Source organism: Sciurus carolinensis, chromosome 11, assembly GCF_902686445.1.
Source record: "Sciurus carolinensis chromosome 11, mSciCar1.2, whole genome shotgun sequence".
In the NCBI taxonomy this organism is placed as follows: domain Eukaryota; kingdom Metazoa; phylum Chordata; class Mammalia; order Rodentia; family Sciuridae; genus Sciurus; species Sciurus carolinensis.
In genome coordinates this window covers 13,862,194-13,923,141 of record NC_062223.1, presented here as the reverse complement: position 1 = coordinate 13,923,141, position 60,948 = coordinate 13,862,194, and the positions used below count along the sequence as shown (strand labels likewise).

The following is a 60,948-nucleotide window of genomic DNA, read 5'->3' as shown; positions in this document are numbered from 1 at the left end:
TCAAAATGCAGTCCGTAAAAATAAGAAAGAAATTAATAAAGCCACTAATCCCATCATGGGGGACCCACCATCATGACCTCTTCTAACACTGATTCTGTCCCAAAGGGTCCCCCTCCAAATACCATCAAAATATGAACTCAAAATTGTTTCCAGCACATGGACTTTGGGGGACACATCACACCATAGCAAGATCTTCTCAGCCTCAATCTTGGAAGATGCTCTAGGTTGGCAGCTATTTTCTCTGAGCACTTTGAGCCGTTTTACGACTGTCTTCTGCCTTCAGCTGTCGATTCCAAGGAGCTGACTGCCAGCCTACTTCACAGTTCATCCCCATTCTCCGTCCTCATCACTGGTTTTGTTACCTTAAGAGCTGGGTGTAGACTTCTTTCCCTTCATCGCGTTTGGGCTGGGGGAGGTCCCACAACAGGCGCTGAGATTCCTCCTCCAGACCATCTGTGGGCCAGCGGGTGGTCAGGAGCATTCTGGGTTGATGGTCCTTTCTCTTCACTCAGAGTCAGCGGTGAGCTGGGCTGGCTCACGTCCTCTCCCCACGAGGAGCTTTCTTTCCAAGTTCACCCTCTGAGGATGTTGGATTTGGGGCTCCTTGCTTTAGGCAGAGGGCTCAGACTGTTCTTTACTTGCTCTGCTCTGGCCCTACACCACTAACATGCTTGGCCACCTGGATCAGCAGTCACCTCAGGACGACCTCTGCCTCTGTTTCTTTGCACCTGTGCTTTGTTGTCACCTGTGACCTCTGGCGACTTCCCTTCTTCGCTTGTCACCTTGGCTATGCATTTTAGAAAATGGTTTAGAAGATTGTTTTCTGGTGTTTTGTTCAGAAATGGAAGCTGAGCCATCCTTCCTGGCCCATTTCAAATGTTTCTCTCAGGTCCAGAAGACTTCGCTCTGTATCGTCCTCACCTGGCCTGTGCTTTGGTCACTCATGTTTGTGAACCGCAGGCTCCTTGAGGGCAAGGAGGGGTTCCTCTCTCCTCAAGTCTCTGGAAATGAGTGGAACTGAACCCAGGAACTGGACCCGCCCCGGCCCCAGCCTGTGCTGCCAGGGACTCTCCACTAGAGGGCAGCCTCAGCCGGGACCGGGGCCGGATCCACACCCCCCCCCACGGCGGGCGGGGCAGGTTCTCAAAGTGGGAGGGGCCTGGTTCCCTGGGGCTCCAAAACCTGTCCCATCAAATGTGCCCTCGGTTGCAACCCGGTGGAGTCGGAATCTTTGCCATTCCACAGGTGAAGAAATGAAGGAAGGGGAGGGCGAGGAGAGGTGACCCTGATAGGAGATCCTACAGGGCTGGGCCAGAAATGGGAACCAGTCCCTCCCTGGACCCCAGGGTTCTTCATGAACAACCAAATGATCTGTTCCTTCAGTCACTCAACAAGCATTTATTCAGCACCTACTGTGTGCTCCCTAGGGAGTACGGGAGCCAATTAAACACACTTGGTCCCTGCCTCCTTCCTGTGTTGTCTGTTGGCCGCTGTCCAGTTAGACCACTGGGCACTTCCCAGGCAGTCCCCGCCTCCCTCTTCCAGCCTGTGGTCCTCTGCTCCTCTGGCCCAGAGATGGCCCCCACGGTGGCCTGTTGAAATCCTGCTCGCCCTCCAGCCCCAGCTCCCACATCTGACTCCCCCAGAGGCACGCTCCATCAGTACCCGGGGGGCAGGGAGTGTCGAGGGGAGTCAGGCCCTTCTGTGCCCTCTTAGGAGGCAGCTCCCCCTGGGCTGGGGTCCCTTCTCTGCAGAGGAAGGTGGGAAATGACCTTCTCTCAAATCCTTTGCCATCAACACTTTTCCGGGTTGGACTGAGGCTCTTGTCTCTCCACGGTGCTTCATGACCAGGCCCTCCTGCTTGCCAGCCACCGTGGCACCCAAGGGCCAGGCCACCCTTGGGATCTGGGCTGTGTGGATGGGACGACAGTGGCTCACCCTGGCAGCGGGTGTTGACTCAGCACGTACTGTATGCCAGTGTCCCCTTTTGCCACCAGGAATGAGGCACGGTCCTTTTGCTTCCCCTCTCCTTCCTGAGAAGACCTCGGGGAAGTGTATGTGCCTCTAGGAGTCTCCGGGTTCGCGGGGGATTGGGGGGCTCATGACCCAGGCAGCTCCCCCAGCAGCCCCTGCAACACCAGCCTGGCTTCCTGGAGACCAAAACCACAAGCAGAACGTAGAGGCGTGAGATCTCGCAAGCTGGGTTTGGTCGCTAGTGTGTAGGAGAGAGCGGCAGAGAGAAAGACACCAGCAGGAACAGAAAGGGCAGTCCAGGAGGGACGGGCACACAGCGTCCTCTTCCAGGCCCAGCATGGTGCTTCCCGTGGACGGGCACGTGTAGCGGTCAGGCACAGATGGCTCAAGACATGTGGCTCTTCTTCGGGATCACGGCATGGCTGATGGTGTCCCTCTCAGGTAGCCACCCTTCTGTCACCTCTTGCCACTCGGGCTGGGTCCTACCCTCTGGGCCCCTTTCTGGAAGTTTCCTCCTGGCCACCTTTCTGGAACCTTTTAGTAAAGATGAGACCAGGAGGCCCTGACTGGGACGACAGCCCGGGGGGCTTGGAGAGGGCCCAGGCACAGCTCTTAGCTTACTGATTCGAGCAGAATTAGTCCAGGGGCCTGCATGGTGGCTGGACAGTGCTACCCTCCTCAGAGGCCTCCCCGGAGTGAGATGTTGAGGGCAGCGTGCTTTGTGTCCTACCAGTGTGTCCCCAGGGGCTGAGGAGGGAGACACACTCCCACCCATAGGCTCGGGAACTCCCCTCTCCCCTGTTCCTTGCCAGCTCACAGGAAGGGGCCTCGCCTTCCAGAGAGGCAGGAGCCCGATAGTCCTATTTTCAGTGCCGAAGCTGAGGCTCAGGGTTCTCCAGACCCTAGAAACCAAACTTAGAACTCCCCACAATCTGGTGGCTTTGGTACAACCTGCTGGGCTTGTTGAGGGCACAGATGTGCGGGAAAGCTCTTGAGGACCAAGCCCCGCCATTCTGACTGCCTCCAAGTGCCAAGGTACCCTCACCTCCTGCACCAGCTGACCACAGAGCTGCGCTTACTAAATACTTGGGCTCAAGGGTCTGTGTGGGAGACAGTCCAAGCCAGCCAGAGCTGGGCAGGGGCCGGAGATGCAGGAGATCCTGCTCTGCTGGGCTCTCCCATTTGGGGGTGGACACAGCACTCGGCCGGGGACAGAGGTCCCCCCTGCAGCAGGGGAGCTGGGTGCTTTCCTTTGGGTGCCATGTCAGGCATGGGCATTGAGCTGGCTCGGGGGGCAGCTGGGAGCACGTGGGGACTCTGCGGGGTGGTCTCTTCTCTCTGTCTCCATCTGCGTGTGTGTGCGCCACGCACCCCGACATTGGTTCAAGGAAAGCGTGCGTCCTGGGCCTGCGAGGGTGGGGCCTGGACTGTGCCCCCCTGGCTTGACCCAGGTGGCTCCGGGCACTCAGTGGCCTTCTGCCCTGAGCTGAGAGCAGATGATGCGAGGGGCCCTCCCTCCGCCTCTCCATCAGAGCCACCTCCTCTGCCCCCTCCAGGAGCCCTGACTCAGGATGAAGTCAGGGTTAGAAAGGTCTATGGCCGCCTCCGCCCAGGGCTTCAGACTGGCTCTTCCCACAGCCTCTCAGCAGAATGAGAACAGGGGAGCTGGATCCTGGGCCCCCGTGGGCTGGAGCCCCTGGGCAGGTTGGTCCAGGGAGCCAAGGGAACAGGCCCCGAATGCTGCCTGAAGGGGAGCTCGGGAGGTTGGAGGAAGGGCCCTCAGAGCCCGGCTCCCTACTCTTCAGGCTCTCGGCCCCGCCGGCCACATTCTTGTTTTTGAAACCTTGTTGATGTTCAATTGACTCACTTTTTGTTTCAAATACGAGTTTTAGTTTTGAAAGGAAACTTTACATCACTGTAGTAAGTGGAAAACCAATATCATTTGCCATAAATAAAAGGCAAAGAGAAGCACTAAAATAAACGGCGGCAAAACAAAAAATTTTGGAACCGTGGGGTGGTGGGTACACATCTGTGATCCCAGGAACTCGAGGCTGAGGGAGGAGGATTGCAAGTTTGAGGCCAGCCTCAGCCACTGAGCAAGACCCTGTCTCAAAAGAAATTAGAAAAGTCATGAGGGGGGATGTAGCTCGGCGTAAAGGACCCCTGTGGCCAACCCCCTGAAACAGGGAAAAAACATCTGCTAACATTCTAGCCAAAAATTCAAAGAATGCCAACGACCTTGAGTCGGAAGCTCAAGGGCACCCCCCTTGTTACAGGGCAGATGAAGTGGGTGATGTCGACCCTGGCCCCTAATTGCAGCTTTCTTCTGGACTTTTCGAAGGTACTGAGGCTCTGAGCAGAGTAGTTCCTTCGCTGATTTGGTGACATTCAGAGCTGCTCTCTGAGACTCAAGGGTCACGCATGGTCTGTTTCTTCCTGTTGAGAAACAGCCTGGTGACAGGGCTTTCTGGGCAGAAGGAGCGCTGCACCCCAAAGCAGGCTTGCGTCCCAGTTCCAGGACTGATGGGAGGGAGGCAGCGCCGCGCACCCTGGGCCCGTCTGAGTTCCTTGCTTTCTGTTCTGGCCTCCTCTGTCCGGGATCTGCTTGTGTGTATTTGAGGGGGGCCGTCTGCGTTGGGCCAACCATGTTTTGGGGAAAGGACTTAGAGCTTCTGAGGAGAAAAAGGAAAGGGAAACGAAGAAGAAGGAGGAAGAGGGGCCAAGAACCAGGCCTGGAGGGACTTCCGGGAACCTTGAGGCCAGGAGGTCTGAAGCCCGGGTGGGCCGCCTGGCTCTGCCTGGGCCGCAGGCTGGTGGAGCCTGGCCTCTGAGCAGGGGCAGACCTCCCGGCCCTGCTCCCAGCGCTCTAGCCTGGGCCTCCCACGGCTCTCTGGCAGGAGGCCTGGGTTCTGGGGTGGCCCCTGGCAAGGACTTTATGTTGTCGGGGCAACCAGGGCTTGGAGATCCAGACCTTCTGCTTTGCTGCCGGTACTCCCTAGAGCCCTCAGCCCAGGACCCTCCGATTCTGTGCCTCAGTTTCCTGATCTGTCAACTGGGGGTGAAGGGCCAGAGAGAATGAACTAGAAGTATTTTGCTGGGGAGGCTGAGTGGGATCAGGAGACCTAAAGTTTGGGCTCAGTCCTGCCTCAAATTCACATGCCGCTGGCTGCTTTTCTCCTGGACTTGCTGCCCCGTCAGTGGAAATGGGAGCGTTTTGGATCCCGTAGGTCCTGTGTAGACCCGGCACTGTGATTCAGTCACGCAGAACCAGGTCCGTGACTGATTCCATCAGTGGGCAGGTGGTAAGGTCCTCAGGGCTGCATTTGTGTGCTGAAAAGGCAGTTTGTGACTTTAAAAATAACAGCGTTTGGGGCTGGCATGTGGTTCAGTGGTAGAGCGCTTGGCTAGCACGCGTGAGGCCCCAGGTTCTGTCCCCGGCCTCGCAAAAATAGAAAAGGAAGAAAAGTATTTTACCTCTTTAATTAAAACTTTAAGATGGGGCTGGGGATGTAGCTTAGAGGTAGAGAGCACTCACTTATCATGTGTGAAGCCCAGAGGTGGATCCGTGTACCACACACACACACACACACACACACACACACACACACACACAGATTAAAAATAAAATGAAAATTCAAGAATCTGTCTTGGGCTGGGGAGGTAGCTCAGCTGGTAGAGTGCTTGCCTCGAAAGCACAAGGCCCTGAGTTCGATCCCCAGTATGGCAAAAAAAAAAAAAAAAAAAAAAAAAAAAAGAATCTGTCTTTTTCCTTAACTTGTAAATTCAGCATATAATCATCAATTTATTTACAAGCCCAATGGTTTTTAACAATGACTTTCATGAGGTCTTTGATGGATATTTGAACGAACCAAGCTGAACAGAGTAAGCTTCCTTAAATAATAAATATCCGTAGCCTTAAATCTAATAAATATCCGAGCATTTAAATCTGTGCTCTTCGACATGGTAGTCACTAGAAACACACACTTAAAATGGGGTACAAATTGAGATGTGTAAAGTGTTAAATATACAGCAGATTCTGAAGGTGAATTCAAAGAAAAGATTTAATCTGTAATCACAGTTACTTGGAAGGTTGAGGCAGGACTTCAAGTTCAAGGTCAGTCTTGGCAGTTTAGTGAGACTATATCAAAGTAATATTTTCTCAAAAGGACTGGGCATGTAGCTCAGTGGTAAAGTGCTCGTGTAGCATGCTTAAGGCCGTGGGTTCAAACCCCAGTACCCAAAAAGAAAAAAGAAAAGTAATGTATCTCATTAATAAGTTGTTGGTGAATTACATGTTCAAATGATAATGTTTTAGATATGTAGGGTTAAATAAATCTAATTATTATAATTAAGCTTCCCTATCCCTTTTTGCTTTAAATGTGGCTACTAGAAAATTTTAAATTACACATGTAACTTGCATTATATTTATATTGAAAAATACTGCCTTTGATATTCTAAACTGCACTCATGAATGTAATGCATCCTATTTTCTTCCTCTTAATTTTTAATTCTGCAGTTCTGGGGATGGAACTCAGAACTGCTGTATGGGTAGAGTGGTAGGCAAACATTCTGCCACCGACACCCCCACTCCATGGATCCCATTTTCTTACAGAACAGAAAACAAGGGCAGGGGACCTAGCTCAGTGGTGGGTGCCGGCTGAGCATGCGTGACCTTCCCCAGCACCGCAAAAAGGAAACAAAACTAAACCTTCCCAAGAATTTCAGAGGATGCTTTTAGTTCTAAAAAAGCTGAGATGAGCACAGTGACTACTCAGTTCCTGAATATGCTGACGGCATTCACAGACATGGCCAAGTGCCCCTAAATTTCAAGCTTAAAATTTGAATGGAAGTCAATTACTCCATCACGTCTGTGAAAAACTCCAAGAGCCCCATGTTCTAAATCATCCCAAACACAGGACTTCGGGCACCAACACTTGACCACTTCATACCAAAGTTCAGCTCCTGGGGATTTTTATTTACTTTATTATCTTCACTTTCTGAAGTCTAATCTTCCTGGGAGTCAAAGCCCCCTACTAAGGGGGAAGGAATTGTACCTTCGCAGGTGACTTGGGATATCCCACACAGGTCGGAATTTTCCATCTCAGTGGACTGAGTTGAGGTCAGTTTTTTGTTGTTCTGACAAAGTTTAAGATATGATCCTCAGGGGCTGCTGCCGACGGACATGCGACATCCTTTTGGACAGCTCGTGCCCTTGCATTGTGCTGGTCCCCCGACTCCCATCCAGATGACACAAACCCAATCACCTACATCTGTCTCCTCGCCCGGAGGGGCTCCCCACTTGATTGGATTAAATTAAAGACACGCAGTTATTTTTGTCCTCATTTCTTTTCATGTTCTCCCTGTTGGCCAGAGTCTATCTTTGGGCTGGTGACGTAGCTCAGCGGCAGAGCGCTTACCTGGCATGTGCAAGGCCCTGGTTTCAATCCCCAGCACCAAAAACAAATAAATAAATAAATAAAAGACTCGGTGTCCTAGGTGGATCCATACTATAGGGCCAGCTTCTACATATTTGCATCTTAGCGTGACTGCCTGGGTGCAGACTGAGGACTGGTGAGGAGAGTTAGCACGGCCATTACTGCAGTGGCCATCTAGGGTGGTGGGGCTGACCCCGAGCCAGCTAAGCACACAGGGATCTGGAATGAGTGACATGCTGCCTCTGTGTTCAGGGAGGCCTTCTTTAATGGCCTCGCCATTTCCTGGCAGGAAAGCTCAGGAATTCTACTGGGCTCCAGCTGTTGGATTCTGAGGCCGAGGAACCAACCTTCTCCCTGCGATAGGTAGAAGTAGGTGGGTGGCCCCACCGAAGCTTCGGGAAGGGGGCTGGAGGGCCTCTGAGAGCAGCCTGATACGAAGAGCACCCAGATATGAGGCCACCTTCCTGGTCTGGACCACAGACGTGAACCCCCGACTTCAACACCCACGCCAGAGGGGCTCTCCACACACACATCCTCTGCAGCCCTATCTGGCCCCGGGGTCCGGGGCTCAGAGCATGGGGCTTACCCAGAGTGCTCTTCCTGGGGCCGCTCATTCTGATCCACCTCACCTCACAATCCCCTCAGTGCTCCTTTAATTGATGCTTTGTTTTCTTTTGTTTAATCAACCAACAAAGTCCTTGCTTTATTTATTTTTGTGATACCATGGATGGAACCCAGGAGTGCTTTTCCACTGAGCCCCATCTCCAGCCCTTTTTATTCTTTTTTAACTTGGAGACACGGTCTTGCTAAGTTGCCCGGGCTGCCCTCAAACTTGTGATCCTCCTGCCTCGGCCTCCTGCGTCACTGGGATTACAGGTATGGGCCCCCATGCCTGGCTCAATTGATGTTTTAAAGTGTAATTTATTTTTAGAAGAAACTACATGACTCGCTTGAAAGGAAAGCTCATGTGAAGCAGCATAATGAGAGTAACAGTGAAAACAAACTTAACGGACCCACAACCATGTCCTCCAATTCTAGCTCGATGCTTTGCTCCTCCTTTTGCAGGATGGAGCGGTGTGGGTTTGGAGAGGCATTAATGACTAGCCCCACGGGGGCTTTCTCTTCTAAGCAATCAGAACGGCTGAAACAACAATGAAGGGACATTTACTTCCTCACCTATCTTAGTGGCATACGGTATCTTGTTGGTGAGCCCCTAACCATTTCTCATGCCTGGGGGTATGGGCCCCAGGATTTGAAAACACTGATCCAGAGACAGGCCAGGGGGCTGGGCTCTATGCCCCCTTTGAGGACTGACCTGCTCAGCTGCCTGGGAACATTCTGGATGGAAGGGCCCCAGATCAAGCAGTCCCCAGGGACCCTCGCAAGCTCCTGAATTTCCCCCGAGAGTCATGAATCTAGGGGTGGTATCCAAACTCATGCTCTCCACTTCCGCTCTGGGAAACGGACCCCCTGCAACCCGAGGAAGAGAAAGAGCCCTCCGAGGGGTGAGCTAGGAACGGAGTTTTGAAATTAGCTCTGACCTGCACTTGCAGGGTCATCTTAGAGAAATCCTTCCTTTCTCTGACTCTAGCTCCTCCCTGCAAAATAATGGGCAAATTCAAACACCACGGATGTTGCCTAAAAATCCTTGCCCTCTAGGTACGGTCCTGGGGACATCACAGTGTGGAGCAGGGCAGCTGGCTGTGAGCACAGAACCACCCCGGGGGAAATTAGCTCTAGGTGGCCCAGTATCACAACGCTAGCTGGGACCCTGGGGTCAGTCATGTGGGCTTAGGTTTGCCGTTCCAGTTCCGCATGACGCTGGGGTTGATTCTGGACTGCACGTGAGAGATTAAAAACACCCAGCTCACCAAGGTACATGTAAAAGTCAATTTAAATCATGTTTCTGAAAAGTACCCAGGCACAATGCAGTGCTCAAAGAACATTAGCTTATAAATGTTGCAAGGCCAAATCCCTTGTGCCGATGAGCGCAGGGTTTGGTAGTTAACACTGTTTGCCCAACGAGCTGATGGACCCACGTGGCAACCCCATTTTCTAGATGAAGAAACTGAGGCTTAGCAAGGCTTAGAAACATGTCCCAAATTTGTAGCTTGTAAGTGCCAGAACCTGAGCTTAGCTCTCTCGGTGGGGAGCCCAGGGCCCCTTCGGTCACAAGAGAGTGACCTGGCTCTGCTCCAGGTGGGCTCTTCTCAGTGCTCCGTCCAGGTATGAAGTTTCTCCTCCAAATGCCACCCCCACCCCCACTGGCTGGCAACCGCCCCTCTGAGTTCAGAGGCAGCTGTGAGGGACCTCTGAGGTCCTGGGACGCCTCCTGAAAGGCCTCTTGGCAACAGACGAGATGGAGCGTGGCTGTCCTGCCACGGTGGCCCAACCTCAGGGGCGTCCTGCCCATTGCCAAGCAGATCAGGGCCAAGAATGAAGGCAAAGTCAAAGAGGCATCATGAGCCCAAGGAAAGCTCGCCTGGTGGGAGGCTTTATCTTTGTGCATTTATTCAGCACCTGCTGTGTGCCAGGTCCTGTGCTGGCATTGAGATATGAAAGGTTTCCCTGGAACACCTTCTAGCATGACCAGGGTCATATGGGAACAACAACTTGACACCCTCATCGCAGGGGACATACCATTCTCCAAGCCTCAGCTTGGAATGCTCATCCTGTCCCACCTGACAACGCTGGGACTCCTCCCGAGCCAGGGTCTGTGGAGGGACAAATGGCACCTGACTCTGGCCAGCTAGTCGCTCCCCACCCCCCGCCAAGCGGGAACTATCAGAGTTACGTGATTTGTCCCCAGTGCCATCTGATGCTGAATTTAAAAATCCGTGTCTGTACATCTCCTGAATCCTCACTCTAAAGCCTTTAGCTGCACCGAGTCAGGGACCTGGGAGTCGGGACAGAGAGGACCCCACAGGTTGTTTTTCTGGGACATTGCTGTCCCAGAGAATCTGGCATTGAGGAACAGAAGGCGTTAGTATGCAGAGAAGGGCAGAGAAGGGTGCCAAAAACATGCTAGGTGCAAAGCCACTTTAGAAGGGGTGCGTGCGGGAACTGGCATGTGGCGCTGATCACGCCCTGATACCAACTTCCTGGTCTTGGCGCCGTGTTCTAGTCGTGAACCGTGTCCCGGGGAACTGGGCGACGGATACCTGCAATGTCACTGTGCTATTTTTGCAACTTCTTGTGAGTCTGTAATTTCAGAATTAAAAGTTGAGGGGAGAAAAAGGACTTCAGGCAGGAAGACCCGTTGAAGCAGAAACCCAAAGGTGGAGGCAGCCATGAGGGGCTGCTGTGGGGAGCTGACCATCAGCCAGCCCCGCTGGCCCCAGGGGTTCTGTTGGGGGCCACAGTCCTCCAGGGAGCAGCTGTGTAGGTGGGTGTGTCATGCGGATGTCATGAGCTGACAGTTGTGAGGACACCATGCACAGTGACCCGCCAGCAGACCCAGGCGTGGCAGGGACAGCGGCCTCAGTGGGTGACTCTGTAAATACATAACACCGCCTTCTTACCCTGAGTGGTTGCAGGCTGGCAGGTGAAGGCGCTTTTCCCAGACGGCACTACCAGCAGACGGCAGATCTTCGATTTGACTTCAGTCTCCAAGGCCAGTGCTCTTTCTCAGCCCTAGAAATCGGGCCAGGGAGCCCACCCACCTCAAGGTTCCTGTGGGACAGTCCTTCCCCCATTCTCTGGATCCTTTCCACACCCCACCCACCATCGTCCAGGCTGTCGAGGACCCACGTACAGCCAGCGCCGCCACCTCCAGGCTGGGTGGCCGTGCTGAGCCCTGGCCTCCCGGGCTGTGCGGCAGTGTCAACGGCCATCCTCGGGGCCCAGGGAGGACGGAGCTCCTGAGAGGGTGGCTGTCATGCACTTGGAGAAAGACGAGGTTTCTGGGGGATGCCAGCCTGCTGGGAGACCCGCTTGGTTAAACCTGCCAGGGGCTGCGGCCGGGGCTCACGGGATTGGGTGGCAGGCGGAAAACCGAGAGAGGCCCAGGTTTCCACCCACCATTTCACAGGCTCCTGTGGGCCTCCCCCCCTACCCCACCCCTGCCACCTCTGCCTGAAAATAGCACCTGAGGGAGGCCAAGAGGGGCCTGCAGGGCTGCTGGGCCCAGGAGGCTGAGAGGCTGGGCTACTGGCCCTTGGGAGGTCCCGGATAGGGGCCGTGTCGGGAAAGTGATTCCTTGCTTTCTCTGCAAAGGAGGGTGCCCTGGGTCTCCACCCTGTGTTGGGGGGCCCATTAGAAGATCCTTTACGGTTCTGGGCCACTGCTAACCTCCATCATGACCTGGCCCAGGTGGGGACTTCAGGTGGTGCCAGCAGAGGCCCAGGGAGTCTGCGTGGGGCTGAGGCGGAGGCGGGTGTGGGGCCCTCGGCTGTGACGGAGCCTCAGAGCTGGGAACTGCTGGGGAAGCCCCTCTGATCCCCCGCTTCCACCGTGGAAGTGACCTCCTGCTCCTCCCAGGCTGGACATGGAGGTGCAGTCCCTCTGTCTTCAGAGCCAGGAGCAAAGCTGAGTGTGGCTCTGTCCATTTTATGTAAGAGCAAACCGCTGCCAGAGGCCTCAAGCAGTGCCACCTGGCTACTGTCCTGGGACCAGAGTCCTCACGGGTCACTGCCCACTCCCACCAGCTGCCTCTTTCCAAATGGAGTTGGGGGTAGATTGTGTCTGCCTGGTGGTATATGTTTTGCCGGGGTGTTCATCGGTTCCAGGAGGGAGTCCTGGGGGCAGGCAGAGGTGAGGGGGCACACCCACACCACGCCAGGCACCTTCTCTCATCCGGGAAACATGCTCTCCGGACAAATTAATCCCACTGGAGAAATGCATGGTCCCACCCAGGGCATCTAGGAGCACAGCAGTGTCTAAGCGGGAAGGGACCCCAGACAGCCGCCAGTCGGGGGCTCCCATTTGTCAGAACAGAGCTGCCCGTGGGCAAGGTCTAGAGCCCCGGGTGAGAAGCCGCTCCTGCAGTCCTTCCAGGGCCTCTTCCCACACGGTACCCGACACGTGCTCAGCTCCCCACCTCCTTGCAAGGTGGCAGGGCCGACTGGGTTCAGCCTGAGCACGGGTGACCCTGGGCTCTGAGGCATCTGCTGAGATAGGCGAGGGGTGGCTCTGTCCAGCCTGCCCAGCTGCCTCAGTCCCTGGGTTCTGGCCTCTTCTCCCAGGGCTTTTGAAACTGTATTTCCGCATGATTTCAGACTTACTGAGAAGCTGCAAGACTAATAGAGCAACTTCCAGATGCACTGGTTCCCGCTGCTGAGCAACTCTGTTTGCTTTGTTGTTTCTCTCCATGTCTCTCCATTTTTCTGTTACCTATTACTTTTTTCCTGGACCATTTGAAAGTAGGTTGGAGAAATGATATCCCTTCCTCTTAAGTACCTCCAATATGTTTTGATTTTGTCTTTGTACTGTTGTTTTTGAGACCGAGTAGCTATTTTATCCATTCTGGTCTCAATGAGAACTCCAGTCTCAGCCTCCCAGGTAGCTGACATTATAGGCATGGGTCACAAGGGCCAGCCAATAATAACCTTTAAGGCAAAAGAAAATTCTGTTTAACATGCTGCATTTAATTCTCACATCTCATTATTCTTCTTTGATCTTGAGCACTTTCTCAGATTTTTCTTTCTCTTGGGTGACATTGATCTTCAAGCATACAGGGCAGTTGTTCTGTAAAAGGTCCCTCATCTAGGTTTGTCTGATAATTCCTCATGATTAGATTTAGGTCACGCCTCTTTGGGCAGGAATATCACAGACGTGATGTGTGTCCTTCTCGGGGCACCGTGTCAGGAAGTGCATGGTACCCCTTGTCCTTTGCTGGTGGTCTAACTGACGTCTTGGCTAAGGTGTCATCTGCTCTGGGTCTCCACTGTAAAGTTTCTCTAGGCCCCTTTTGTAATTCACATGTATCTTGGGAGTCCATTCTCGGTACCCGACTCCCCCCAGGCTAGTTGTGACATTATGAATGATCCTAACCTGAATGGGTTATTCTAATTATACAACTCTGTCATCCCTTCTATGTTGACGTCTATTGACTCGTTTTTCTTTGCTGGCTCCTGGGTGGGAGCCAGTTGGAGGCTTGCAGAAAGGAGGCCCAGTTGGAGTGCTCCCTCAGGCCGCCATCTTGCCCTGCCAGCGATTTGGAAGTTTGGCTCAGCTTCTCTCTGCCACCATGGCCACTTCTCATTTGTCGCCTCTCTTCTACCATGTGTTGGGTGCCACTTTCAGTCACAGATGGGATGGAACAAAGTCCCAGTCTTCAAGGAGCTAATGCTCTAATGAGGGACATGAACGAACAAGTAAACACATCTTAAAAGCAGCATCATTTCAGAAAGGAGTGGGGCCGACATGTCAGGGGGGATTTTGGAGGCATGGGAGAATGGGGGAAACGGAGTTGAAGAGGTTGGCCGGGTTGGGGCACAGAGAGTGGGGTTTAGGATTAATTCAAGGGAAAGGAGAAATCATCACTAGGAGGATGTGATGCAATCTTTCCTTCATTTGTACAAAATTACTCAACGAACATTTTTTACATCAACACCTTTTTAAAATCTCAGTTTATTTAAATCTAGAAATTTTTCGCTACCATATGTCTCAAACCAATACTACTTCAGGGACTAGGATGGACCCAAATACACGCATCAAACGTGGAAAACGAAGGTGTTGGTGCACAGCCCACCTCTCCGAGCCAGTGAGTGAGCTCTTCCTTTGTGAAGAAGTGTGGGGTGTTAGGGGCTGAGCAGCCCCCTGCCGAGATTTTCTGCAGGAGTGCAGAATTGGAAAAGGCGTAATTCGCTTACTGTGAGATTCAACACTATTTAATCTTACATCTTAAATTGCCTTCTGAACCCCGCCTGGCATGGGAAATGCTTCACTAATTGGTGGGAGCAGCAGGTGGCAGAGGCAGGAGGCCATGAAGGACTGCCTGGCGCTGAGGTGGGAGCCGGGAGGGTGCCCCCAACTCCTGCAGCCAGACCCCAGCGGGTCCAACCCACTCTGACCATGGAGAAGCTGAGGCCCTGAGAAGGGGCAGGGACTTACTCAGGGTGGGCACCATGGCTGGCTCAGTCCTTACGGCTCTCTGCACTCCCACCCAGCTCTGGCTGAAAGTTTAGACGTGATGTCAACATTAGTCATCCTTATTGTAAAAACATCGCAGCGACCACATTAAAAGGAATGCAAAAAGGGAAGAGCAATCTCGCGGGTACCTTCACCCAGCACCGTCATTCATTCTTGCAGGAGGGAATTTTGGAAGTCCAGGGAGGGTCCAGGGCATCTGGCTCATCGGCACGAATGTGGGTGTGCTGGCGCTCCTCACCTTGGGCTGGTTTTCAGCCATCTTTGTCAGGTGGAGATGGGAATTCTGGGATTTGTGTTGATTTCAGCCTCCACAATCCCCACGGAGAACTTGGGGGCAAATTTCTGAACCTCTGAGCTAAGATGGGTACAACCCAGGGGTCGACTCCTCAGCTTCTGTGCTGTAGACGGAGCTCCTCATGGATAATCTTTAGTCATCTGCAACTGTGGGGCTGTCTCAGTTCCAGCCACCTCACTATAACCCCGAAACTCAGCCCTGCAAAGCTTTTGTGTGCTGACAGACTCCATGGGCATTGGAAGAGAAAGATGGCATCTCCCTCCATCTTCTCTCCTCCCTTCCAAAACTCTCTAGAAGCTCCTCTGAGCTCCCTGCAGCTCCTGCCCCTGGAAGCAATTTTTTGTTGCGGGTGTAGGTGTAAAAGGGGTGACTTAGTTTCCTAGGGCTGCCACAGCCAAGTTTCACAGACTGAGCGGCACAAACAACAGATATTCATTTTCACACAGTTCTGAAGGCTGAAAGTCCAAGATCCCGGTGTCAACCGTGAGGGAGAATCTGCTCCCTGCCCCCTGCCCCCCGTACCTTCTAGAGATTCGCTGGCAGCCTCTGGCATTCCTTGGGTTTGTGGAAACATCACTGCAATCTCTGCTTTCGTTTTAATATAGCTTTTACCTACAAAGTGTGTCTGTGTCGTATTTTAGGAGGACACTTTTTGGATTAGGTTCTCCCTTCATGACCCCAGTTTAACTTGATTACCTCTTTAAAGACCTGCGAGTCTTAAGGTCACCTTTGAAGTACTGGGACTTAAGATTTCAGCATATTCTTTTTTGTGCAGGAGAGGGACACATTCAGTCTACAGTCGTGTGTGTGAATGGGTCATTTATCACTGTAGGTTCAGAGATGAAGAAGCCCAGCCCTACACTCCTCAGGAGTGGCATCCCTGGGCTCTGACGATGGACTTGTTTTCTAGAGTGGCTGTACCAAGTCTGTGCCCCAGCAGCGCACTCCCCTCTCACCCAGGCCATCTCACTTACCATCCAGGGTGTAGAGCAGTGTCCCCTGCTGTGGCCAGGCCTCCCTCAGACCGCTAAGGCCAGGTACTTTCTTGTATTTGTGGTCCTGCGTCTCCTCGTCTCCCCGAGTGCCTGTTTCTGACTGGTGCCTATTTTCTATATTCTCGCCTTTTTCCTTTTCCTTTTCTGAGGAGGGCTTCCATTAGTGCAGGTGAAGAGAGGAAGAGGAAGGGGAAGTTAGGGTGACTTTTCTGGCCTCGTTTCTATGTGTGTGTGGTACTGGGGATTGAACCCAGAGTCCTGTACCACTGAGCTGCACCCCGAGTCCTTTTTATTTTATTTTATTTTTTGAGATAGGGTCGATATGTTATCCAGGCTGGTCTCAAACGTGCAATCCTCCTGCCTCAGCCTCCTGAGTGTCGGGAATACAGGTCTGCAGCACCGCCCAGGGTTCTGGCCTCACATTGTAACTGAGAGCTGCTCTTCTTGGATGCTCCTTCAGGGGAGAGGCAGGAAACCCTTCCGGGTCACAGTCTCTCTTGAAAACCTGCAGGCCAGGTGCAGTGTAGAGTGTAGAGTGGTCTCGATTTTAAAAAGATGGTAGGATACGGTCATTATCCACTGTGTAATGGCTCAGCAGGGGCCAGGTCAGCCACTACAATCAAATACATTCACTTCTGTAGCGACACGTGTGGTTTTTCACACCACAGGGAGTAAGGCAAGGCCATGAATGTCCTCACGGGGGTCCAGGTCAGCAGAGTTATGGAAACACCTTCAAGTGGGGAGGCTCCGGGGCTTCCCTTGCAGTAGGGGTTGTGCCAGAGCATTCCCAGAATGCCATTGGCTGGGCCCCTGGGTGCCCGTTGCCTCTTCGACACCAGTACTGGCATTAAGAGGAAGCAGGGGATTTGAACTCACACCTGTGACTCCACAGTCCACTCACTTCTAACTCCATGACGCTGGCTTCTCTGCTCCCCAGGACTCTAAAGTTTGGAAGCCAAGCAGCCAACCAGAGGGGCAGGCTGGGAGTGACTGGGTGGGAGGCCAGCTGGCTGAGCCAGACCCTCACTCCAAAACAGTGGGTGCTGGGTGCCAGAGCCTGAGGTGCCCACCTCAAACCTCAAAAACTCCCAGACACTCATCCCACTTGGGCAGTGACCAAACATTTCTCTGGGTCTCTGCTGGCCCCAGGCGGAAGGTCTACAGACTTTGCACCGCAGAGAGAGGCACTGACCAAAGACCCTCAGGGACTCAGAGAGCAACAGTGCATTTCTGGGTTTGAAGTGAGGGCTTGAGTGCCTTTGCCAAGAGGCACAGGGATCCCCTTGACGCCAGGCCACTGGTAGACCAAAGTGCGCATGTGTGCGGGCGTGTACGGAGAGAGGAGCAGGTCGCCACCCTGCAGGCGCTCCTCCGCGCCCACCCGCGCTCTGGAAGGGTACATGTTAGGTAACTCGGGCTGGGCAAAGCCCCGGATGCCTGCTTGTCTCCATTACTTTCTCATCCCTAAAAACTCCTACTCATCCTCTAAAACCCCTCTTATTTGTTCCTTGCTCTTTGAAGTTAAAATTATTCTCTCCTGCCTCTATTTTTCCCAGAATACTTTGTCATCATATCAACCACAAGCGTGTCTGTGCCCTCCACAGGGGCGTGGGGCCTGGCACAGAGCTGACTGAGAGTGAGGAATCCCTGGGGGGTGAATGAATGGCTTCTCCCCGGCTGAGCATTCGAGAAGGGCCGTGAGCTGCTCAAAGGCACCCTAGTTGCAACTCGCAGAGGGGAGCAAGGGACAGTGATGTACGGGACAGCTGAGAGTGTGGTTTGGATGTCGAGAGACCTGAAATCAAATTCTGGATCCCCTTCTTGGTAGCTGTGACCTTGGGGAGATCACCCCATGCTGCCGAGCCTCGGTTTTCTCATCTGAAAAACAGATGTCAAGGGCCCCCACAGAGGATTAGGAGGAGTGTGCTTAGGGGCAGATGGTGGCCGTTCAGATGCCACCTCCCTTCCAAGGAACCCATGTTTATTTCCTGAACTCGAACCCTGGGTCCACTAGGACCTTGAGCCACATGGATCCATATGGCCATTGGCCACTGCCAGCTCCCAGCAATTAAGGACAGGTGGTGGCCACAGAGCCTCAGGCTGAACATCCCCAGAGCCTTCTCAGCTTCTCTGCAAACCTGGATGTAGTGTCAGAGAGGAGGAGGGTGGTGGGTGGGAAGGGGAGCCACTGGGCACTGGAGACAACCTACTAGCCTGGCTGCTGAGCCAGGTTGGTCCTGGGTTCCAGCCCAGCCTCAAGTGCCGGCTGTCTTAGAAGGGCTGTGTTTCCTGCCAAGAAGGGATGCTGATGACTTCCGGGGGCTCCTGGAGGCCCCAGCTAGAGGTGGCCTTCTCTTAGGTCACCTCGGAAAGGTCTCAGCATCTCCCCCTGGAGTGGGGACAAGGTTCACACCCAGGCTTCATTCACCCAGAAACTGATGCTTCAGCAACTCTGGGAGACTTCGAAGCAGGGCCCCTCTGAGAGCCAGTGGGTGGGGGCAGGCCCCCTGGGAAATCCTGCGGGCCAGCAGAGTCAGCCTCCACTCTTCCCAGCCGCGGAGGCCAGACTTCCCAGAGGGCCACGCTCGGGGGGATTTTAGTCTTGAATTTAGTCTCTTGAGTCTCGAGCCCAACACACTAGGCCCATCCTCCTCCTGGCCTCTGCTCACGCTCTGTCCTCTGCCCTTCTACCTCCCCTCACCTGGCCAGGCTGCCTGCTGTCATGGGAAGAGTGACTCGGGCAACGCACTTGGACTTGAATCCTGGCTGTGGACTCCAAGCTATGTGGCCTTGAGCTGGTAGCTGAATTTCTCTGAGCTTCTTTGTCGGTAAAATGGGTTTTGTAATCATGCTCCCTCATAGGTCGTAATATGTATCAAACACAGAGGAAGTCCTGAGTAAATGTCAGCCTGCTTCCCCTGCCCAGTGACGTGCTCCTTGATCTTTAAGCTCTAGCCCAAAATCACCTCTCCTGTGGTGCATCCTGGACTCCGGTCACCTCCACCTGGTCCCAGCAGGCCTCTCCCAGCTCTGGGTTCCTCCAGAACAGCAATCGTGACTCCCTCGGCACTACCTCCCACAGATATGATTCTAGTCGGCTCTTGACACTCAGGCCTCCTTGCTCGAGGCCAGGGCCCCCACCCCTCCACCTTCCTCACAGAACAGGGCCCGGAAATGCTCGGGGAAGGTGTGGCGAGTTCTAGAGATTTCCATCTATCGTAGGGGCAGCTAGGATTGGTTGAGCACTTATTGTGCACCCTGAGGTGATGGGGTGGTGTGGTTAAGGGAGCCCAGGAGACCCTCTGTCTGGGTCCAAATCCCTGCTCTGCCTCTTATGAGCTCTACTGTTTCAGAAAGTTCCTAAATTTCCCCATCGGTAAAGCGGTGATAGTAATCACATTCACCTCTTAGCCCTGTTAAGAGCTCTCCCAATGTTTTCCCAACCCCGGAAGGGCACAAAGATCATTGGCAGTACGCAGTGGTAAGACTCAGACAGTTGACAAAGGTTTTTCACATATGGCTACTTTTAAAAATTATTTTTTATTTTGATCACTAAAATCATATATACTAAATTGTCACAGAATTAAGAAAACACAGAAAAACCAAAGAAACAACCTACCAAGGATGCTGCCTTCAGAGAGCGATTGTTACTACCCTGTTACAGAATCTTCCAGACACCCATTGAGGGCAATATCTCAAACACACAGAAATGCATTTTGAGGATTTTAAGAATCCCAGGGCATTCAACTCCACCCCCACTGAAGAAAGGTTGACATTCCCACCTTTGCTCAGATCTAACGAGGAAATAATTAATAAGATGGGAAACCTTGCCACTGCTGTTGAAAAGTCTCCTCGTCCTTCCCCACCCGTAGCTCAGAAGCATCTTTTCCTTCCGTGTTTTTAGGTTCTCATTATACAAAAAGGCATCCATGCACACAGGTGATATCGGGGCACGAGATGTGTTTTGTGTGGATGGTTTTGTGTGGATGGTTTTCTGATGCAGAATCTTCTACAATTTATAGTTCTCATTACGTTTTCAACACCCATCTAAGGAGAGGGAGGGAGAGAAAGGGGGTAGAGAGAGACAGGGAGAGAGAGAGAGAAAGAGAGAGAGAGAGAGACCTAGTTCATTCATTTAACTGGAGAATTCAGTCTATGATACAACAGAGTACATTTGTTTCCAATTGGTGGACTGTTGTTGCTACTTCTAATTTTCTTCTGTTACAGTGAACAACCCCAAGAGTATCCTATTTTCTAGGAGATATATATATACACATAAAGGTATAGTTTTGGGGTTAAGGACCTTGAATTTTATTTCTTGTCAGCACTGTTTAATGCGCCATATTATAAAGACATGCTCGGTCCTGCATATGGGGTCTGTAATCTGCTTTGCCACCTACCACGCATGAACGAGCACATGCATACATCTATCTTCTTGGGCACTTACGGAGGCCCGGGAGCTGGGTTTGTCTTGTAAGTTTGCATCAGTCCTGTGAGGCTTCCCTGACCACGAGGTGAGCGAGGTAAGTTGGGCACATGGAGAGATGTGCCCAAGGTCACGCCAGAGTAAGGAGAAAGCTGGGTCTGGAACCCAGACGAGTGATTCCAATCCCATGCTCCTCCTGCTGCCCAAGACCCAGTAGACAGTTTTCTCCAACCGGATCTAAGGGCTCCATGCAAGACCTCCCCCTGGAGGAGGGACCTGGACATCCTCCTCCTCCACTCAGTAGTCTGAATTCTTATGGCAGATCAAGAAGATGGGTTCCATGACCCTTTGGGCTTTCTTGGAGCCAAATCCTCACTTTATCCCTTGGGAATTTTAATGAGAGACTCATGACCCTCCATATGGTGGTGTCTCATCTTACCTAGTAGCTGTGGGGGAGCAGGGGAGTACGCCTGAGCAAGCCTTGAGGCCGAGACCGGAGCCTCTTCTTTTAGAGAAACTCCTGTTGCCATGGCAACTGCAGCCCACATCTCCTCTCCAGGAACACCTGTCTCCATCTTTGCAGATCCAGGAAGCCAAGAGCCAGGTTGTGAGTGAGAGGGGCCTCTGACAAGGTTCAGAAGGAAAATGGGAAGGGAGGAGGGATGGTACCGCCTTGGGGAAACCGGAATTGACCCTTTAGAGAAGGCGGAAGGGCCCTCAGAGTCATCTTGAAGCCCAGGATGGGATGAACATAGAACCAATGGCCAACTGCCCTCCCCAACCCACTCAGGACTGCACCAGAGGAAGGACATCCCAGCCTCAGGAGGGGGGATAATAAGAGCAACTGCCAAAGACCAAGCCCCCAGCACTTTCCATCTATCATCCATGAACCCCTCAAAGCAATCCTATGTGGCCTGCACCTGGTGCCCAGAGCCAAAACCCAACTGGGCTTAGTGACTTTCCCAAGGTCTCATAGGTAGTGAGCCACAGAGATAGTTCAGATTGCTGTTTTGTCTGTCTCCAAAGTCCCTCTTCTATTAAAAAAAAAAAAAAAAAAAAAAGAATTTCCTGAGTTTGGAGGCTGTGACGCAGATGAATTGGTACCTGGGAAGGTTGCGCCTCTTCTACTCTCCACATCATTCCACTTACACTTATCTCTCAAATACCCGCCCCAGCTCCCAGCACAGGGAACAAGTTCAGCAAATGTTAATGGAATTGAACGCAGGCCAGCAACAGACTCATTTCTCAGCCTTCAAGGGAAACGTGGCTCAGACGCTCTCACTTTCTCGGGCAAGCAGGGGAGTTCCAGAAATTAAACGAACCCCAAAGCCTATCATGTCACATTGATCTTATCATTCCGCTTCTTCGCAGCAGAGATTAGGAATTGTCCTTTACTTCTCCTTGGATTTGGTGGTAGAGGAGCAGAGCATTAAAATCCAGGCATGCATGGAAGGTGACACGCAGATGAACATCCTCTGCCGTGTGACATGGTGACAAAGTTTTAAAAGACTGCCTTTCTTTGGCCTGAGTGACTAAAGTCCTTCAGCACTGGGACTCAGGGAGCCTTTGCCATCTACTTCTCTGTCAATCAGATGCATAGAGTTTTCTTTGAGTCCCCAAGCCCTTCCTGAGGATAACAGAAAAGTGTAAAAACGGACAAAAATCCTGTAAAATAATACTGCAACATCAAACTCCTGGCTTTGCTTTTGACCCCAAAGAGAGAGAAGTAACTCCAACCTTCCTGGGCTTGGAGACCCCAGAGGGTACAAGCTGGTTCAGTCACTTCGGTAGGTCACAGGGGTAAGCCACAGGGACAGGTCCAAATGAGCCCCCAGCATAGCTTCAGTTTGTTGAGACAAAGCAAATTCAGCCCAGCTGAGTGTCGCCATGTCTCCGAGTGTTCAAAGGCAGAACACAGTCATCCCTCTCTGTCAAATAACGGTACTGGTGTGAGCCAGCCCTACACTTCTCCCCAGTGTTAACAGAATTGTACGGTTTTTCTTCTTCGCGGTTGCCTTAGTGATTGCTCACCATCAACAACATGAGGCGAATTGCTAAACCCTCCTCAATGGGGACTCCGCTCAGGGCTCCTGCCCTGCTGATTCAGAGGTTCTACTAGTTCTAGACTCTTCCAAATGGACTGTCTCTCCAGCCTCAGAATCGAAAAGAAGGCTGTTAGGGAGGGAGTCAATTGTGGGAAGGTGTGGGGGCAGCTCGTGGCTGGAGGCCAGACCTCTTGTCCCTGCTATGAGGGCCGTGGGACTAATGCCTCCCCGGGACATTGCTGCTCATCTTTGGAGTCAGGGACCTTACTGGAAATTAGGCCCTGGTGCTTGCTGGGCTGTGTCACCGGTGCTGGGGAGATGCGGGCGATGGTGTGTAAGCTCAGGGTTGGTGGAGCACTGCAGAGTCAGAAGGAGTGGGAGCCCACCCTGCCTTTCTCCCCTGGCATGGTTGCCAAGCAGAAACCAATGTTAGTTTCCAACCCAGCGGGATGGAGTGGTTAAGAACGCAAGATCTGGAACCAGACAGACCGGGTCCCACCCCTCCCACCCCCACAAAAAAGAACACCTCTGTGCCTCCGTTTCCCCATCTGGTAGACTTACTGTGAGAATCACGTTGGCTCATTCCTCTAAAGTAGTTCTTAAAGGGCTTGGTGCACAAACTGACTGTCTAAATGCCAGCTGTCCTTGCTGAGCAGTGCCTGGTCTGTGCTGGGTGTCTGATGTATCTCGGGGCCTCCCTTTTCCCTATCTGAATATTGGGAGCCTCACTATGTCCTTCCCTTCTCTGCACCTTAGACTGGGGACACCCGCGGGTAACGTCCCATCAGGGTGGGTAGGACGTAGAATGCTAGGCACCCTCTGGCTGCTTCTTGAGTGTCCCACCATAGCTGGGAATGTTAATCCAGACGGCCACCCATTGAAACTCGGGGTCAGGGGCAGGTAGGTGTTTGGGGACCGCTTCCTGAACAGCCACTCCTTTGAATTCTCAGAGACTGAGCCAGGGCGCTGGGAGGCAGGCCAGCCGGGATGCTCACAGCCTTTGTCCCCTTGCTGACGACACAAAAGGCTGTTCTGCCTACGTGAGACACATGGTGGTCTCCAGGTCAGCAGAGCCTGTTAATTAAATATGTTAAAGTAATAGACTTTATTTAACCCAATATATCTAAAATATTGTCATTTCAACATGCTATCGATAAAACAATTACTTGCAAACCACTTTCACATTCTCTCTCTGTCTCTCATTCAGTCTTTGAAACACAGTGCGTATTTAACCAGTGAAGTACATCTCAATTTGGACACTAAAGTTTCATTAGCAATACTCGATCTGTATTCAGATGTAAACTTTTTCCCCACATCATCAAGAACCCTTTATAGCCAGGCACGGTGGCACACGCCTGTAATCCCAGCAGCTCAGGAGGCGAAGAAAGAAGGATCACAAGTTCAAGACCAACCTCAGAAACTTAGTGAGATCCTAAACAGCCTAGTGAAACCCTGTCTCAAAATAAAAAATAACATGGGCTGGGGATGTGGCTCAGTGGTTAAGTACCTCTGAACTCAATCGCTGGTACCAAAATAAAGGAATTCTTTATGGTTTTCCAGCAAATATTTTTAACGTGCTATTTTCCTAACCCATCCCCAGTCACTTTTAGACAATTCCCTTGTCTCCAGGCGTGGGCTTTTGTTTGGTTGCTTGCTTTGGTTTTTGTTGGTTTACTATGAGAAACAGTGCAGCCGGAAACAAAGTACTTCAGAGCTCTCTGCTACCTTACCTTGTGCAGTGATTAAATGTCACCTCATCTCATCCTTACCACAAACCTGCAACATGGGCACACCTCTGTGGGGGCGGGTACTGGAGATTGAGCCCAGGGACCACGGAGCTCCATCTCCAGCCCTCTTTATTTTGATCTTGAGATAGGGTCTCGATAAGTGGCTGAGGCTGGCCTCCAACTTGTGATCCTCCAGCTTCAACCTCCCAAGTGGCTAGGATTACAGGGTGTGCCACCATGCCCAGCATCCTGGGTACATATTATCTGCAATTAACAGAGAGACTACTTGAGACTTCAATGATTTGCCTGAGTCACGCCAGTTAGACGGATGGGAAAAGGAATTTCCAACCCTCCAATTCCAAAGTGTGGACTCTGATCTCTACTGAGTGGCATTTGGGCCATTTCTTCGGGAAACATTTCAGAAATGGCAGTTCCGGACCCAGAGGGCCTGGTTTGCCATGGCTCCTGTTGTGAGGGTGTTGATGCACACATTTGCAAACGCTTTCCACGCATCTCGTGCTTCTGGCAGGTGACACGTGCCACACTTCCCACACTTTGTCTTTTTGTGGCTCCCACCTCCGCCTTTCTACAACCTCCCTTCTCCCCCTGCCTCCTCCGGCTGCACAAAATCCCTTCATCCATCCAACACTCAGCTACCTTTTATCATGCACCTACTTTTTTCTCAGTACATCTAATGGCACCAAAGGGCGGCAGGTGCCCTCTTTCCTGCACCCATCTGACCCCCATGGCTGGTCTGCCCGGGCAGGGTTCCTGTGCTCCCCAAAGGTACTGGAGGGTCTGCCCCATGAGTGTGCTCTGGCACCAGGGGGCCAAGCGGCCTCAGCTTTCTTGAATGTCTGCACCTCCTCTCTCCCCAAGTCCCTCACCTCTCAGGTGTCCACTGGAAATCCCAGGGGCCGGGTGACACAGGAGACCTCAGAGCCCCATTTCCTCCAACCCTGGATGAGAAGGCTCTTTGGCGCTCTGAGTCCCTGGAGGGGCCCCTTCCTGGGAGTCTTCCTAGACTGCCCTCACCCAAGGCCTCCTGCTCAGGGGCTCCCGCTGGGGACTGGTTTGGAAGGCTGCTCCTTCTTGGGCTGGGAGCTCCCCAGCTTCCCTCTTCTCCTCTGCCCCTTCCTCTTCTTGGCCCATCACTTTCCAGAACCCAGGGCACAATTCAAGATGATTTTCAGGGACACACTGGAAACGTTTAGGCGGTGAATGAACTTAGCATTAAATAACAAAATTAAATAATCATCTTCTTTTCATTGCTCCTTCTGATCCTGTCAAAGAACTAGTCCATTTGATGACGATGTGTTTCCATGTCATTTCTAACATGCTTTTAGTTGTTGTATGCGTCTTTTAACGCCATCTATTTCAAGCAAGCACTCTATCATAATATTATATCTTAATATTTTATATCTTAATATTTTCTAGTACTTTTGCATGTCAGCATATGTAACTAATTTTTTATATATGGAATCATACCACACATGAGTCTTCAAAGTACAGCCTTTGAAAAAATCTCTTTCTTCATCACTAGCCTCTCTGCGTCCTGCATTCCTCACGCAACCCAACAGGAAAATCCCCCCAACAGCTTTGGGTCTATTTCCTGCTTTGTAAAGGCCGACGAGGCACCGCACTGGAAACGGACCACGGTTCATTCAGCTGTTCCCCTGTGGATGGGCATTCACCCCATCTCCAATTTTTGTGTAGTTCAAAAAGCTGTAATGGACATTTTATGTTCGGGTATCTTAAGGCCATAAAGCAAATCCACAGCTTCCTTTTCAAATACATTTAATGTATCAAAAAAAATAAAGATTAAAAAAAAAGAACCACCTTAAGGTGTGAAGCACAGGGCCAGGCAAAACTGGTAACCATGACCAGAAACACCTGCGTGGCCCCCTGTGAAGAGGCCAGGAAGGAAGGGCAGTTCAAGGTCGCTTTGCTTGTTGTTTCTATAGCACAGAAACTAGAGAACACAACAGCCAGGCTCTTTCCTGGGGAACAGGGACCGTAGAATATCCGTGACACAAAAGCCAAAATGCCTGAGAGAAAATGGTCAATAAACTGCTTTGGAGACTCCTGTCCTTGAAGCTGGCTCTGCCTGCTTGCTCTTCCCGCTAGGGCGCTAGACCCAGCCTTGGGCCCTGCCCTCCCGGATTTCTGGTCTGGAAGAAGAAATGTGCGACTTGACTCATGAGAGAACCATCCTCCACACCCAGAGAGACGCAGAACGGAGCTAGAGTCCCACATACACACAAGGTCACACACGGCCACGTCCCCTGCTAAGACACAGTCCCTCCTGCTCTCACACATACATACACACTGAAGCCAGCACCCCAATCCTCCCTCCTGTCCCCCTTTTCCTGCACACGTACAAATAATTGAAAGCTGCACGAGAGCTCTGGGACTGTTGCCGTGGGAACCAGAATTCTGAAATCCTAACTTGTGGGCATCTGAATTATTACTCTGAATATTTCATTGACTGCAGAGTTGTGCTCTGAATTCTGAGCCGTTTCCCCTTCGGGGTTCAGGCTGGGCAGCCAACAAGGGACTTAGTGAGGATGGGCAATGAAAGGCCTGATTTCTGCCCGTCGGGGTGACGGAGTGGCCCAGACAGCGCTCACAGGAGGGCTGTCTGCTAGGAGTGTGCATGGGTGTGTGTGCGTGCTCACGCTCACGGGGTGTGAGTCCAAGGGATCTTCTAGGTGAGGCTATGGGAATGGGCAGTGGCGTGCCCGAATTTTCTGCCTCTGCTTGGGCTTCTGCTTCTGGCCGGGCCCAGACACCCAAGGCTGTGGTAACAAGTACAGCCCCAAATCTTCATGGCTTAACATGAGAAATCCAGCGGGTCAACACCCGCTCCTCCTCACAGTGCATCTGGAACCCAGGGCATCTAGTATCCCACAACAGGGAAGAAACAGATGAAGGAGATCCACCTCCTCTGCCCTGGGCCCAGAAGTGGACATATGTCATTTTGCTCAGACGATAATGGCCCAAACCTAAGTGTGTGAGAAGCAGGGAATGCAGAGAGGCCCGCCTGTCTCCTCAGGCTTGCAAACCAGAACGTTCCAGGCCAGAGTGGGTGGACTCCCTGGGGGACAGGGCTTCAGGCCACACACATATCAGTCAGCCTCTCAGCAAGAGGCAGGTGGCACCTCAAAGTAAGGGAGCTGGGCGGGGGTTTATTTTATAAAGAGAGCACTCACAAAGGATGCTGCAGTAGCCAACAGCCAGGAGCTGCTGAGCCGTTATTTCCCAGGCCCAAGAAGACAAGACCAGAATGGACAGGAGACCCAGGACGGGGTAAAGGAGAGATAACTACCTTGAGAGGAGCAGTGACCTTCAGATAAGGACAGCCTGCTCAAGGGACCTCACAGGGAGGGAGGGAGGGAAGTAGAAGCCACAACTTCACTCTCCTCCCTTCCCCCCAACTCTACTGGGGATCCCCATTGAGTGGACCCAACAGGAGCCAAAAGGCCCAGGAAGATGCTGAGGTCAGTTTCCTGGGGCAGAATCGATAGTGGCTCTGGAGGTAGGAGAGGACCCTATCTGGCCTCAGTGATTTGGGCCTCCCTTTCCTAATCTGTGAAATGGGACCGCTATTACCTCACTTGCTTACATACGCTGTATGTAAAGACCTCACATGTGAAATCCTCGGCAAAGGTCTGCTTCTTACCATCTAAAAACACCTGTAGTCTGTTCCCAGGTCAGCATGTGCCAATCATCCTAAAGTCTGGTATGAACTTCTCGAATTCTCCAAGCAAAAATGTTTTTCCTGCACAAGGCCCCGGGTTCAATCCTCAGCACCACAGGAAAAAAAAAAAAAGTCTTTCCCAAATCACTCCCGCGTCCCAGCCTCTGCCACATGCCAGGTGTTTCACAGATTGTCTCATTGTAGCTTCACGATACTTTCCTAAGTGTTACTGTCAACAAATCAGAACTGGTAGAGGTGAAATCACCCACCCACAGTCACAAGGTGGTTCTGCCTCAGAGGCCACTTGCCGTCCCTCCCCGTTCCACTCTTTCCCCCCACAGTTTTCAAGTGGTGTACTATCATTGTGCAGAAAGGTGGCCTTTGTGTCGTCCGTCCATCCGTGCACACTCTACTCTGACCCCTGAGGCCACGTGCACTTCGTAGGTGAAGAAGAGTTGCCACTGTCAAGTGTGAGGCTTTGCCCTACCCTGACCGCAGCCAAAGGCACCCAAGGCCAAGGACTATGTTCTATCCAAAGGCCTCGTACAGACAGGCCCCAGAAAGTGCCACCCCCGCCCCCGTCACCAGGACATCTCTGCCACCTCCGTGCCTGAGCTCACACACCCACCACAGCTGCTGCTGGTTCATTGCAGGTCTGCCGTCTCCAGCCCCGTCAGGCCAGCTCAACACCAGCAGTGCGGAGAGCGAGGCTGTGGAGACAGGTGAGTGAACAACCTTCTGGGGGGTCCATGGTCAGCTTGTTGAGACCAGACACGTGGTGTCCTGGAGTTGTGAAAAAGGGAAGCGGACTTTTAGGGGAAGATCCCTGACTTCAAAGAACAACACCACTCCTTCCTGGCCCAAGGACTGGAGGTCACCACTCGAATTCACTGTGAGAGCTGAGAACTCCATCTGTGAACTGTCACCAATAAGTGGCACACCTGGGCAAGGCATGTGTGGAGCACCTTTGGGGATTATTTGTTTAGAACAAAGAGCTCATGGTTGGGGTGCTGGGGTGCACCCCAGATTAGCTGTGCATTTACTGAGCACATGTTTATTACGGGCCCACTGTGCTAACACTGGGGTGTGATCCTGGGCAAAAACGGCAGGTGGTTCCCAAGGGAAGGGCTCTGGAGAAGGGAGGACCAACTTCCTGCAGAAGCCCCTCTTCCCCTGGTGACCAACCTCACATCCCTTCTGTGGCAGCCTTCAAGACAGTAGCTTCTGAGTAGCCAAGGGACTTGGGAGGGGACACAAGGTCCCCACTGGGACAAGGCCCCTGAACCTGAAGTCCGCCTTCTTTTGACAAAGGGTGCCCCTAGAGACAGTGGCAAAGGAGAAAGGTTCATGGGACTGGGAGTCTGGTCCTCTGTCACCTCAGGCCTAACCCATCCTAACCCTAAAGTCACCCCAGAGCCACTCCTCCAGACTCTAAGGAAAACCAGAGAGAAGGTCAGGCCTGGCAGGGGACTTGGGAATGACCTAGCCCAGCCCCATTTTGCAGACTGGAAGGTTGAGGCCAAGAGCCCTGGGCTGGGTGTTGGCCAAGGTCACTCTGGGTTAGCGGTGGAGTCCCAGCCACTGCCCACCCCACTACCACTCCTGGGTCTGCCGAGTCGGAATTGAAAGAGGTCCACCTCGCATCTGACTCTTCCAGGGGAGCAGCTGGGGGTCCGCCTGGCGAACGGGAGCAGCCGCTGCAGCGGGACGGTGGAGGTCCGACTCGGGGCGTCCTGGCAGCCCGTGTGTGGGACGCTCTGGGGCAGCAGCGCCTCCGAGGCCGTGTGTCGCGCACTGGGCTGCGGCGCGGCAGAGGCAGCTGCCCCATGGGTCCTGCCGACTCCAGAGCCGTCTCCTGAGCCAGCTGCGGGGAACACCAGCGGGGCCCCCAACGCCACGAGGGCCCTAGCGCCAGCCGTCCAGTGCAGCGGCGCCGAGTGGCCACTCTGCAGGGTGGTGGACCGCGCGTGCAACCGAGATGGGAGGCCAGCCCAGCTCACCTGTGCAGGTACCTGCGTCGGCCCCTCTACTCGGGCTCTCAGCCACTGCCCCTCGCTCCAACCGCAGGACCCAGGCCTTGTGCTGGGACCCCCAGCCCCCGCCTGCGCCAACGCAACCGGTTCCCAGCGGGAGACCCGCAGAGAGCCCTTTCCAAGTCGGAGCAGAGCCTCACTTGCTTTGTCACTTGGTCCCCCTCGGGTCCCATCCTGACCTGGTCTGTGGCTCTCCTTACTGGGCCACCTCACTCCCCTTCTTTGCATAGACATGAATATGTCAGGTTCCAGGCTCCCCCGCCCCGGACCCACGGCCTGCAGCTCCGCCCACCCGGTGGGCAGCGGGCGGGCGTGGATTCCAGTCCTGCGCTAGGCCCCGCCCCGCCCCGCGCTCCAGCCCCTCCCTCCCTGACCGCGCCCCCGCCACACCCTCCCCCCTCAGAGAACCGCGCTTTGCGGTTGGTGGACGGGAGCAGCCCCTGCGCTGGCCGCGTGGAGATGCTGGAGCGTGGCAAGTGGGGGACCGTGTGCGACGACGCGTGGGACCTGGAGGATGCCCAAGTGGTGTGCCAGCAACTAAAATGCGGCTGGGCAGTCCAGGCCCTGCCAGGGTTGCACTTCCCCCCTGGCAAAGGGCCCATCCACCGCGACCAGGTGAACTGCTCCGGAACTGAGGCCTACCTGTGGGACTGCCCAGGGCTGCCAGGGGACCAGTACTGTGGCCACAAGGAAGACGCCGGGGTGGTGTGCTCAGGTCAGTGGGTCCTCCGTGGGCACAGCACCGGAAGGGGTTCTCCATTGCTCCTGGGCCCCGTGCCCAGGTTAGTGCTGGAGAGATGGTCCCTGCTCACAGTCCAGGAGGGGAGGGGGGACCCAAGCAAACAGTTCAAGGAGAAGGTGACGTTAGAGGTAGGACCTGCCTGGGTGAGGGCTGGTCACCTGGTTTAGAGCAGGAAGGGAGTCCTCCATTGGACGTGGAGCTATGGGACCATCCGGGGGAGGTTAGGTTCTGGTCCAGCCGGTGCTTCCCATTCCTATGAATGAGAATGGGGTCCGCGATTAAAACGTCAGTACTGACTCAGTGGGGTTCTGCGTTGGCCATATGCTGCTGATGCTGCTGGGTCATAGAACACGCTGTGGGCAGCCAGGATCTAGGGTTCAGCAGCAGGGGTCAACCAGCTGGAGCAGGTGAGAGGAGCACCCGGGCACAGGAGGGAGAAGACACCAGATCTGGAGGCCCATGGGCTGCATTCTTCCCTGCCCCTGGGGTCGGGAATGTCAGCCTCAAGGACCAGGACCTGACTCTGCCCCGCCCCTCCCCCCACAGAGCACCAGTCCTGGCGCCTGACCGGGGGCATCGACCCCTGTGAAGGGCAGGTGGAGGTGCACTTCCGAGGGGTCTGGAGCACGGTGTGTGACAGCGAGTGGTACCTCTCGGAGGCCGAGGTGCTGTGCCGAGCCCTGGGCTGTGGAACCACGGTGGACCAGCCCAAGGGACTGCCCCATTCCCTGCCGGGCCGGATGTTCTACTCATGTGAAGGAAAGGAAGCCGCCCTGTCCGACTGCTTCTGGAGGTTCAACAACTCCAACCTCTGCAGTCAGTCACTGGCAGCCAGGGTCCTCTGCTCAGGTAGCCTCCCCCACGCACCCCGTTCCACCAGATTTGGGCTAGGAATGTCCCCTGAATCTCTGTCCCGAAGGACTTGCAGCCGAGTGTCCGCGCTCGGGATCAGCGCTGGCACTCCCTGGTGGGCAGTGTGCCCTCGCCACGCTCGAGCAGACACTGGTGAGCCACCAGGACATGCTTTTCTGCCGACGCCCAGCTCGGTCTCTGAATCATAAATCGAGTTTGCATTATTGTGTGCTAAGCAGTGGTCCCGGTTGAAGGGAGTTGGCTCCAGAGTTGAAGCCAATATGCCATCCCAGAGCTGGTGACCATAGGACAAATCACGTCAGGAGATGCAGTCATGATATCTGCGGCAGCATCCGGGACCCTCACCCCGGGCCAGGCATTGCCGGGCACTCAGGAGCTCATTTGGGTTCAGCCACTGTATGCGGTGCTATTGATCGTGAGTCACACCGTCATCATCTTACGTACCACAAAGAACAAAGGCTACCCAAATTAACTGTTGACGTGCTGTCAAAAGGTAATAAGGCCATCTTCCAATTCCAAAGGTGCTCAGTGTGAGGAGTGCAATTTCCACCTGAAGAAACACGTTGTTTGTACCTCTGTGGAGGTAAACACCCGATCACAGATTCTGGCTCAGCCGGGTATCAGCCAGGAAGCTCTGAACGGTCCCTTAATCTCTGTGGCTTCAGTTTCCTGAATATGTGGGCGCTGATACTAGGCCTTCCACGAGGTAGCTGGGAAACCAGATCATATCCGTCAAGGGCCTTTGTCAGTTCCACTCCTGTGTAGGCAGAGCTGCCACATGGGAGTGCGGATTATGCTAATGAGACTACACCAGCATCCCGTCTCCAAGGCCCGCAACTAACCAAAGACTGAATGGAAAAGGGATTTGTGGTCTCTAGCGGATTGTACAGAGAGAAGGATAATTCTTCCGTCAGCCCTTATTCTGACCAAAGCTCCTTCCCAGCATGTAATCCATGATCCTCCCATTGCTGGGGTGGGGGGTTTCCTTAGCCTTGTGCCCAGAAGGGAACATGTCCTGTTCCAGGTGACTTGTCTGTCTTGCTCAGATTCTAACACAAGACCTGGCACACAGTAGGTGCTCAGGAAATGTGTTGAGCGAGTGAATGAGGGGTGCTTTCTGACAGGTTCTCGAAGACTGCAGAATATCTCTACCCCCGAAGTGCCCGCTAGTGTTCAGCCAGTCACTGTGGGTGAGTGCTGCTTCTCCCAGAAGCCCAGTGGCCTCCGTGGGGTGTGTGTGTGTGTGCGTGTGTACATGTGCATGCTCCTGGCGGTGCACTGGTGGCTCGTCCCCCAGCCAATGCCCTTGCCTCTCTGGACACCTGTGCTCCCTTCCCTGCCCAGTAGACCACAGTCCCAGGAGTCTCCCGCCTGCTGTGAGCTCCTGCTGGGCAGGAGGCTGGAGACCCAGGGGGCCCAGTGGTCCTGATACACTCCTGGGGGCCCTCCTGGGCCAGCCAGGGGGTAGGATGCTGAAGGTACCAGCCAGGTGTTTGTCAGTTCCAGGCCCTGCACCCAGGGCCCTGTCTCCGTTATTTCCCAAGCCTCTACTCCTCTTGGCAGCCCAATAGGAGCAGTCTCACGACCCTTGCACGGAGGAAGGAAGAAGCGAGGCTCAGAGGAGGCTGAACGACAGCCAGTGGTGTTGCTCAGGACTGACCCCAGCTCTAGTGCCAGACCCAGGCTTGGTCTGCCTGCCAGCCATGTGCAGCTTGGCCAGTACTGGGGCAGACTTCTGGGGTTCAAACCCCAACTGTGCCTCTTGCTGGCTGTGTGATGTTGAGCAATTCTTAACCTCTCTGAGCCTCCGATTCCTCAAGTACAAGGGATGATAATCACAGTGTGCCTCCTAATGCTGTTATCAGGCGCCAGTGAATTCATTTTTATTGATCACTTAGCACAGGGCCTGTACTCAGAAAGCACCACCAGCCTCTCATGACCGTCTAGTGCAGGCAGACAGGCCCTTGCAACTCTGGGCGATCCCAGAGTCCCTTCGCCTCCCTCCCGGGTCCCTCTCGGTGTCTCAGACACTCCAGTGCTGGAGGCCTGGCCGTGGGTGAGGGGCTCAGGAGGGAATGAGGTGCTGGGAACTGCCCAGGTTGCAGGTGGGCATCTGCGGACCCCCAGCACCCGTGTTTCTTCCTGAGGTCAGGGTAGGGGGCCACACCTCCCCTAAAGAGCACAGAGAGAGCAGCATCCCAGGCCCACGCCCCTGGGACCAGCCCCAGCCCCTGATCCATCAGCCCGTCTCCCTGGAGCCCCCAGCCCAGCTTCCCCCCTGCCCGCAACTGCCACGCAGCAGAAAAAGAGGAGGAAGGGAGGGCGGCTTGACTCCCAGGCACAGAGAGAAGACCGAGCTCTCCGGCGGTCTGGCCAGTCACCTCCCCGGGAGGTCAGCCTCGGTTGCTCCCACAAAGAATAATGCTCCTTGTAGAGCCTCATGTCCCCACGTTCTCTTACCTCCATCACAGAACGTTTCTCACTGTAAGGAATTGGGTCTCCATGTTGGTCTCCCGTCTAGAGAGCCCTAAAAGATCTAGATAGCCCCTCGAGGCTTTAATACTGGTATCACACTGTTATCCCCAGGATTCAATGCCTGGTACACAGTGGGTGCTCAATAATTGTCTATTGGACAAAGACTAAGTACTGAAGTGTCACAGAGAGAGTTGCCAGAGGACAGTTTCAGTCAACAAACTCATTAAGTCACTTATTCGTTAATATGCATGCATTGAGCAACTACTGTATACCAAACGCCTAAGGAAGATGGGGGAAATTTTAAAAAAGGAAGGGAGGAAGAAGATAGGAGAAAAAAGGAAGTGGATCAGCAGTAGGGAGAATGGAAAGGCAGGTGACGGGAGGGTGACGGGAGGGTGACGGGAGGCCTGGGCTCTGTGCCTTTTTCTCTCTGAATCGGAGTCCTTATTTCTAGGATCTTCTGTGACAGTGCCGATGGAGGACCGGGAGTCCCGGGAGCTAATGCTCCTCATCCCCTGCGTCATCCTGGGAGTGCTCCTCCTCGTCTCACTGGTCTGCATGGCGGGCATCCTCCTGAGAGTTAAAGGAAAATACGGTGGGTGCACGTTCTGGAGGCCCCGGGTGGGGGTGGGCAGGAAGCAGCAGGCCTGAGGTGTGGCATCCCAGGGCCACGTAGCCTTGGCAGGACCCCAGCAGAAGTGGCGTGGTCCACCAGTGGCCACCCAGCACTGCCCCTGGGGAGCTCCTCCTGGCGATGGGAAGGATTTTCCCAGCATGCCTAGTGGACGCGGCAGGACCAGACTGTGGTGTGTGTGTGTGTGTGTGTGTGCGCGCGCGCGCGCGTGGGCGTGTGTTGGGGGCATGAGGAGGGAGGTGTCTCAGTGAGACCAGAACCCGGAGGGCTGGGTGAGGGCAAGAATGACCTGCAGAATCTCTGCCTGCCCTCCCTCAGCCCTCCCCGCGCCAGCGAACCACCAGCTCCTTCCCACCTCCATCCCAGCGGGGACCAATAGCTACCAAGCGGTCCCCATCACCATCCCCAAAGAAGAAGGTAGGATGTCACCCATCCTGATGGGGTGGGGGGGACAGGATGGGTAGACTTTCTGAAAGGTCAGTACCCCCCAAGTCTAAGCAGGACCTGACCGGAGAGGAGAGGTGGGCAGCTCACGTGTAGTTCCACAGCCCCGAGCGGGTCAAGTCCCTCTCTGGCTTGGGGACAGATGGTGTTCCAGTCCAGTTCTCCTGCGACCCTAGGCTTTCCAGTTCTGGACAGACGCGGGCCATGGGCACTTTGGGTCTCTGTTCTACTGTGCTCTACTAATTGGCTCTGAGCTTTGTAATGCCCTGCAGAGTCCCATCAGGATTCTCCAGGGACATGATTTTAATTCCTGTTTTCTGAGTAAAGATAGTTGAATCAGATATCCATCCTTTGCAGGGGAGTTTGAGTTGAATCACATGCATTCCGTGCCTAGCCAATCACCTTTATCTGGGAAGAGTTCAATGCCACGAAAACCAATAGAGAACTCAGCCAAATATTAGAAAGGCGCTTTTCACGCAGTATCCATTCACTGGAGAAGAGGTGGTAACAGCCTTGCACAAAGCTGAGCCCAGGGAGCCGCTTCCTGAGTAGCACCACCTCTGTGTAGTCTGCGTCTCTGGGCAAGGGGAGAACCTCTCTGTGCCGTTTCCTCAGCTGTGAAATGGGGATGACAATGTTCCTAATTTGCAGAGTCATTATGAGGATTAAATGAGATGATATTTGTACATGTTAAAATAGTGCCCGGCAGGTGGCATTAGCTAAATTAATGAAAGCGCTTCAGTTCTCCATGTCCGGAACCGGGAGGACCTTGGCAATCCGGGGCCCACGGTCCTGTACGAGACCGAGCATCTGGTGCTCTTCCGGCCACTCGCTCCTGTCCCTGCCACCCATGCTCTGGGCCCCCCCCACGTCCTCCTGCCCGCCACCCTGCCTGTCCCCCACCCCCGCCCTGCTCTGTTCTCTCCCCAGTTCCCAAGCTGCCCATCCAAGTCCGGGCCCCACCCCCCGCCGACTCGGACTCCAGCTCGGACTCCGACTACGAGCACTATGACTTCAGCGCCCAGCCTCCGGTGGCCCTGACCACCTTCTACAGTGAGTGCAGGGCCGGGCTCCTGAGGGCCCCCGCCTGCCTCAGGGAGCGACCCCATGATCGGGGCCTTCAGAAGGCGTGGCTGGGGCAGAACTGCCCTGGGTACCTATTGGATGGAGCCTCGGTGGCCCTACCTCAGGATTCCAAAGTGCTCTGTGACCCTGGAGGCCGTCCCACTCCCACCCCTGTCTGACCGCGTCGGTCTTAACACCATAACCAGCCTGGAGGCGCTGTGTCTCTAAGGGGTGCCGACAGGAGGCCGCTGCCGGCCGCCCGACCCCCTCAGCTCACCGTGTCCCTCCCCGGTCCTGCCCACTCCAGCCCCTCAGCTGGCCTGTGCAGCTCTTCCTGCACCTGCCGGGGACAGGACGGAGAAATGGCACTCACAGTGGGGCCAGGCGGCGCTGGGGGGCTGACGACCCCAGAAGCCCATGCAGGCTGGCAGTCACTCGGAAGCCTGCTAGAAATCCCCCCACTCGCTCCCGCTGTGTGAGTTGTGATGGACGCATCCACAGAGACCCCCTGGCTGCGTCCACAGAGACCCCCTGGCTGCGTCCACAGAGACCCCCTGGCTGCGTCCACAGAGACCCCCTGGGACAGGGTGCCCAGGAGCTGACCGCGTTCTCGCTGCTCTGCTCCTGTCCCCGCTGTCCACGAAGGCTCTCCGCCAGGTCCACTCCCTCTCTGTGCGACCCAAGCCTGCCGGCTGCCAGAGAGGCAGGGGACTGGCCACCACCTGGCCAGAGCGTGTCCAGACCAGAGGGCGATGGCTCTGGGGGACGGCCCGCCCGCCCCACCTGCTGGCTTGGCCTCGGGGAAGGGATGGGGAGATGCTGCTTCTCCGGGTCCACAGACGGGGTGTGGGAGCCACAGGAACGAGTCCTGAGCACCCGGGACTCTGCGCTCGGCACGTAGGACACACGCTGAGCCTCAGAGGCAGGGCTGTGGAGGATGAGGCCCGGGTCCTGGAGGCCTAGGGCTGAATCTCCGCCTGTCTCTTTCTGAAACTCGAAGGTGCCACAGGGTGTGTGACAGGGTTCTAGGCAGGTGGCTTCTGCCATGGAAATGTCCCTCCAAGGGCACCATCAGCTGCCAGGCTCTGGGGAGAAATCCCAGAGTGTCTCCCTGAGTGGTGGCAGGGGCAGCTGGGGCCGGGGCAGACTGGGTGCAGGGCTCTCGGGCTTCTGGCCAGAGCAGCCTGTCACCGTGCTGGCTCCAGGGTGAAGGCCAGCCTGCCTGCACTGAGGCCCAGACAGGGGCCCAAGACCTGAAGGAGCGGCCGAGCCCCTCGCTCCCTCTGGGTTGTCCTCCCTCCCAGGGAACCCCAGCCTCCTTCCAGGCTCCAAGGTCAGACAGGTGAGCCTCGCCCCTCCCCCTACCACCTCTGCTTCTTGCAGATTCCCAGAGGCACCGGGTCACCGAGGAGGAGGTCCAGCAGAGCAGGTTCCAGATGCCCGCCTTAGAGGAAGGTGAGTCTGGGTGGGCCGCCAGCCCTGCCTCCAGACTCAGCAGCTCAGCTCACCTGGAGACGCACAGCGGCAGCCTCCCTCAATGGAGGGTCCCCGACTTTAACAATTCCTGTAGGCAGGAAGTTCTTTCTGGAGTCTCACTTAAGGCCCTCTTAGTATGCTGCTTCCTCTTTGCTCATCATTCTCTCTCCACCGACTCAGGGGTTGAAGAGCTGCACGTTTCCCACGTCCCAGCCACCATGCCCGGACACCACGTTGCAGACCGCCCCTCTCTGGGCCCCCAGTTTCACCCAAGGAGCAACAGTGGGTCCAGCACATCTTCCGGGGAGGACTACTGCAACAGCCCCAGCACCAAGCCACCTCCGTGGAACCCCCAGGTGTTTTCTTCAGAGAGAAGCCCCCTCCAGGAGCAGCCCCCCAACTTGGAGCTTGCTGGGTCCCAGGCAACTTTCACAGGTAGCTGTGTGACGCCCCCGCCCAGCCCCGTCTTGCATCCTGTGGCAGCCGGGGCCTGGGCCAGGCGGAGTTCAGGATCCCAGCCCCAGAGCAGCAGCCATCTGCTGTGTTACCTTGGCCAAGTGTCCTCCCCCTCTGGGCCTGCACTGCCTTACTTGTCACACGGGGGTCTGGGCTCTCTGAGGGTTTCCCAGCTCCAGCAGTTCAAGAGCTGGGTGTATCCTGGCAGAGGGTGACTGGCCCTGTGGGTCCCCAGCAGGGCCCTCGGCTGATGACAGCTCCAGCACCTCATCCGGAGAGTGGTACCAGAACTACCAGCCGCCACCCCAGCTGCCCTCCGTGGAGCAGTTTGAGTGTCCAGGTGCCGGGGCAGGGAGGGACCGGGCAGTGCATGAGTTTGGGGGGGAGCTCCAGATGCCCTGGGTACATCAGCCCACGGGGAAGAGAGGGGGGCGTACCTGTGATTGCGAGGAGGTGGGGACGGCGATCAAGCAGGTGAGCGAGGGGCTCCTCGTTAGGGGTGGTGTTCAAGCAGAAGCAGCCGCCAGCCCCTCGGGAGACTGAGGCGCAGAGAGCGCAGCGCTGTGCTCAGCACGGCCCTCAGCCTGAGCCAGGCGGGCAAGGCTCTGCCCTCCGGGCTGACACTCGGGCCTGGAGATGGCAGTGAAGAGGGTCAGGTGGCTTCACACGGACGCCCAGGGGACGGGGACGTGAGCCTCTGCTGACCTGAGCCTCCTGGCCCCACAGGGTCCCACAACCCCCAGCGGGACTCCACCGACCAGGAGGACTACGATGACATCGGACATACTGCCTAGACTGACCTGGCCAGGCTCCAGCGTGGCCCCTCTCTGCCCGCCGGCTCTCCCTGCTCCCTGCCTTCCATCAGACCCCGGGGAAGTGGAGGGAAAGACCTCGGGAACCCTGCAGTCTCCGTCCACCGAGCAGGCTGCCGGCACAGCCCAAAACGTGGTCCCTGGCGGAGGGCGCGGCGAGGAGGGGGCTCCCTGGGTGAACGAGCAGGGCCCGGCCCACCCTCTGCAGCTGCTGGAGGGTGGTGCTGGAGGATCCCCAAGCCCTGCCACCCTCGGTGCATTGATTTCCCGATCCCAGGCAGCGCCAGCTCAGAGGTACAAGGGCCCATCCTGGTGCCACCCAGAGAGGCCCCAGGAGCTGGGCACAGCCACCCTGAGCAGTGGATGACAGCCACACACACAGGCTGTGCCAGGCCTTCCCTCGCAGTGGCCACTGCACCGCGTGGGGAACAGCCCTCCTGGGCCGGCCAGCTGTCAGCCAGCAGGATGCCACGCCCCCACCTAGGTCAGCCCTGCCTCTAGGACCTTCTGAGGCCACCACAGACCCAGACTGCTCTGCCGTGCCCGTCCCTGGACTTCTTGTGGCTTACAAAGGAGTTGGGGGCCCAGTCCCCAGGGGGGCAGGAGAACAGAGATGTCTTCCAGAAGGGGCCCCAGGCTGCACTAAGCCCCAGGTCCCCACCGGGTCTCCTTGGATCGATGTGGAGGGACGCTGCCGGGGTGAACCAGTGAATTTGCAGCGTCCGACTGAGAGCCATGCCATGTCCAGGAGAGAGGCTCGGGCCAGGCCTTTGGGGTCCTGTGCTGAATCCTGAGATTAAACAGAAATGCTGAAGGGAACCAGGACCTGGCGTGACGAGTCCTTGTCCTCGGCTGGGCCCAGCTGTGTGCAGCGCGCACGTGTGTGTGCCCGGGGCGTGCGTGGCTTCCCTCTGCAGCGGAGCGCACGAGTGCGCGCCAGCCCTTCATCCAGAAGTGTCGGGGGACACCAGCTAGCGCGGGAGGAAGAGAGGGAAGGACCGAGACGAGACGCTGCTCAGGAACAGGCTGCTCCTGGCAACGGCCGCGCTGCCCTGCTGGGTACCGGGCCTTTCGACTGTCCCACCGAGGGCAGGGGACCTGGGATGCTGGTCCTCCCGCCTCTGCTGTCGTTGAGTCAGGGGCAACCAGGCTCCTCGGCCCGCCCCCCTCCCTCCACAGCTGCCACTCGCGGTGCGCTGAGCCTGCTCCAGGGTCCAGAGGCACTGCCGCAGCAGGCACATCGCAAGGCGTCGACGTCCCCGGGAATGGCACGCGTGCACGCCGGCTCCACACGGCGCTGGGCGCGGGCCGTGGCAGAGGCCGGGGCGAGCTGGGAACTTCGGTGGCCCAGCACCGTGGACAGTGTTTGGGGCACAGGGACAGACGTGTGGTGCTGTGCTCAAGGAGTTCCCACCTGAGTCCCCGGGAAGTGGGGTCAGGCCGGCAGCGGGGATGGAGGGGTGGGGCCGCGGATGCGGCGGCGGCGGGGCGGGGCCCAGAGGTGGAGAAGGCGGGCGCTCCCCGGGCAACCGTCGCCGGATGTGGCTTCCTGCCGCCTCGGCCGCGGGGTATTCCCGGGGGAGGGGCCAGCCGCGGTGGGCGGGGCCGCTCTCGGGCCGCAGCCGGCGGGAACGCCTTTTTAAATTAGACGGCCCGGTTCCATTCCCAGCTCCAGCCTGTCCTGGCTGTGTGGCCTCGGGCAAGCCACGCACCGTCTCTGAGCCTCTCCTTGCTGTAAATTTGTGGGCAGGGGTAGGCAACTCCAGGCGGTGAGGAGGTTAAAAGTTGGAGCATAAGCCTTCCCTGTCCTTGGTGGCCTTACAAGGAGAAGGAGAGGGAGACACGCCGAAGCTCGGGGTGGCGAAGGACTTGTCAAGGTCACTAGTTAATAGCAGAGTCACAGTTCAGCCCCCCCACCCCTCGGGTGGACCCCGACAACCTGTATGGGGTTCACTTCTCCCACGTCGCCAGAGCGCCACCCAGGGCGGAGACACGCCCCCAGGCAGCTTGCTGGGGAAGGAGAAACCTGACCCATCTCCCCTGCCCACTCCAGTCCCTGGACGGTCAGGGGACACGGGATTAGGCAGGGCAAAGGGACTGTGGTCCAGAGGGTGACCACAGGCCTGGGGAGGGTGATGAGATAGGAATTTGGGACCAGAGGGAGAGATGCTGCGTCTGTGAGAAGAGCCGTGAGCGTTCAAATGCAGGAGCCCACGAACCACAGCGACTCCCGAGGACCATGCCCATGGAACACGAGGGCAGCCTGCAAGTGCGGGAAAACTGGCCCGAAATTCTGCAGCTCCCTCCGGGCTCCGCTCCCAGTCCACCCTGCACCTGTCCCTCCGTGGACATCAACAGCCAGGGGCCAGGTCCCCTCTGGACGCGCCCCACTGTCCTTGAGTACCATCTCCTTTCCTAAATGAACCTCTGCGCCCTGGCCTGCCGGGCGGAAGCCTGCCATCCCGTCTGCCAAGAGCGGGCTGCCCGGCGTCCAGCTCCCCTCTCTGAGAGCTCCTCCGGCCCTTCTTTGGAAACCTCTCTGCTCCTGTGACAGGACTTGGCGCTGCACCCAGAAGGACCCTTCCCCATGGCCACGACCCGCCCCCGCGTGAACCAGCACGTGCCAGGCTGGAGCTGGGACTGGGGACACAGGTCCTGTAGGCTCTGACTGAGGTTGGGTGCGCCAGGCTGGCCGGCAGGCTGAGGACACAGGCAGGTGGCTTCCCCTCCTCCCTTAGAGCCCCGAGTTACAACGCCCTCGAGGATCCCGGGAAGGAAACTCAAAGGGTTATAGGAGCTCGGCCCAGGAATCCCTGGTCCAGAACCCTCGCTGTGGGGTAGGGACGACATCCCAGCTGTGAGCGCACAGCCTCCAGAGAGGTGGTGCCTGAGCTAGTCCTCAGGGCTGAACAGGAAGTGGCAATCAAAGTGGAGGGGAAAGGCATTCCAAGCCAGCAGTGTGCCATGATCAAGACAGCAAGAGACCGAGGCTGGGGACAGTCCAGTCCAACACCAAACCTGTTTTGAGGGTGAGAGAACTAAAGCTCAGAGAGGGAAAGTAAAAGACCCAAGGTCACACAGCTCAAGAATGACAGTTTTAAATACAGGGATTTAAATACAGGACATCCAGCTTGAGAGCATTAACCATGGCTCTTCAGGTGGAGATTTGTTCCCGTCCCTGTGCACTAGAGTCACTCAGAGGGGCCCAGTCAGAGCCCCAGCCTACCTCTGGGATTTGGAGATAGCAGCCTATCTGTCTACCAGCCACACAGTCCCATGTTGCACCCTGGGACATGGGGCTTGGGGACATAGAGTCCTTCACTACCTGGGCACCCACGCTGAGCCAGGCTCTGTGCGGAGCCCTGAGTACAGAGAGGAAAGAAGCCTGGCCCTTAACTTACAATCTGGAAGAGACGGACAGAGATGGATAATGCAGTATGTCACCACGGATTGGTGGTGGCAATGACAATGGTGACAGCAAGAGTGGGTAGCATTGCTATGGCCAGGCAGGCATTATTCTGTGTCATCCTCATAAGGCACTCTGAGACGTATCATCCTCTCTATTTATAAATAAGTAAACTGAGGCCCAGAGAGGTTAAGTGACTAGTCAGCAACCACACAGCTTGGTGGGTAGCATAACCTTTCTACCTAATTCAGAAGCCCAGATATGAAACACTGCATAACACAGTGGGGGCGCATCAAGGGCACATTTAACCCACACAAGCCGAAGTGTCTGCTCAGCAGCAAGAAGAAAGAAAAGAGCCACTGAGCACACCAGTCCCCATGGGGAACAAGCCTCCCCGGGGAAAATCAGGACTCTGGACGCGGCAGACTCCAATCCGCCTTCCCAGTCCCTCCTCTCTCCTGAATTCTCCCAGTCCCTCCTCTCTCCTCGCCTACTGCCCCTCCCTGCCTCCCTCTTTTAAGTGGGCAGACTCCACCAGGGCTAAACCCACACTTCCAAGGAGGCACTACGGTCTTGTCCTCCCCCTTGTCCTACCCTTCCCTTCCCCGTCCACCCCAGGTAAACCAAGCCAAGTCGCCCTCCACCGCTGCCGTCTTTCCTCTACAAAACTGTGTTCCGTTCACACACTTAGACCCCAGAACTGCCCCCAGGGACTCTGAAGGGTAATGTCCACCTACGTGAGTTGCACACTCTGCTCAAGTATGCGCAATCCCCCACTGAGGCCGGGACTCCACGTGGCTCCCGAGGCTGCACGGTCAGAGGAGAAGCCGCTGCCTCTGCCAGGGTTGGTTGGGAAAGGTATGACAGAGGAGGGCAAACTGGGCAGGCCGTTGAAGGGTGCATAGGAGTTCGCCGGAGGGAGAGAGTGAAGGACGTTCTGGGGGCAGTTTGCACAAGGGAGGTAGGGTAGAAGAAATCAAAGGCGGGAAGGACAAGGACCGTGACTTTCATCTAAAAGCACTGTGATAAAGTTCCGGAGACCTTCTTCCCCACGTCAAGTCTCTCTTCCGGGCCTGTCACTCCAGTAAACCTCGGTGCTTCTGAGTGGCACGTCCTTAAATTAAGTTCTGCAATGTTTGTCAAGGAACCCACTTGTCCCAAGGTGAGGGCCACGTCTCGGGAACTCCTGGGACCTCCTCGGTGACATGCGGAGATGTGTGTTGCCTGGAGCCGGGAACAGGGCCGCGGAGGGAGGACCCCAGGCATCCTAGAGTACTGGGGAGCGGCGGGCTGTTTCCGAGGCAGGGGAGTAACCTGCCTGTGAAGCAGAGTTGGTTCAGGGGCAGGAGCCTGAGGAACAAGGCCAGCGGGGAGGTGGCCACAGAGCTCAGGTGGCCGGGACTGGGGATGAGACCAGGGACGGGTTAGTGACGGCTTCCAGGACGGGGAGCGAACAGAGATGTGGGAGATGACTTCCCAGCCCACAGCCTCCAGCCCAGCCGGAGGGGATGACGGTGACATTAATGACAGCAGCTTCCGTTCCCGAGTCCTCACTCCGAGACAGACGAGGGTCTTCACTGACTCGTCCACGCCCCAGCGCCTCCCATCTTACAGGTGAGGAAACCGAGGCTCAGGAAGGATCTGCGTGTTTCCGGGGCTCGTCCCTCATCACAAAGGAGGGACCACAGCAGCCCCTCCTGAGGGCAGAAGGCCACACTGGGAGCCCCCTCGTGCCCGCTGACCTGTGTGCCCCGCTGGGTCGACCACGTGCCCTGCCACGGGCCCCCTGGTCCGGCTGTGCCCCCAGGTGCCTGGCGGGCTCCAGGGGACGTGGGGGAGGCAGGAGCAGCTCTGTGGGATTATCCCCCTCGGGCCACGTGGACGTGACTCTGGGACTCCAAGGCCACTCCCCGGCTTCCCTTCCCCGTCCTGCTGGAACCCAAGCCTCTCCCTGAAACCTCGCCAGGGACACCGGCCCAGCTCCGCATCCCTCCCTGTCTCCCTGCGGCCTCCACTTCCACCCTCCCCCAGACCCTCCCGCCAGCTCGGGAGGTGGGCAGGGGAGATGGGCACCTGCCTGGCCACTCAGCCCTCCGTCCTGGCCTGCGGGGGATGGGAGGGGGTCTCCGGAGCAGGGAGGCAGAGGGGAGCCCCTGGAGGAGGCCGGTTCCGAGCCGCCTCAGTGGAAAGTTCATCCCCCGCCACATCCTTCAGCTGTTTACCAGCTCGACGCGGCTCTGGCATCCTGACATGAAAAGAGGCTCGCCCTCAGCGGCACCGGGAGGAAGCACCAAAATAGCAACCAAGGACCGCCAGCAGGAGTCGGAGCCGCGGGCCCGGCGGGGGCGGGCGGAGAAGGGGCGTCTGAGCAGACGAGGGACGGGAAGGGCCAGCAGGACCCAGGGAAGCCACCTGTCCTCCCCCACTGTGTCCATCGCCTCCTGAGCCAGCACAGCACCGGACCCCATGCAGGGTGGCCTCGTCCGCCCTCCCAACCCCAGGCCCGTGGGGTACCCTGACCTCCCTTGTCTTCCAGGGAAACAGTGAAGCCCAGGGCCGGCAGGGACCTGGTTCAAGGTCCCCAGCCAGGAGGGGTGGCCGCTGGACCCACAGCGAGCGAGCCACACAGCCAGAGGGAGGCCGTGGCTGCAGAGTGGGGCGGGTGGGCTGGAGCCCGGGACCAGGAGGCTGCTCTCCTGGGGACGGTCCCCCAGGGCAGCAGCCCATCCTGCTCTCTCCCCAGGCACCGCACCTCCTGATGGCCACCCCACGTCAGAGGACGGAGGGGACCAGTTCCCCAGGGAGGGGACCCTGCTGAGACTGGTGTGGCCCTGAAGGAGCCGCTCAGGAGCGCTGCCCTGCTCTGAGTGTCCTGCTGTGGCGGAGCCTTGGCTGGCCACGCGTCCACGATCCTCACCCAGCCGGGGGGCGGGAAACGATCCCTGTCCACACTGGCCCGGGGCCTGCAGGCCACCGCTCCATCTCCCAGCCCCGCTGCCCGACCGCACCCCAGCCTCCCCTCCTGGTGTCCAGGCAGGTCCACGCTGCTCTCATCCGACAGGAGGCACTGGAACAACGGGGTCAGCACCCGCAACGTCCCCGCACGGCGAAGGCACAGCGGCGTCCTTCATATGACCATGACAGTCACCCTCTGCTCCCAAACCCGAGGCCCCTTCTGCAGCCAGCACCCGACTTCCCACAGCTGGCTCTGCCCTTGCTGTGTTCGCCCCTGTTCCTCCCACACGCTGGACACCCTGAATCCTGCAGCACGGGACAGAGGGCACCTGCTGCCCATGCACTGCAGGCCCGGCCGGGGGACCTGTCCCAGCAGAACCCCCAGGGGAACTCAAACTTACCCTGGCAAGAATCCCCCAGCCCCTCAGAGGGCCCTCCGAGCCCGGCACAGTGCAATCCCAGCCACCCAGGAGGCTGAGGCAGGAGGATTGTAAACTCAAGGCCAGCCTTAACACTTGATGAGATCTTTTCTCAAATAAAAATAAAGTAAAAAGGGTTTGGGATGCAACTCAGTGGTAAAGTGCCCCAGGGTTCATCCCAGTACCAGAGCCGGCGGGCAGAGGGCCCTTCTGGGATCTAGGGCCAGGCAAGGCCACCAGCCATGCCGTCTGTCCCCAGGCCACCTGCCCTGGGAGAGCTAGTCCAGGGTCACCGTAGCCAGGTCGCTCTGCTCGTGTTGAGCCTCCTTGGCTGTGGGGGACTCTCCAGGGTGGGGGTGACGGCAGCAGCACTGACTTGGAAGCCCCGCCCCACGGAGACCCCAGGAGCCCCACTTCCATTCCGGCTGGCTGCCTGCCTCCTTGTCCCCGCCCCACTGAGCAGGCTTTCTTCTCTGTCCGTGTCACGGACCCGCAGCTGGGACTGACAGCCACCACCCTCCGGAAGCGCGTCCTCCCCCAGGCCTCTCCGGCACCCAGGGACAGCAGCACCCTCCTCTCTGGTCGATGGACTCCCACCCAGGTCTGGGACAGCCTTTGAATCGTTGCCTTATCTCTGGATCTTCTGGTTACTTGGTTTTTCTTTCAATGGAAATACTCAAATAACTGGGGGTGACCAGCCCCCCAACTTTCCTGATCACCTGACACCCAGTGACAGCCTTTGTCACGGGACCGTGATGCTCACCTTCTTCTCCCAAACCCACGGCCCCTTCTGCTGCTTTTGAAAAAAAATATATATATATACATGTATACTAGGTGTCAATGGATCTCTTATTTATTTATATGTGGTGCTGAGTATCGAACCCAGGGCCTCACACATGCCAGGCAAGTGCTCTACCACTGAGCCACAACTCCAGCCCCACTTCCGCTGCTTTTAAAAACAGAAATTCACTTTTTAAAAAAAAATCATAAATTTATTTTTAAAGGAATCTTTAGACATTTTACAAAACATCGGCATGTACTGTTCAAACGTGGTGACGTCACAAAATACAAAGATTCAAGAACTGTTTTGGACTAAAGGAGCCAAGGAGACATGACAGGCAGAGTGGCACTCGCCTCTAATCCCAGAGACTTGGGAGGCTGAGGCAGGAGGATCACAAGTTCGAGGCCAGCCTGGGCAATTGAGGGAGACCCTGTCTCAAAATAAAGTATAAAATGGTCTGGGGATGTAGATTTGCGGTAAAGGATCCCTGAGTTTAATCTCTAGTCTGGAGGGGGGTGGGTATCCAGGAATTCTTTGTATTTATTTATTTATTTATTTTTATTTTGCTACTCTGCAACAAAACTTTAAAACATTTTGGACAGGTTCAGCTATTAATGAAAGTGGTAATTTCTAAACTTATAACTTGGGGCAAATGGCAATGCTGTATAATACTCTCACTGCACACCATGACTGCAGACAGAAGAATTAACAGCCACCCCTCAGACGAAGGACCAGGTGCAGGGTGGACTCCTCTGGAAGCTGTGGTCAGGAGGAGTATGACCATCTTCCAGCTGCTTGCCCGCAAAGAGGAGCCTCTGCTGTCGGGGGGAGGGCTTCTTTATCCTGGACTTGGCCTTCACGTTCTGTGTCGCTGGGCTCCCCTCCAGAGTGATGGTCTTGCCAGTCAGGATTTCACAAAGAGCTGCATTCTGCCTGTTACGGACTGCGAAGCGGTCCAACCACGGGTCTCATCCCTCCACCCGTAAATGCCACACCGCCACTCCACAAAGCCACTCCCCTAGGGCTGAATCGAATTCTTTGTATTAGGCTTAGAGCTTTTTTCTATATCTGAAATTGTATTAAAATTTAAAACCAATTTAAAGGAAACTTATGTTGCTGTTAGAAGTGGAAAACTATCATCTGAAGATGATCAAAACTATCAAGTGAAGATGATTCTAAGATAAAGAACACTGTCCAACTTGCTCAGGGACATCTGTCTGCTCAGGCCCGAGCCGAGGACCTGCCCGTTCCTGGCTGTATGGGGAAACGGCCGAGGGCGAGAGAGGAGGGACAGACGTTCCCCTAGCTGTCATGAGAAGACTGGCACAGAGTTGAGACCGCTGCCCACTGTTTAGAGTCCCACGCCTTTGAGTTCCAGAACATTGATTGTATGAAAGTTTATGGCACCCTCAGGACCCGTTCCACTATGAAGCCCTGGTGCTCAGGAAGGCCCTCGTCCCCAGGAAGCTCACAGCCTGGTGGTCCTGGGTGGCAGGGTGACGAGGATGGGGCAGGCTTCTCTGAATCGCAGCGTTCCCAGGGCTCGGGAGTCCGTGGTGGCGGCCGCGGGGCTGGCAGGGACCCTGGGAGCTGAGGTAGCAGGAGCAGTCCAGAGCTGCGGAGGACAAGGGAGCGTGGTCAGTGTGGGGCGATGAGTGGCAGGACCCCGCCCCGCCTCTGTCACCCCAGGAAAAGGGTCACCCCAGGGTCACGGGTCCTTTAAGCGCCTGCTATGATTCCTGCTGTCCCCGATGCCTGGGGTGGCCTCCCCCCCAACGCGGATGACTTAGCTCCCGAGTCACCATCATCATCAGAAACAAAGACAGCCTGACTTGCCTGATGTTTTTCTGGCTCAGACTCCGACTGAGGTTATGGGTCGGGAGGAGGGAGACCCTGGAGGTGAAGAGCCACGGCCCTGACTTCTGATCCATGAGGCGTGTGAGGACTGGAACTGCTCGCTGTGGATGTTGACCTTGACCTCCTGGCCGGGGCCACGCTTGTCCACTGCAGTCACCCCCACCCGCCCCTGACCTCCATAACATACTGAGCTCTCTGGCAGAACCCCCGGGGACACAGCCCACCCCAAGGAGTGGGGAACTGTGCTCTCCCTCTTTAAGGGCAAAGCATCTCCTATAAATATCTGAAGTATTTCCTCAGGGGGGATTTACCTTTGTTTCTCCACCTATTCAATTATTTATGTGTATCCGCGGGCCCAGCGGTGCTTACTTTGGATTAGCGCCCAATACACTCTATTTTGTTGCTCAGGTTTCTCCAGCTTTGGCCATTGGGAGCTCTTTCCATTGGCTCCCCTGCGACAGTTTCAAACACTCATGGGCTTGTTTTGAGAATGTCCTCCTTATTTAATGTCCCTATAAAATGCTTTATACAAGAAGGGTTTCGTTACTGTTGTTTTTGAGACTGGGGTCTCATCAAATTGCCCAGGCTGGCCTCAAACGTGTGATCCTCCTGCCTCAGCCTCCGGCGTAGCTGGGATTAGGGATCACAGGCGGGCACTGCCACACCCATCTTAAAAGGAAGGGAATTCGGACTCGTGCTGGGATGTGGATGAACCTTGAAGACATTATGCTCAGAGAAATGGACCCTTCACAAAAAAGACAAATACTGTATGAGTCCATTTTTAGGCAAATCACAGGGACAGAAAGCAGAGTGGCGGTGGTCACCTGGGGCTGGGGGTGGGGGTCGGTGCCGGAGGCAGGTCTCGGGAATTACCATTTTCATGTCTAAGATGAAAAGAGTTCTGGAGACAGATGGCCACAGAACATTAGAAACCTATTTAAGATCACTGAACGACATGCTTAAGGATAGGTAAAATGGTAAATGTCATATGTGTTTTACTAGAATAAAAATATTAGGGGAAAAAAAAAAAGAGGCTCTAGGGTCATCTGGTCCTTCCCCGGCGTCAGTCTTAGAACGAACCCCATTTTTCCAAGGAGCGCTGGTTCCTTCAGATGGAGAATATTAGAAAATAGGACCTGGGTGCTGGGTGTGGCCGTTCCTAAGCTGTGTCAACGGGCAGAGAAAGCCACCTACTTACCTGGAGTGGGGTACACATCCAGAGGTACTCCTGTGTCTCCATGAAGGCAAACAGGAGCTCACGCCCATATCCCGGCTCTAACCCACGGGTCCTCCTGACCTTCCCTGGTTTTGAACTGAACTCCCTCCTCCAATGTCTTTTCAAAACAACCTAAGCAATGTTTTCTGAGCACCAAGGATGGGTCATTGTCCCTGCTCATCTCCAGGGATGCCCAGGGGTGGGGTAAGACGTGGTGCTGAGTCCCCGGCTGCTGGCACGGCCAGTAGATGTGTGTTGAACCCTAAACGAGGGTCTCGGTGCCCCGAGTGACAGATTTACGCATCACAAGGAGGGGACTGTACAGAAAGGAGCGGCCACTGGATCGGCAGCTCCAGCAGACGGTGTGTGGGGGGGTGCCGCCTCACTCCTGCACCCCAGCAACCCAGGAGAGCCTGGGACCTCACAGGCGCTCAATAGATGCTTGAAAGGGGGGGTGGGGAGCAGTCCTCAGTTTTCGCAGGTGCGCCTCTCGAGCGCCTGGCCCTTGTGTGCCCCGTAAGACACGCCTCAAGGTCCCCTCTGCGCAAGTCTGGACCACCCACGCCGGAGCTGCGGCGCCTGTTTGCCTGCCGCCCACCTTCCTACCTGTGCTCCTCTGGTGGTGGCTATTTGATGTCCTGTAAAGCATCACTCTATGGGACGAAGGGAAGATGGGAACACAATGGGGTCGATTGGCTCTCGCTACCCGAACCCGGCTAAGGCAGGGCAGAGACCCTGAAACTGGTCCTGAGGCCCACCTCTTCCATGGCCGGGCTTTGTCACTGCAGGGGGTGGGGATGAGGAGCCCCAGGCACACACGCCCTTTAAGGAACAGATTCTGTGGCCTGTGCACAGCCTCTGAAGGTCTCGGGTTAACTGTCTGTCTGAGAAGTAGGTTTGCGTCTTCCTTTGACACGTTTCTATAAATAGGTCCTGAACATCTGTGTCCCACAAAGGTTTGAAAAAGGTGTAAATGGATGTTACCATCTCCCCCATTCCTGCCCCAATTTCAGACACGTATGGGGCGGGGCCTTCTCCTTCCCAGCTCTCCCCGCGTAGCACCCCCACCCTGCTGCAGGACAGGCGGGTTTTCTGAGGGTCCCAGACAATCCCTTCTGTCCTTCTCCAGCCCACCTCTCCTGAGCCAAAGGAGCCCGGGCCCTGCAGAGGGCTGCACGTCAGCACCTTTACACATCCCTTTTGAATTAAGCAAGATGAAAGAGGAAGCATAATTAGAAAGCAAGCCCGGGGAGGTGGCAGTGGGGACCGAGAGGTGTCCCGGGGCAGAAATTCTGTACTGTCCGCTTAGAACCAACGATCCTCCTGCTTTTGCTGCAGTTTTCATTTAATTTGCAAAACATGAATCCTGCTCCTCTTCCTCCCCTTCCACCTGGCTCCTCACAGGGCACGTAGTCCCGAAGGCGCTCTGTGGCAGCTACTGCCCTTTTCTCTCTGCCGTCTAGGGGACAAGTGACAAGCAAGAGCCCAAAACTCAGACCCAGACCCGGGGACCCGAGGCCCTGGCTCGGCTACCGCCCTCGGGCCCCCAGGACTGGCGGGCACAGGGGAGGAAGAGCCCTTCTCCCTAGTGGACGCTTCTCCTCATCCACCCAAGGACGCCGATCTTCCTCCAAGAGAAAACCGCCCACGCGAAAACCAGCGAGCAGCCCTGGGCGTTGTGCGTGCGGCAAGTTTATCGTCGCCATCTCTGCGGCCGCCCCCTCCCGGGGTCTCGATCTGTGGGGCGCCGAGCACCTCCGGTCTGAGAGGCTTCCTTGGGTGGGTGGAGGGGCCGCAAAGCGAGGGTGCCACCCCTGGGGACCCTGTCGAGTTCAACCCCCTCCCCAAAGCAACGGAGGATGCGGCGGCGAGCAGACCCTGCGGCCCACCGGCCCGGCTTCCCTTCTGTCATCAGAAGACAGGCGGAGCTGGCAAGCCAGGAGGAGGGACATTCGAGAGGAAGGCCACTGCACATCCGACCCTCTCACTGGAAGATGGCTGAGCCCCACGGGCACCTGCAAAGTCCAGGCTGGTCCCCGCCTTTGGAAATGAGGAAGCTGATGCTCAGAGGCTTCCGTGACAAGCCCACCAGCCACGCGGTCAGTGCCACCCCTGGGACAGGAGTCCATGGTTTAGGCCTTTCCTACTCAAAAACCTCAAACCAGCAACCTGGGGGCCAAAGTCGACTCATGGATGTGTTTTCGAGGCCAATTCAGTGTTTATTTATTTTTAATTCTGGAATGAATGACCAACATTGGAAAATCAGGAGACTTTACAGAGAATTTCAGATTCCCGAAATTTTGTACCTTCCATTTAAAACCAACCAGACAGGGGCTCCCATTGGCCCCGGCTTTACCATTGCTGCCCCCTCCACAAAGGGCAGCTGGCCACACTTGAGCCATGAGAAGGCAGAGCTGGGGGCCTGGCCAGGCAAGCTGAGAGGACAGAGGGGACCCAGCCTCTTGATGTGCCTCCTTCTGGCCACACCACACGGCACAGCCCACTGAGCGGATGGGGCCCTACGGCAACTTTCCAGGGGACCTGGAGGGCCTGGACACTGTGGCCTGTCCTGTCTGCCTGGAACTCACTTGGCACCTCCTTGTGAGTCTCACAAGAGCTTTTCAAAGACGGGGGCGGGAGGCAGACATGCCGACTTGCCCTGCCATGGAGCCCGGCACCTGGGTGGGGCAGGTGAGCCCTGTGTCTGATCCTCCTGGAGCCTTCTGGGAAGCTGTAGAATGGGCCAGGATGTGCCTCTAGGGGCACTGGCAGGTATTTGTAACTGGACAGACCGATTTGTACAAACCTTTGTCTGTTCACTGCAAACACTGAAATGGACCAAGGCTGGGAGGAGCCCCTCACCAAAATGGCCACGGCCAACCCGCCTCAACCCGCCTTTGCACTAAAGGCACTACTTCCTCCAGGGTCATCTTTAAAGGCAGGTACTCCTGGAAGGTACCAAGCATTAACACCTACGTATGAATTGCTTTCTCAGACTTGTCACATTTTTAGAGCTGGAACAGGACTCAGAGGTCACATTTTTTCACATGTAGCTGTGATCAGGAGCAGAGACCCACCTCGAGGTTTTCCTGAAAACATCTAGGTAGCAACTATTTCAGAATCTGCTGCCCATACACACTCTGGAGCAGCTACTCAACTCTACCTTAATACCATTAAAGTCAGGCGCTGACAGTACATAAAACAATAAGTGTGGCTGTGTTCCAATTAAATTTTAACTCTGGGTGCTAAAAATTGAATAATATCTAATTTGTATATGTCATGAAATATTTTTTCTCCTTTTTTTTTTCTTTTCCAATCATTTAAAAATGTAAAAACTCCTCTTAGCTTGCAGGAACTCCAGAGGGCCAAGTTCGATGAACCCCCGCCTAGTGGGATGGTTTCCGGAAAGCCACCTTGTAGGACTCGCGCATTTCAAAGCTGTTTTCTAAAATGTTTCAGCAAAAGCGTGAAGAAGCAGGATGTGATTCATATCTCATCCCCAATGTCATATTTTCAATACTGATATTTGAAAAGAAAACGAATACCATCCTTTCAAATAAAACCAATGGAAGAGAACCCTTACGTCCACCATTGTCCCTTGGTATAGGGGGTGTCAGGCTAGCTCAGGCGCAGTTAGGAGCCGCGCAGAGTCAGAACCCAGACCCCGGGAGTTGAGTAAGAGCAGGCTTATGGCGAGCAACCTGCAAACTCGTTTATTGCAGGAAAAAACCATACATTTTATAAACTTTTTGCCCAATCACAATGTGCCACGGGGGATCAGACCACCAGGTTCCCTTGGTAACACTAGGTCATTCTGGGGGCAGTTGTTTACGTTCCTAGGTGGTCAGAGCTGAACGCTCCTCTCTGCAAGTTTACACACTTGAGACATTAACTGCTGCGAGCCAAGAACTAGGATTTCTCCCAACACCTTGGTGCATTTTCATTATCCCTTTTCCTCCTGGAACTTTATTTTCCACACGATCTTATCCTGAGATATTTCCATGCAAGCTTGTGCTCGTGTATTTTCATGCTGCTAAGTCTTACAGAGATCCTTCCACGATTCTTGGAAACCAAAATAGATATAAATTAAAATGCTAAAATTTTTTCTTGATTCCCTGTGGCCATAAGGCTCTGAAAAACTTCCCTCTTAGATTATTTGCCAGCTTCAATCATTATCAGCACACAAAACAAAATAGCCTGGGTATTACAGATTTTAATATTATTTATTCTATCAATATAAATAATATCAGTCACAAAAAGCTAAATGTTATTGGAAGTATATGTTAATGGACCTTAATGGGGGATTTATAGATTTTTTTTCCTCTCATTTAAAGTATTTAACATTTAATTATATTATTTACTGCTAGAACAAGACAGGAATTAGCATCCTATTTTTAATTTTTATAGATATGGGTACTGAAGGCATGGAACTCAAATTATCTTACAGTGACACCAAGTTCTTCAACCCTGTTAGATGCAAAAACAAAAAATCACAAAGTAATCGAAGCTCAAACTATTTTTTAATTGGTTTTATTTTATTTTGTGTTTGTGGGGATTGAACCAAAGGCCTCTCGAAGGTAGGCAAATGCTCCACCGCTGAGCTACATCCTCAGACCTACTTTTTAATTTTTAAAATGCTGCTGGAAATAAAAACTGGAAACCGTTCGACTTGCAAAATGATTTGTTACCGGCACCACAGTCATCTAATTTCTGAGCACTCATGCCGATACCTTGAACTGTCCCTTTATGGTGCCAAGTTTTTCCACCCAGTAGAATCCGGGATGGGCCAGGACGGCATCTTTTCGGTAGAGTGGAAGAAAAGAAATCGTGAGGACAAAGCCTGTGATGGGTGAGAAGGAAGGAGGCCCGAAGGAAGTCAAGGACCCCGGGGGTGTCCCCTGAGACCTTTCACTCCGAAGACCCCCAGCCCAGCACGAAGGGGAAGACAAGCTGATAAACTGCTTGAGAACTGTGAAAACCCTCGGTAAGAACAATTCCATCCCAACCCTCCTCCAAGACCGAGCTCTGGCACAGCTTTGAGCAGCCTCAGGCCATGTCCCGGGGTGACCCAGCTCCCCTTGAGTTCCTGTCTGGAGAAGCTGGGGCTCCCAAGAGTTCAGCACTTGTTCCAGCCAATGCCTGACCTCCCTTTCCTTAGAGCACTTATTTATAAAACTTCCAATCACAGATCCCTTCTTTGTCCCTTTGAGACATGCGTGTATCTCTGATGACCCCGGAGCATGCTCCTCCAGGGCCTGAGGACCACTCCTTTGACATGCAACCCCCAGGATGCATAGGCCTCCCCAGTCTCTGGGGGAGGTAGGAGCCTAACTTTGATTCTTGCCTAACCGCAGGGACAGTGATCAAGGCTCCCACCTTTACTCAATCTCTGTAATTTTCCATTTGTTCTGCCTGAGCCCCCTCCCTGTACAGGAAGAGGGGACGGGGAGGGGATTAGGTGACTTTCTGGAGGCTGCAAAGCCAGTCGGAACCTCATTCTCTTCCATTTCAAGCCACCTGCATGGCCTGACTCTTGACTGACATGGGTCAGTAAATGTTTGCTTATTGACAACATGACCCCAAGTCCCACAGGCCGCCCAGACCATTTCACCTTGGCCGATCCTAAATGCCGCAGCAGGAGGACCAGGAGACTGTTCCCGGAGTGGGAGGCCAACGCCATGTATGTATGGTAGAATATCTAGGTAGAGCCTTCCCTTCTGAAATCCAGCAATGTCCCTCCCCTGCAGAGATACACAGCTGTCTCATGGTAGATTCTGGAAGTCCTTCATGGGGCCTGGGAGGATAAGCAGGAACATTTGATGACCAGGTTACCTGGGGCAGGCGCTTGGACTCTGACCCCCCAAGAAGCCCAGATGACAGCTCTGCACTTCCTTCAAGGACTCTGGAATGACCAGGCAAGATGCAGACTCAGGAGTCAGGCACCATGGTCCCCTGAAGGGGTCTGGTGGCAGCCGCCTCTGAGATAAAGCAATGGATCATTGCAGAGACCTAAGCACTCCAAAGCTCAAGGGAAAAGGCGGCGACAGGGACAGGGCTCAGGACCAGCCGCTCTAGGAGCGCCCCCCCCACGAGACCGTCCGCAGGCTGCTGGGAGGGACCCGGACGTTTCTCTTGTACAGAGCCCCGCACCGTGTGGTGGCTGAGCGTCAGTCATTATAAAAAGTGGACCGGCTCCTAAAACACCAGGAGACTGGATGATCAGTGACCAGTATGGAGCTAGACCAGCTGGCCCGGCAGGGAGGCCAGCGCGGGACTCGGGAAAGGACACGAGTTCCAAACAAGCCCTTACGGCAAGACCTGGTTTAGATAAAGTCCTCTCCCTCCCCTCCCCCTCCCCCTACACACACACACACACACACACACACACACACACACACACACAGGTGCCTGTCCTCAGCAAACAGTGCAGGGACCAGGTTCACCGGCGTAGGACCTGCAGTATAGGGACCCGCACTCGGAGGCCCCAAGCTTCAAGCTCTGACGCCATGGTGGCCAAACCAGTCCTGATTGTGAAATGAAATTATAAAAATGTAAGAAACCAAGGCCTGGGGAGGGGGTCAGCTCCCCTCCCCTCTCCTGATCGAGCAGGGCCCCTGCCTTAGGATTCTAAATAACCACCCAAGGAGTCTGAGCCTCCCTCCTGAAACCTGAGAAGAGCCCTTCCATGCTTCATGTTAGAGACCCGCACGGCCACCTAGATTAGGAATTTTTTTAAAAAGAGGTAAAAAGCCCCAGTGACAGGATGGGTCTAAGATGTCGCCACGTGACCTCTAAATGTGAGAAACTGTGGGTCAGGGCTCAGAAGTTGGCGTTGTGTTTTCCCCTGGGCCCAACGGTGTTCAAGTTTGGAGTTCTCCGAGGGCTGCTTGCCGTTTCTCCCCCAATCCGTTTCCCGCAACAATGTCACCATCTTAATTCTGAAGTACTTGGCCCTGCGTGAAATAAACTCCCTTTTTAAAAAATCAGTTTTGCTGAGGCATAACTGACAAGCAACACGCCGCACCCATTTTAAGTGGACAGTTGGATGGATTTTGACAAATGTGTATGTGTTTTGTGTGTGTGTGTGTGTGTGTGTGTGTGTGTGCCCCTGTCACCACCACAGTCCAGACAGAGAAGGTCCCCACCACGTCCAAGGCTCCTCGTGCCCCTGCAGTCATGGCCACGCCCACCCAGCCCAGGCAACCCCTGACCTCTCAGTCTCTAAGGTCAGTTTCACTGCTTCCAGAATTTGCTGAAAGTGGAACCGCATGCTAGGCGCTCTTGTGTCTGCTTTCTTCCCTTGGTTCCATTTTCTGGAACCCCCATGTGGCTGGCTCTTTGTCCGGTAGTGGAGCACAGAGACACATTTACGCCTCCATTGGTCCCTCTCCCATCGATGGACATTTTAGAAGTTTCCAGCGTGGGGCTTCCATGAGCAGTGCTGGAGGAACTTCCAGGGCCCCTCTAGTAGTGACGCACGCCTTCCTTGCTCTCACCTACATACAGAACGACTGTGTCGCATGCTAGGTGGGCGTTCAACGGGGTAAGAAGCTGTCGAATGGTTTCCAGAGGGGTTGGACCATGTTTCCATATCGAGTGGGGTGCGTTTTCAAATACGAGGCTCAATGTATTTTTCTCCAACTTCTAATGCAACAAACAGACATTCCAGACGAATGTCCCAGAAGTCTGGTAACCAGAGTTCAATATCATTCATTGCACTTCCTTTGGATTCACAATCAGATGGTTTGCTTCTAACGTAGAGGTGCTTCCACCTGAGAAGGTGTTTGGAGGTTGAAGAAAAGGATCCTGAGCACAGCGGCTGGAAGGCGACTCACATAAGGTTGGTTGTTTGACCTTGTTTTGTTTTTGAGGCGCTGCGGACTGCGCCCAGAGCTCGTGATGCTAGGCAAGGACTCCACCGCTGAGCTACACCCCAGGCCTCACACAGTGCTTTAAAGTACGTTTATGCTGCTTCCTGACTCATAGGGCACTCTGATGGTAGAAAAGTGACTCATGGGGAAAAAAAAAATAAAAATACAGTTCAAAATCCTGATTATCATAGTGCCATTTTTGTGTCTGTGTGTACTTGGTCTTCCTGGTACTTTCTACCTGATGTAATAACTTCCTGAAAAATCTCCTTACCTACAAAAGCAGCACATTAGTCTCACAGTAAAATTTTAAAACAAAATTAAATTTTCTTTTTATAAAATAAAAACATGTTAACATACGGCTGTGCATCCTCCAAATATTTCTCAGGTCTGTCCAGTCTTCATATATACGTGTATTGAACATTGTGGGCTTTTAAACTCTTGATTTAAAAATTTATATAGTTCTACATCCTACTTTATTCACTTAGTACCATGTCTTTAAATATTCTTAGGAAAAAGACCTTTTAATGTCTACATAATATTCCACTATGTACATGCACCTTAACTTATTAAACTGTTACTAAAATGCTAGTAATTGATTGGATTGAGTCTGTTTGGGTGTGTGTAATGATGCTGTGATAAGAATCCTCATCAATAGAACTTGGCTGCCTCTTTGATTCCCTGCTCGGGTTAATATCCTAGAGCTAGAATTTCTAGATCAAATAACACATACTGTTTTAAATTTAAAAAAAAATTATCAAATTATCTCCAAAATGTTATAACCTATTTATCCTTCCAAAGATCAAAGTTCATTTGCACTGTTCCACAATTTTTAAACAATTTTAGGGAGAAAAATTCTTTCCTAGCTGGGAACGATGGCACCCATCTATAATCCCAAAGGCTTGGGAGGCTGAGGCAGGAGGATCACAATTTCAAAGTCAGCCTCAGCAACTCAGTGAGACCCTGTCTCAAAATAAGAAATAAAAAGGGCTGGGGATGCAGCTCAGTGGTAAAGTGCCTAGTACCAAAAAAAAAAAAAATTCTTTCTCGTTGCTGAGTTAACGTGCCTGCTTATGATCATTAGGGAGGTTGGGCATCCTTTTTCATATATTTATTGATTATTTTGTCTCTTCCTTTAGAAACTGCTTATATTTTCACAGTCTGCCCATGAAGCTCTTCTCCTTGTCTTATGAAAATTACTATATTTACTATATTTTCGAATCCCCTGCATTTGTAACAATGCCTCAAGCATTGCAAGCTCTCAATAAATGTTAAACAAACGAGTGCATACACGTGAGATGCCAGTCTTTCTTCCGATATGTTGCAAATACCTGTTAGCAAGTAGCTTACATTTTCTCATGGTGCTTTGTGATTTACGGAACCTTAAAATTCATTTCTATTTTCCTTTTGATGCTTCCTTCATTACTCTGTGGATTATAAAATTAGATAAATATGGCCTCTATTATCTTCTTGTATTTTTATAGAACTTTTTTTTTTTTTTTGACAATGTTGGTATAGAACTCAGAACCTCCTGTGCTCAACATTAAATGCTTAAATCTTAATGTCTTGAAAAGGCAAGTTCCATTTCACCACTCCTTTTTTTTTTTTTTTTAAGAAATTCTTGGTAATTTTTGTGACTTTACCCTTCAGTTGAACTTTAAAATGACCTAAGTCTCCTGGGTGCAATGGTGCACACCTATAATCCCAGCAAGTTGGGAGTATGAGGCAGCAGGATTGCAAGTTCAAGGCCAGCCTGGGCAACATAGCAAGATCCTGTCTCGAAATTTAAAATAAGGGGCTGTGGATGTAGCTCAGTGAGAGAGTACCCCGGGGTCGATCCCCAGTACCCCAAACAAAACAAAACAACTAAATCCACCACCATTACCACACAAATGCCTTGAGGTTTACAGAGAGCTGCCTGTAACCTATAAATTTCAATACATGGCCTTTCTGTCCAGTGTGAAAACCTCTACTTATGTCCCCAGGGCCTCTGCAGCAGGGAACTTGCAAGGGCTCAGAGAGGCGGGAGAGCCACATTCAAATGACACCCGGGGCCCCCAGAGCTCTGCACCTGCCTCCTGATGTTCAGTCTGACAAGTTCAAAGTGATGATTCATCAATTAATTAATATTTTGAAAAGACAGCACCACGTTGATGAGACTGGGGTCCAATAAACACTCTCTCACATTCACAACGTGGAATGCACATTGAGGGTGTATTTGAAGCAACTGGAAAATGTGTCCTAAGGGTTTCAACAATGCCTGTGCTGTTCAACTAGAAGACTCCCATTTAGGAACAGCAAAAATAATGAATAAATAAACAAATAAATATAGGGGGAAAGACCTACGCACAGAGATGTCCTTGACTATATGAATCACAAGGGAAAACTAGAACTAGGTTTCCAACACGTAGGACCCCATTCAATTCTAGTAGGAGATCAGATAGCACTTTTGCAGTTTTTGTTTTGTTTTGGTTATTTTTGTTATTGTTGTTTGTTTTGGGTTTTTTTTGGGGGGGGATTGAACCCCAGGGGCACTCAGCCAGTGAGCCACATCCCCAGCCCTATTTTTCTACTTTATTTAGAGACAGGGTCTCACTGAGTTGCTTAGCTCCTTGCTTTTGCTGAGGCTGGCTTTGAACTCGCGATCCTCCTGCCTCAGCCTCCCGAGCTGCTGGGATCACAGGTGTGCACCATGGCACCTGGCTAACTTTTGCAGTTTCCAGAAGCAATTCTCTCTACAGATCCCAGCAAGAGGGACAGCAGGCTAGCCTAGAAGCTGTCAGGGTACTCTCATGATGGCATTGCATGGGATGCTTTTCCCCCCTAGCTTTTAAGAATAGTTTTCCAAGTTTCAGACCATGAACATTTTTTTTTTTTTGCTTGATAATTTTTTGAAACCTATTTTACATGAGCAATGAACATTTTTACAAAATTAATGTGGCTTGTTATTATAATATATCCAGACTCATCGAAAGAGAAAAAAAAAAGATAAAACAACTACACAATGAACAAAACCTAAAGGAGAAGTTTAAAAAGGTTAAAAAAAAATGGAAAATCTCACCCAACTCTACCATTTTGTTGTACAATAATAGATAGGTGTGTGTGCATGCACGCACATGCGCACGCAGACACACACACAGACATGCATTTTTTTTTGCAAGTTATTTCTTTCACTCATCAATATGCCATAGACCTCCTTCCACATCGATAAAGGTCCATCTACCCCATTCTTTTTTAATGATCTGCATTAAAATATTTCCACCGGTACATCTTGTGCATGGACATATCGTTATGTAGGGAGCCACCGCCCTCCGGATGCCCAGGTCGTGGTCAGCGTTTCACTGGGTCATGAACATGTCAAATGTCACAGGAGCCAGCCCGGTGCCCGTGTTGATTCTCTAACCGTCAGGACCTGGCTTTCTCGCTTTATAAGAGGAGGATGTGAGGGACGCCGAGTTATCCCTGCGATGCCTCCAGCTGCAGCACTCTCTGATTTCTTGAGACGGCAGCTGATTTCTCAAGACCATGAAGTGCTTGTGTGTAATTCAGAGCAAACGGCACAGCTAAGAATAGTGTTTTTTCTCTACAAAATGATACTGTGGCAGCCCTCAAACACCTCCCCTGCCAGCTTAAATGGCACTCTGCAAGGCGGCTTCCGATGCCATTTCAGGCTGTAAACACATGGGGTGCGGTTCTGTCTTCAGCCACGCCAGCATCCCCCCGCCCCCAAAATCATGGCCGTGCAGC

The 60,948-nt window shown here is 54.2% G+C and overlaps 1 protein-coding gene across 8 annotated transcripts; it reads left to right on the top strand.

The window, feature by feature from the left end:
- Positions 1–2,227: 2,227 nt before the first annotated feature.
- Positions 2,228–40,117, top strand: Cd6 (CD6 molecule). 8 transcript variants are annotated; one of them, XM_047517261.1, is made up of 13 exons: positions 2,228–2,415; positions 28,343–28,411; positions 29,347–29,697; positions 30,126–30,437; positions 31,011–31,313; positions 32,462–32,527; positions 34,282–34,407; positions 34,765–34,863; positions 35,821–35,943; positions 37,339–37,410; positions 37,612–37,866; positions 38,123–38,227; positions 38,614–40,117. In XM_047517261.1, exons 1-13 carry the CDS (start codon positions 2,355–2,357, stop codon positions 38,679–38,681), a joined length of 2,010 nt encoding a protein of 669 aa, XP_047373217.1. In that variant the 5' UTR covers positions 2,228–2,354; the 3' UTR covers positions 38,682–40,117. The 8 variants fall into 8 exon arrangements, with proteins under 8 accessions (XP_047373217.1, XP_047373216.1, XP_047373215.1 ...); XM_047517260.1 differs by having other exon boundaries at positions 34,267–34,407; positions 38,126–38,227; positions 38,614–40,116; XM_047517259.1 differs by having other exon boundaries at positions 34,267–34,407; positions 38,614–40,116.
- Positions 40,118–60,948: the final 20,831 nt, after the last annotated feature.

Coding starts and splice junctions, on each gene's coding strand:
- Cd6 (XM_047517259.1), top strand. CDS start 2,355: ATGGCTCAAGACATGTGGCTCTTCTTCGGGATCACGGCATGGCTGATG. Junction 32,528..34,266: donor TGTTCAGCCAGTCACTGTGG/GTGAGTGCTGCT, acceptor CCTTATTTCTAG/GATCTTCTGTGACAGTGCCG. Junction 34,864..35,820: donor CACCATCCCCAAAGAAGAAG/GTAGGATGTCAC, acceptor TTCTCTCCCCAG/TTCCCAAGCTGCCCATCCAA.